Source organism: Callionymus lyra, chromosome 7 (assembly GCF_982586985.1).
Source record: "Callionymus lyra chromosome 7, fCalLyr1.hap1.1, whole genome shotgun sequence".
In the NCBI taxonomy this organism is placed as follows: Eukaryota; Metazoa; Chordata; class Actinopteri; order Syngnathiformes; family Callionymidae; genus Callionymus; species Callionymus lyra.
In genome coordinates this window covers 14826154-14890105 of record NC_141824.1, presented here as the reverse complement: position 1 = coordinate 14890105, position 63952 = coordinate 14826154, and the positions used below count along the sequence as shown (strand labels likewise).

The 63952-nt window shown below is 37.1% G+C and overlaps 1 protein-coding gene across 1 annotated transcript; it reads left to right on the top strand.

Moving 5' to 3' along the window:
• The first annotated feature begins 7857 nt into the window (after positions 1 to 7857).
• On the top strand, positions 7858 to 50603 carry si (sucrase-isomaltase). Its single transcript, XM_087796350.1, has 48 exons — positions 7858 to 7880; positions 9695 to 9815; positions 9877 to 9953; positions 10164 to 10284; positions 10648 to 10757; positions 10967 to 11118; positions 11927 to 12098; positions 12487 to 12586; positions 15195 to 15307; positions 15391 to 15516; positions 18193 to 18324; positions 18738 to 18857; positions 21710 to 21823; positions 21883 to 21967; positions 22041 to 22158; positions 23525 to 23696; positions 24120 to 24236; positions 26414 to 26568; positions 27667 to 27751; positions 31014 to 31070; positions 33240 to 33364; positions 33445 to 33533; positions 33669 to 33718; positions 33806 to 33979; positions 34355 to 34504; positions 35311 to 35517; positions 35615 to 35769; positions 36530 to 36698; positions 38025 to 38121; positions 38198 to 38310; positions 38585 to 38710; positions 39106 to 39234; positions 39346 to 39459; positions 39685 to 39747; positions 39828 to 39944; positions 40009 to 40099; positions 40188 to 40326; positions 40549 to 40682; positions 40825 to 40859; positions 41303 to 41419; positions 43278 to 43426; positions 44272 to 44356; positions 46065 to 46121; positions 46197 to 46321; positions 46398 to 46486; positions 48091 to 48140; positions 48857 to 49027; positions 50518 to 50603. Exons 2-48 carry the CDS (start codon positions 9695 to 9697, stop codon positions 50587 to 50589), a joined length of 5439 nt encoding a protein of 1812 aa, XP_087652476.1. The 5' UTR covers positions 7858 to 7880; the 3' UTR covers positions 50590 to 50603.
• The last annotated feature ends 13349 nt before the right edge of the window (positions 50604 to 63952 follow it).

Here is a 63952-nt window from a genome sequence, read left to right as displayed (position 1 = left end):
AAACAAGTTTTCTCCTTTTTTTTCTCCTCCATTCCGGGACCGACTTTGCAAGGTTTGTGCCTTTCGTTCACTCGCTCCCTTCCTCTGCCGGACTTTTAAAACGCTTATGTGCATCACCATCTTTTACATCAGCAGTCACGCCACTTGATCGATCGCTCGGGTCAGCAGGTCTGGCAGCCATGTGATGTAAGAGACAAAGACACACACTGACCCGCAGGTCTTTCGGAAAAAGAAATAGGGCTTACCCCTGTATTCTGTGTGACTTTTATTACACAATGGATGTGTAACCTCAGAATCTATACGTATAAACTGATTTATATACGGTTTAATTATCATGAAAAAAGTGTATAAACATACACAAAAAAGGACATACGAGTAAAATTAATAATGAGTAGTAGGTTTTTAAGCTTTTTCTGTATTTTAAAAAATAAAATTGTTCACTATTTTGCACATCCTAATTTAGCACTATTTGAGGGTATGTTAAAACCGTTCAGTGTGAAGAAGACATCAATGAAAGATGGTGGCAGGAGCACATTTTTCATCATCATTTTGAGGGAAGAGTCTTTCATTCTTACATTGTTACTCATGGGAAACTGACAGTTCTGCAGAGTGCTGTCAGTCTCCAGTGGGTGTTATAAAGTGTCGCATTGAAGAGTTATGACAAAACTTTCGTGTTTTGTTTTTTTTTTTCTTTTATGACTCATGCAGAGTTCTTTGATCCATTTTCAGCAGTTAGCACCTTTGTTCTAGGTGACTTTTTTTGCATTCACTGGTGTAAAAAGTTGAGTGTCCAACAATTCAAGCTAGTTTTTAATGGTGAGTCATGAGCCATCAACGCAAAAAAAAACTGCAATACAAAGGATTAATAATTAAAGATGAATAATCCAGCACCTATAAATGCAACCAGTTTCAAAACCCAAAGGATTCTGCCTTGAAATACACTTTCCTTTTTATATTACTTTTTAATGTATGTCCAATTCTGGTGTTGGTCTTAGGTTTCTTGTTTTCAATAGTTTAACAGTGAGAGGCCACCTTAAAAACAAATAATTATGTTTTCATCATCATCATCATCGCACTGCAACTCGTTTGCTGCCATTTAAATCTCCCCCTCTAACCACTTTTCTTATATGATTTGGTCGGACGTCAGGGAAGGCTGCAGGCTGTGCTGTAATTGGAAAGCTGGAACAGAACGACGGTGCGATACTTCAATTTGACCCTCATTCTCCGAACCAAAACACATATATTTGACAATTCCACAGAGCTGGTATAGTCAATACCAGGTCTTAATAAAGACACATTCTATATTCAGCTCACAATATGTTTGATTCATTAAGTAAGTAATTCATTCATATTTGTACAGCGCTTTTCCAGACCAGGGTCACAAAGCGCTTAAACAATCAAAACAATACTCAATAAAATAAGACACAGTTGTATAATTTTTGAAACAATTTCAAGGGGACAATCAATTGTAGTGACATCTTCTGATTATTCTACTCTATGTTGGTTGATTAATACAAATTAAACCCAAAACATGTCCAAACATCAGCTTTTGAAGCAGCTAGAGTCGACTGTATCCTCTTGTCCTCAGTCGTCGCCGGGATCTCGCAGAATTAAAATAGAAAAAATGGATACACCGCTGTTAAATATCGATACAACAATTCGAAAAACGCCCAAAAATATAGATCTATTTACGCATATGGATTTTTTTTTCCTCACAACCCTAATCGTAGGCCCTTGGGGTTCCCACCTTATCTAAATAAATAAAACCACAAAATCTATCCAGCCCTCACATAGAATATAACTGGCTGGAAAAACAATTTCCCGAAGGAGACCTTCAGAGGGATCAATAAAGTTTTATCCATCCATCCATCCATCCATCCATCCATCCATCCATCCATCCATCCATCCATCCAGAAAATAACAACAGGGACCCCTGTCAATCATCACACAAAAAATGTGCGTAACTATCTTAACAAATCGGACTGCCAATAAAAACTCTGGCAAACAGAAACGCGACTCATCCTTCAAGTAGAAACAAACGACTGATAAGTGTACGATTAGAGGCGCCAGTCTCACATTACTGTGTTTACTCAACTATCGCTGAATCAGCGGTGCGATCAATACCGCCTTTTGTCTCCAGTAATAGAAAGCTGCGGAAAATAGATGTTGGCTGAAAAAGTAATTGAGTCTAAGCTAATTCCTCATTGACTGAATCATTTTTTCTGTCACCCTCCCAGTATTAACCTCAACTTTGTGTGCCCAAATCTCTTTAACAAATCTGGTAAGAGAATATTCACAACAGTTTAATCGAATTAATGTTTTATTTCCAAGTCTTTAATGTTAGTTTTAAGCACTAGAAACACAGCTTTGAAGCGCGTCCACATTAGCGCGGTTGTTCCACCCTTGATTTAATCCTAAAAGCACTACACTACACACAATTAACCCCTTTTGCCACCGCTAATGTGACGCCGATGTACGTGTAATGGTCTCAACACCATGCTACATGGGATCTCTTATGATGTCGCAATCAAACCGCCATGAACTTTAATGGAACCAGGATATCATCGATCGCCTCGAGGTTCGTTTCTTCCCGGGGCATCACTGGACGAGCTGAGACATAAGAGACGTGGTTCTTGATCCTGTGGTTTTGTGATGACGTCGGCAGTGTGTTTTTTTTTTTTTTTCTTTCGTGTGCCTGACCGACAAAGGAAGAGCGGGTTTGGTACCGAGCAGAATACCGATGAGTCGAAGAGAGGACTCCTGTGTTAGCAGGCAGAGTCACACAGCAACAAGAAGTCATTCACCTAATTTAGAACATGCACACACACACACACCACACACACACACTTAGACAAACTCAGCATGCGTGACGCGAACCGCTGAGGAAGAAAAATCGTATTAAATGTCTTTGTGGTTTAAGTTCCGGAGGAGACTAATCAAGTTTTCCAATTATCCCTATATATATAAATATATATTTATTTATAGGGATAATGGAGATATGCAGTAGGTCACCATGGCCTCCGAGTCAACGGAGGTCATTAGAGGAGAACTGAGGATGGACCAGATCAATATGGTTTGGAGTTTGGAATTAATCTTCGTATCGTGCATCAGGACGAGTGCAGGAGACATCAACGGAGAAAAAGGAAAACACGCTTTTTCCATGTCTCTGTTTGGAGGAGGCGACGACAGACAGGCGGCGGATGAAGGGAATAAGAGCCAGATGACAAAGATGGGAGCCCCTTTAAGTCATTTCTGTTGAAACTGAGATACAAGCATCACCGGCTTAGCTTCGGCGGATGATAATGAAAAACACAGAGAGACGAAGGAGGAAGAGTCAGGCAGCTGCGAGGAGTGAGAGTGACAGACCGAAGGGGGATTTGTAGTCAAAGATAAACACAGTTTTCTTTCTATCCGTCTCACACTCGCGCTCACTGTGGTGTTGATGTGAGGGAGCGTGCACGCTCACGAGCGCACATAAGCAACACTATTCCGTTGCAGCAAGTGCTTGGCACCTGAAAAAAAAAAAAAAAAAAAAAGTTCACCCGCCACGGAGTAACCATGGCAACCGCAGCGATTTTGCTGTTGCTAACACCGTTGCTTTATGTTGACTGATGAGAGACTGAAATAGAGCTCGATTACTTTTGTTTTAGGGAAGTAGAGTTGATTTGTTATGGTTTTTACAAAATAAAAGTCTTTAAAAAAAATTTGGAGACAGGGGGTAGACTGTCTTGAAATAAAAGAAAATACATAGACATAAATATATACATATATCACATACATATAAACACTGTATATATATAGTATATATAGTTTTATCTTCCTTATTGCTATAATTATATTCATTTTTATTTTGTGAGAGAGTGCCTATAGACAATATTTTTTAGATAGACAAAGTTTTTTCTATGTGCGTTGAAGTCTGCTCGAGGGACAACATTCTAATATATATATATATATATATATATATATATATATAAAATGTTCATATATTCTGGTAACCTAGCAGTTAAGAGTCTGATAGACACGCCTTGAAAAGCTTTTTTTATACATATATTTATTCATTTTTCAATAAGAATATATATTTATTGAATCCTGAAGGTTGTTTTTTTTTTACTTCTTTTTCATGAAGTCAACTAAGATTAGCTCCTTGGCTGAGGTATGGACTATCCTGGTCCAGGCTTCTCAAGTTAATTTATTTAAAATCCACATATTTAACTTAATCTCATTTAACGTTTTTATGTTATGTTTTAAGTCATGAACTTTATAGAGGATTTCATGAAAATATCTATAAATAAATGTGTTTTTTAATTTAGTTTAATTTAGTTTTAGTTTTGATTTTCCTTTTTTAAATAAAAATGTATTTATTTATAGAAATCACTATAGTTTCATCTCTAGTTTTGTTATATTTATTTAATGACAATGAATTCCACTTAAACGTTTCGCTTACATCAGCACTTTAAATTTAGCAGAGATACACGACATCTTAAATCTGCAGTGCAATCTGAGCAGATGGTACGGGGGTGAGGCACGGGGCATGCAGTGGTAACTCAAGAGCCTCACGGAACTACATGAACACACACACACACACACGTACTATTTCCTGTTCTGCTCAGCGCAACCACAGACATGAAATAATGAAATATTGATGAACGGACGAAGCACTACTCAGCACCGGCAGTAAATCCAAGACGTGAGCACATGAAAAGGACGGTGAGAGAAGTTTACCAGTTTCTTCTTACTGTGCAACATTCTCGACTGGACCTCAGACTGCACGGTTCACCAGGCTGTGGTTAAGCTAATATATCACATTAAACTGCATAAATATTTGACATCTACACGTGTACGAAGAGTGAGGTTTGATCTGAATAACACATCTTCCATGAAGACTTAAGCTGCTTTTTTATCGCAAAACATTCCATTTTTTATTGTTAACTATGAAGTTTGATGTGCTTTTTATCTAGTGGAGCATTAGATTGATCACAATAGACATACTTTACTCAATAATCTTTAAAGAAATGTCCATTTCTTAACAAAAAAACAAAACAAAACTCAGTGGAGCCACAGGATAACAGGAGTATGTTAAAGATGATTATCCTTGGTTGTTAAATGTTATGTGAACGTCCTCTAAATCTGTTTCTTGGTGTAAAAAAAAAAAGGCAAAGCTGGTCATTTATATGCCGTAAAGTTTTTATGTATGTTTGCCATTTCAAACCACTTCACCGCATAGTTGGAATCCATCCTTCAGAGACATTAATGTGCGTATAAAAGGTGCTTTAAAAGCTGTAATTCTGCCAACAATACAGCGTATAATGGTCAAAAATCCGGGTGAGTTGTTTTTGGACGTTAATAGTGAGCGAATTTGTGGTCCCCATATGCGTTTATGTTGTGGTACATTAGTACTACAATTCGTTTTTCCAGATAAAAACCTACTATTACAATTAGGGCGGTCAAACAATATTGATACAGTGATATATATCTTAATAGTATTTTCACAATACTTTTACCAATTTGAAAAAACATATAATATAATAATAATAATAACAAATATGTTTAAATATATATATATATATATATATATATATTTCAACATATTTATTTTTATGTATTGTTTACTAATTGATTGTTTACTGTTTCATGAAGTTTGGTAAAGATTTAAATAAACATTAAAATATTCACAGCGTTTCTTAATTTCTGTGCTACATTTATTTTCGGACCCTAGATGGTAGTACTCATTACATACTCCCAGGCTAAAGGTTCAATGAAATCCTGCGAGAATTATGGGAGATGACTAAGGACGAGAGGATACAGTCGACTCCAGGAGCTTTTGAAACTGATGCTTCTTTATAATACACACCCCTAATTACAATACATATTATATGATACATAAGTATACACACTCATCCATGAAAAAGTAGTATGAACTATGAAAAAAATATACTTGTTTATTGAGTTTTTGTAAATCTGACTCTTTTTTCTTACCGTTTTTTTCTTTTCGTTCAATTTTTATGTACCAAAGTGAAAACATTTTACAATAATATGCTTACTTTTTTAAGGATTAATGCTTTAGGAAAACGCAGGAGCTACTTCGTATTATGATCAATTCAAACATGTATTAAATGTCTTAGTTTTAAAGACATTTATTGGTGTAATCTTGAGCAACCTTTGAATTTAGTCAGCGAATAAAAGTCTTGATTGAGCTTGAGATTAACATATCAAGCATCCATCTTGATAAAGCCATTTATTACAAAGAGGAACAGATCAGGGAAAACGCCTAAGAGTTTCAATCTCCAACATGTGCGAGGAAACCGACAGAGTTCAATCACGAAATCGCAGCACATAATTCAAAACAACACTCATGTGAAGACGGTTATTTAGTTTGCAGCGGGTAGTGCTCTTTCCAGAGTGGATCAATATGACAGAGACAATTGCCAATTTTAGTTTGCTCCATTGAAATCAGTCAATGTTTCCATCCAGGAAAAAATAATAATAAGGAAGATGTGAAATTGGCAGTGGCACGATATAATTGAACTCGGAAGGAGTGGACTTGAAGTGGACAATGTCCCTGACGGATGATCATACGTCATCTGACATGAGGATGGTGAGGACATTGTTTGACACTATAAGTCCAAGAGAAGAGACATTTGGCTTTTCAACCTAGAATGCCCAGGCAAGAGCTGATTGACTGGAAACCACCTGTGGACATTCATTTTGTTATGCAAACCCTGCGATCATTGTTGCTCCACAGGAGGGAACGTGGTGAGGGGGAGTGGGGAGTGGGCCCAGAGGGCTTATAGGGGTTTTAGCGTCATATTTAACGTATTACCACTTCGTAATTACAAACAGTGTAATATACATTAAAGCTTAAACATTTATGTATTCATCCCCCAAGAATGTTATTTAATGCTTCTCGATTAAATTTATTTATTTAAAAATCCAAATATTTGATTTTTATCTTATTCAACCTGAAACTTATTTGCTAACAGACAACATTTCTTTCTTTTTTTTAAATAAATGTTAATAAATATGGTTTCTCGGAAAATATCATTTAATTTTTGTCCATATTTCGATCATTTACTTGTTTGGCCTCCAAACTCTTTCCAGTCATGCTCTGTTCAAAAGGAGCTAAAAATAATAATAATAATAATAATAACACAGTAAAAAGGTTTGATTCCCGGTTAGAATAACTCTTTTCTTTAATTCACTTATTTCATTTCATATATATATATATATATATATATATATATATATATTTAAGACATTTAAAATGGAAGTAGTTCTATTGATGGGTTTGATTCCCAGTTAGACTAACTATTTTCTTTATTTCGCTTTAGTTATTTTTTAAGGCAGTTTTAATTGAAATATTAGTTCTATTATCATTCTGTATCATGGAAAATGCAAGTCATGTTAAAATGTGCACCTTGTATGCACTGTGTTTCTGCTTTTCAAGTTCTCTTGTCTTTCTCTTTGAAACCCAAATGTAAAATTACGATTTCTACCATTTTGAGAGACATTTAAGACATATGTTTTAACATATTCTTGAGCAAACAAAGCAACAGAATAATTATTTATAGTTTAAAATCGTGCCGAGCCACAGCTTACAGATACACAGATGTTTAAAGTGAGACATGACACATGATAATAGCACCGTAACATGTCGATACCCTGATATATTGATATTAGTTTCCCGTCCAAAGTGCGTCGTTATCAGACATTTTACAGCATCAATCTCTGTCGTCCGTTTGTCGGAATATAAACAATAAACGTGTAAAAGGGGGTGGTAACTTACTATGACAACAGTCCTTCGCTAGGTTATAAATCTCTGTTTTCACCGACCAACAGGTACTTTACGGAGACCTTTACCCCGGCAGGGGAGAAACGCAGAGGTGAGCCAACCTTTTTACTTAACTAGAAGTAAATACGTTTTTTAAACTACCTCGGTGGATGAATAATATCTTACTGCTCAGACGGTGCTTCGTGTTTTGACGAGAAAAAATTAAATGAAAATAACACGTCAGGTCGTCGTTTCTGGATACTTCATGCTTAGCCATCCAGTTGGCGTCCTCCCCGTTGAATGAGTTGTTTTGGAGGCTTCTGTGCGAGTGACTCGGTTGACTCTAAATTCACAGGGCCACGCACATATTTGGCTCACTGTCTCACTCGCTGCCCTCTGCTGATCTTCACAGCACATTGAGCAAGATAGCTATTAGCTCCTCAGACACATGCTCCTCTCTCCCTTCTCTACTCAAGTTTATGCGGATACACACACACACACGCCTTCACACTCACACACGCACAAAAACACTCACCTTGTCGGCCTTTATATTGCATCACTAAGTGATTTAAAATGTGTTTTCCTTGATGGGAAAAGTCGCACTTCAACTCTTTCGGCGGCTTTCGCTCGCGATCGTATTCACAGGGTCGCGATGATCATCAGTGAACTTTATCTTTAGTCCGGGGTCAGTCGTGGGGTCACAAGTGACCGATAAATGATTGCTGTGCTGACCTTTGGAGCCACAAACTCATTTGAGAGCTAATTTTAGAGCACGGAAGTTCAAGGAACGTGAGAGTTGCCTGTAAACGTTTTATTTCCCAGCTTTACGGCGGAAGGGGAAAATAGGTTGTTTTTTAAGTTATAAAGTCATTTGAACAATCGTCATTTAGAAGATAAGAGTCATAATCATAAGTATCTCAGTAGATAGTTCACATCATTACAGCTTTACATGTTTCCCACCCTTGTTCCTTCTGTGACACAAAACTAAAACTAAAAATTTCTATTAAGGGTCAAAGGAAGTGATAGATTTTAATACCATTATTGGACACCTTTTTTTCTATAGAATGACCCCATAACATGACTTGTCCGGACAACCTTGGTCCCCAGTGTTTTCTCTTTTAACTCTAACAATCGAAACATATTTATAGTGAGATATTTGAGTTATTCTGCAATACTTTGAATACTTTGAATGTTATTGAAGTCTTACTTAACCGATATGTTTTAAGTTAAATTGTACTTCAATAACTTCAGCATCTTCTTTTACATGTTATATATATATACATCTTATTTTGAATTATATATATACAGTACACATATACACATATATACATATATATATATACAAAGACACACGACGATAAATTCTATATAATTACCACACAATTTAGTCATGCAAGAAAAGCCATTGACTGAGGATGAGAGGATACAGTTGATTCCAGCAGCTGACTTTTTGGGCGTATTCTGGCTTTCAGTTCTAATATTTCAACTTAAAGAGTGGAATAAGATGTCAATTAAATTCAGTGTCCCCATAAATTCCTACGAAAAGAATGCAAATGTATCGAAATATATCATATCGCGTGATGAAAATATTGCATGGAATTGTATCGTGAGCTGATAATATCGTATGAAATCATATTGCGAGATGAGTTTATCACTACAGCGATAACACTCTTATTAGATCTATTTCCCAAAAAAAACATATGCATATAAGGTATACAAACATATATAATATTTAACTTCTTATAGCATATGGAAAAGCGCTATACAAATAAAAATTACTTACTTATTTACTATTTTATATAATCATATAGAGTGGTTACTGATGATTCATTTGGATAAAAAGCAAATTTAATGAATAAAAACGTGATGAAGACAAATTAAATGTTGTGTTTTACAAGCGCCATCACACTCTATTGTGATTCACAGATGGGGAAGAAATTTTCAGGTTTGGAGATCTCTTTGATGGTCATGTTCCTACTGACATCAATCACTGCCATCGCTCTGATCGTGTTGTTCGCCATAGGCGAGACTGGGGTCCTCAAAGATGGTAAGTGGACACAGTAGGGTTACAAGTCAATTGTCATTAACACGATCTGATCCGTCTGCAGATGATTTCGTTCCCCAATGTCCAAACATCCCAGATAACGAAAGAGTGGATTGCTTCCCGGATGCTGGAGCCTCAAGGGTAAATTGAAGAATAGAAAATGTATGTTTTATGGACTTGTTTTATGAGTCGTTCTGGAGGAAAGAAACAAATGTTCTGAATAAATAAGCTGGTACAATAGAGAAGTTCACTTCTAGTCAGATTTAATTCAACGTATTGAGTCGATTTATTATGGCAGAGTATAAATCAAAATAAAAAATTCAATTAAATTTTTTTCTTTCCAAATCACAGGCCCTTTGCGAGCAGCGTGGGTGTTGCTGGAGTCCGCTGGATGAGAGGCGAGTGCCCTGGTGTTATTTCTCCACCAATCACGGCTACATGGCTCAGTCTGTGGACCAGTCGGATCCGAAAGGTATAGCGCTTGACCTTTTTCCTCAATAACACTTTATTGACTTTATTTGTGAGAGTGTGCATGTCGGCTGGTTTGAAGTGCACATATTTTCTGTTCTTTGTGGTTTTCATTTATTTCTTCACTTGTCGGTGACTTTTTGAAAAACCCTGCGTTTGTGAGATACACCGTCGATGGCCGGTCCAAAGAACATGATTGACCTCGGAATACAACTTTTTCTATTTTACGCTCGACTTCACCTGCTTTTCGCGAACTCAAGTTATGTTGGAAGGAGTTTATTTAGAGGAAGTAAACAAGTGAAATAAGGATAATAAAGAATATAAATTGAATTAAGTTGATTAATTGAACTTGTGATTGTTGTTGCAGTTGTGAAGGCACGTCTTGCCAGAATGGACTCGCCCTCTTTATTTGGCAAAGACATCAAGGAACTGGCCTTTCAAGCAGAAATGCAGTCAGAAAACCGCCTTCGATTCAGGGTACACGCTGTCATGTTTTTCATGTTTCTACAAAAACAGGATACAAAAGCAACACGTCTGTAAAAAAAAAAACCCCGTTGTTTTCTTGATGTGTTCTATTGCAAAGATGCATTTTCTATAATTGGGTGGTAAACAGTGATCTACATAACAAAGAAGTGACATTGCCTGTAGATAAAAAGCCACCCCCTCCCCTCTCATGCTTCCCCCAGATCTTTGATCCCCACAACAAGAGGTTTGAGGTCCCACATGAACACGTCAACGGCCTCAACAGCAAGCCGACTGTCCCGATCGGCAACACACTCGAGATCACACAGAAACCCTTTGGGCTGACGGTCTTCAGGAAAGAGACCAAAAAAGCTCTGTGAGTAGCGACAAATTTGTTTTAATCGTAAACTACATTGTTTAGGAGGATTTTATTGCAGGTATTAAGTGCAGAAAACGTCAAAAAACAGGTAGAAAATCGTATATTACATGGGTTGTATTGACAAACTTAAGCAAAAATCTACCTTAAATGTGTAATTTCGGTCAAAGTAGGTCAACCTTCCCCTGTAGGTGGTCACTTATATGACTGAAAAATAAAAGTTTTATAATGATTTACAGTGTAAAGATTTATATATTCTAGATTCGAATTGGTTTATGAGAAAGTATCTCAAGGGATTTAGTATTTTCTTCAGTCATCTTTAACCCTCCTATGTGTGAATTAAACATGTTTTAACGATCTAACTACAGCTCTTCAAGCGCCGCTTTAATCGCTTGTTTTGCTCAGATGAGTAACTCGTCTCCTTGTATCATCGTCTTGGTTACGTATTCCCGGAATGAATGGCTTTGTTTATTCAGAATCACTACTTATTAATCTGTTATCTCAGGCAATAAAAATGACGTTGCCGACTTGAATGGAGCCACAAAGTCCATCACTTGCTGATGTGCGGATAATATTGTGTCGAATGGAAACGTGCGACTAATATTATCGCAAATACAGATCGGTCGATAACAGATTATATAGTGATAGATATTTTTTTGGCAGTTGGGAGACGGTATTACATTTTACTTGTTTACATTTTAAATGGATTGATAGTTTCCATATTTCCTGGGATCCATCCATACAAACATCGGAAAAACTTGAGTTAAAATTCCTGAGAGACTTAAGTGCCCATCATTTTTTACAACAGGTTCAACACCACCATGGCTCCGATCATATTCTCAGACCAGTACCTCCAGCTGTCGGCTAAGCTTCCGTCCCACAACATATACGGCCTCGGGGAACACGTGCACCAACGGTTCCTTCACGACACCAACTGGAAAACGTGGCCAATCTTCACGAGGGATGCGTTTCCTAATGGGGTAAGGAGGACGACAGCTTGTTGTGCATGAATTACTGGCAAATTATTTTTCCAAATTTGATTTAGTCGGAATTACAGAGCACTCAGCTTTGATATGAAATACACCAGGCTCAGTGAGACTCCGGTTGCAGCGAAGTGAGACGTCAAACTCTCACAGTTTCTTATTGTCACAGACAGTGATGTGATATAACTTAATAGAAAAGTAAACTCGGGACCTGCTTTTTTAATTTAGCCTTGTCATCAAATTTTGGACATTCTTGGAATGGAAATCTCTTTCTCCCTTAAATGCTGGTCAAACAAACTCTAATTTAATGACAGAATGGTGTAATTTGATTTACGGATGTTTCTTTAACCGCAGACAAAATAAAAACTCTTTTCTCTGACTATAGGGGACTCACAACCTGTATGGACACTACCCTTTCTTCATGTGTCTTGAGGACAACAGTGGGAAGTCGTTTGGGGTCTTCTTCATGAACAGCAATGCAATGGGTAATTATCATGTCAACACACGCTTTTTTCATATGGATTTATTTATAATTATAACCTCTGCCCGATTTAATTTTGACTAGTTTTAATTAATTTAAAATAGTGTCCCTGGATCCCCCTAGTGTCGGAAAGGTGTTGCTTTTGCCAATTTTCTGTCTACATGTGTTTACGAATGCGATAAAAGGCTCTTGAATTAAAGAAGTTAGTTGGTCACATTTTCACTCGAATGGAGGGTCAGTTGCACAGTAAAGAGCATTGTTAGAATAATGGATACAGAAATCTACTGCATGCATCAGTCATTTTAAAAGCTACAATTATTATTAAGGAAAATATAAACATAAAGGGTCAAAATATTACATATTGTTGCATTGTATTTTGTTGCCAAGATGCAGTAAGTCCCTCATCATGACTATGTTTTGAACTTATCACTCGGCGAACAAGAGGTTACGAGAGCAGAGTCCATTATGACATGGTATAATGGCTTCACTCCTCCTCCAGCCAGCTGTAATCACACCCCACTTTTTTTTATATAAAGAGTCCCTTGGAGGTGGAGACTTCCTGGATTGATAACGCGTGGTGACAAACCTCAATGTTTGACCAATCACAGCAGAGTGGGCGTGGTTATCGTAAACAAGATTTAATCCCCAGGAAAGCAAAGTGTTTTCAGTGGGCGGGGCTTAATCACATTTTCTAATGGAAATATTTCAATGAAAAGAGAGTTTTGTACAAAACAGACAATAGAAGTCCAAGATCTACTTAAGAGACACTCCTATCATCACATCAGTCGCCCTTTATTTCACTCAACGGAAGTGTTCAGTTAATGCTAAAAATAGTAAATTAAATCAACTTTAACTAATGTCAATGTGTGTTAATAATATAATACATTGTAGGATTGAAATATCTAAGATTTTGATTGTTGCTTGCATTGCACGATGTTTCATTCATCATCATCATCAAACGATGAACTAATGGTTGGACAAAATAACAAAGAATAATGATTTAAAAGCAGGAAGAACATGTGCTATAAAGATCCAGTTTTGTTGGGGAAAAGTACACCTCGGCGCACCGTCAGTCATTCGCCGATGCGTCTTCCAGACTGCTGACACGACTTTCAAATCCCTCAATCCAAACTGGAGTCTGAGCACCTTCGACATACAGTCGGCGACTAACGAGAAACTTGACGACAGACACTTCACCAAACAGCCGTCTGTTCACAAGGCTCTCATTACCCGCTCCGTGTTCGGCATCTCTCATTCATAGATATCTTTGACAAAGACTGCCAGAATACCGTATTACTTTTCTAGTGGTTTTTTTTTTTTTCTGAGGCACTTCAGGAGATTCTGTCGACTGGACAAACGTCGCCACCATGTGATTGAGGGACTAGACAGAGGCTTCGTACTGTGTCATACCGAGGCCCCTTTTCTTCCCTGAAAGAGGCAGCAGATAACAAACACTTTACTGCTTCACTGATACACGGTGGGCGAGGTTACTTAATTGACTCGCAATCAATTGTTCCGCCACAGCTACCACGATCTATTCATTGAGACTCTGTATTCCGAGCGACTCCGGAGTCGTGCGCTCCGTGTGGAAGCATCGGTTGTGTACAGAACGCTCAGAGATAAGAGCATGACATTCCTTAGTCTTCGCACGCAGAGTCGAGAGCACTGTTGAGATAAGTCTGATTCCACTGGAGTCTTGGGTTGCATGCAATTATGGGGCGGAAAAAACAATATACAATATGGATGCTTCAACACTTGCCTGCCTATCACAGGTTGCACTAAGAAGAGTCTTCTGTCTGGGGTTCCATCAGACCACAAATTCACCTTTGTACCTTTATAGAAGATTAAATCAGATTGCGAATTATAAAGACTCGAATTGAAGTGTTTTCGGAACTAGGTTTATACCGTATACTCTTGTTCTGCAATACATGTGACGACTAGTAGAGGCTGGTCCAGTACATGTATTTTTATTAATTTAATGCAAAAATCAACAGTTTATTTAGATAGAAATATCATTATTTTTAATTATACTATGACATACAATATACAGAATAAACCAAATGATTAAAAAATACTCAAGGTATAAAAGATATTAACAAAGGGTCTACCGTAGGAGGAAATCAACAATATTTTCTTTTATCACAAATATTTTCTAATACACACAAAGACACTGCAAATAAAAATAGTAATTATTATTAAATATAGTTTTTAACCAAATATAGTTTATCCGTATGAAGAGTTCTACAAACATATGTAATCATCCCTCTTGATGATGACTTTCAATGGAAAAAAATGAATTTATCTAAAAAGACAGCCAAAATCGGTGGGAGAGCGGCGCCCCAGCGCCCTCTATAGGTCAGCTACCACACAACTGCTTCGGAGCAGTTGAAATCAGAGAAAATGTTATTCTACGTAGATACTTGATGAACTTTCAATGAACATTAAACCAGAAATGTGTCTGATTTATGAAACAAATGCCCATGGAAAATTAAGCCACATTGCTACACTATTCCAACAATAGGGGGAGCCAGAAACAATATTTCAATTCTTCAATATTGGGGCTTTAAAATTTCCAATGATTTGTTGCATGACTGACTAGTGTTTGCATCCAGATGTGATCCTTCAACCGGCACCAGCAGTGACCTTCAGAACAATCGGTGGCGTCCTCGACTTCTACGTCTTCTTTGGAGACACCCCGGAACAAGTGGTCCAAGAGTTTTCAAATGTAAGGCCTACATTATTTCGGGAGATGGAAAAACTGATAATTCTTGTCTTCAGGAGATTTCAATGAATGCTTTTTTCTTTCAGCTGATTGGCATGCCAGTGATTCCTCCCTACTGGTCACTGGGCTTCCAGTTATCCCGGTGGGACTACGGCAGTCTGGCGGTGGTTAAAGAAACCGTTGAAAGGAACCGGAAAATTTCCCTTCCTTATGTAAGGAAAACCAAAGTCTCTTGAAGTAACTTGGAAATTGTTTTTGTAACATGATCGATCAACCGAGAAGAGCAATTTCTTTTTATCAAAATTCCAACAAAGGTCACACAGACTAATCATTTACAGGTGGCAGACGAATCCCAAAGTTCAAGTAAGGTCTAGCGGGAGATATAACAGGTTCTATGTTACACAATAGAGCCGGAGAACAGGTGAACAGACCTTTCATACTCCTGTGTTACACATGGTAGATAAGAAGATGGTATCTTAAAGGGCAGGTGGTATCTGACGCACGGCGGGGGGGGGGGGGGGGGGGGGGAGTCTGATTCATTCAATTAAAAAGTCAAATTTTGAATTTATTTCGTGAAATCCATTGAATTCCTCCAGAAGTACACAGGGGCTGAAATAAAAAAAAGTATCTCACCTAGTGTAACCCACATTAAACTTGAACCTTCCCTGCAATGCTCCAGAGGCGAGAAACCAAATCCACTATCTGCGAAGACGTGATATGAAGGTTGAATCAGCAGTTCACTCGACAGCCAGAATGATAGGGATGGCCTTTAGCTTAGGCGGAGTAATCCAGCTTTCTGTCACATAATAGAAAGTCTGCCCGGCCGTACAGGTTCAGTGCTCGGGCTACTAGTCCTCAGTCAAAATAAAGTAAGCTGGAGAAAAGTTTTAACCAAAACAAAAACATGCTCTCCCGATGTAAACACTAATCGCAAACATCTCGTGTTCCACTGATGTTTTGAAATTCCTTTTTTGATTTCCCAACTCATGAATTAATCATTTAATCCAGGTATATTAAGCTCTTTATCTTCAGAGAACTCGAGAAAAATATGGCTGTGCAATCAAACGCGAGATCAATCAAGGGCGGAGTTTTATCCGCCTCATCTGGTAATCAAACACAAACACTGCGATATTTCCGTCTTATATCACCCAATCTCTCTCTCATTTACAAACACATTACCATGCATCTGCTTCCTCTCCGCCTCCACTCGGGGACAGATCTGATAACCATTAGATGGAACGACGAGGGCATTATCTCATTTACCCTAATAAGTTTGGAGCTGCTTAACAGTAGAAGAAGGAGCGGATCTGTTCAAACCATCTGCTCCTTTCGATAGGCAGTTGACTCTGACAAACAACTACATGTTGTGTTCACATTAAATCGCACACTCTCAAAGTCATAATTCTTCGATGCTACTTTCGTTCTCTCCGTTTGTTGGACGGGTTTCTGGACGGTGAGAAATCTGGTCAAAAACAATGTTTCAAGGGGAGGACATGTGGTTCCTTTATCTTCTATCAAAATAACTTGTCAAGCAGCATAATTGTTAGAGCTCAGAACGTTTAAAATGATCCGAAGTTTCAAAACAATAGCCACTAAAAACAATGTATTATAGAGTAGAGAGTGCCATCTACTGGACTAAAAGTAAGTACGCTGCTTCATGAAGCTTCATCGGTCCATCAATAATATTAGGGGTGGGACGATACGGTGAACTTGCCATTGGATACTGTGACAATATTAGGCCCACGATAATGATAATGTCACAATACAAAATATCTCCATTATTCATAGTCCAAGATGTTTTATCTACGATATTACACAATTACAACTGATTAGAAAAAGATGTATCTTTGTATTTTCGCCATGTTTCTTCCGTTTTCTTCTGTTGGGTAACAACTGTACCAGCCACATAACTAGCATTTAGCACTAGAGATTTAAGTTAATCTAATTTAAGAAACTCCAACTCTCCTGACTCCCTCACATGTTTTAAACATTGAAGTCTTCCTCTCCAAAATGCATCCAGTCCTTCATTATGACCATGTTTTGAACTTATTACTTTATGAAGTTATCCCCCCGTCTGAAATCTCAGTGAACGAGAGGTTACAAGAGCCTATCATGACGTAGTAACGGCTTCAGTCCTCTAGCCAGCTGTAATCACGCCCCTCTTTGTTTATACAAAGAGTCCCTTGGAGGTGGAGACTTCCAGGATTAGAGACAAGAGGTGACAGACCTTGATATGTGACTAGTTACAGCAGAGTAGGCGGGGCTTAAGATCATTTTTTATTGTAAATATTCCAATGAAGAGTTTTCTACAAACAGACACACACTTATGATACAATAGAGGTCCAAGATCTATTTAAGATACACTTAAATGAACACTTTAGGTGCCCTTTAAGTACTAATGGTGACAAAGGGGCAAATTCATAATGTGTGTTGTAATCAAATACTGATTATTTATCACGACAAAAAAGCACAACAATATCCTGCAATAACGATTTTTTATTTCCCACTTCTAATATATATGTACATAGTTAGACATGTGTATGTGTGTTTCGTTGTGTATAAGAGATATTTACAACACAACAATAGTGTTTGAAAGCATTCAATTAGCTGGTGTATTGTGCAGTGCAATAATCAATGATTGTCATTGATGACGGGGATGAATAGAAAGTCTCGCCTCCCTGAACAATGGAGCTACAAAAGGACAGCGTTAACAAGACTAAAGGCAGGTTTGATAAGAGCGATGGTGAAGGCAGTTGAGGTCAAGCTTTCCCCCCGACAGAATAAATCCTTTTAATAAAACGTTACAGGCTTTACACTTGTAACGTGATTTCCAGTCGTCGCCAAAGGAGATACATATTCAGATACTATCGTTTTTTTTTCCTCCTCAGGAAATCCAGTACACCGACATCGACTACATGGAGGACAAGAAAGATTTCACGTACGACAAAGTCAAGTTCGCAGATCTGCCTACGTTTTGGAAATATCTCAACGACTTCGGCATGAAATACATCCTCATCTTGGTAAAAAAAAAAACTATTTATCTGTGATACTTGTATTTACAAAAGCGTATTTTTAGCAACGTGACAGCACTGAAGTCTGAAGGCAACCACTTCAAATACAGCTTGAGCTTTTGTTTGCTTTATTTTCCCCGAGACAATAGATTCCTAATTCACCTCTTATTCTTCATCGTTTTGTTGTGCTAATGCTTACATTTTTTGTAAAAACAATTTAATTCATCCTTAACCTTCACAAACCAGCATTAGAAACACGTTTTAAAGTTATCTCTCTCATTGATCACGACGCTACTTTGATGCTGATCGTGATTGATTTGACAGCATTATCACCACTTGCTGTAAGAATTTATAACGCTTTTAAGTTCATCAAAATGATTGGTGCTTGACATTGTGGCTCACGACGGTACGTCCGTCTGCAGGATCCAGCCATAGCCACCAGCAAGCGTGTGGGTAACGCCTCATACGAGTCCTACGACCGCGGGACTGCGAAGAACGCCTGGGTGTTCGAGTCCGATGGAAAAACCCCTGTACTCGGAGAGGTGAGAGCTCAGCTTTTTTCTAAGAAGTTCTAAAAGGAACACTAAAACTGGGCATTTGTAGAAAGATTTTCCTTCAATATCGTCAATACAGATGGTTTAAAAATGACCAATAAGGTACTTTTTTGGGGGGCTTCAATTTGACACAACTCAAATCTGCTTCCTTATTAAATGTACTTTGTAAAGATTGGCAAGAACCTCACAATACTGTATATACTATGTTTTTTTAGATTATGATGAGAGATACAATATTGTGATATATTTCCATATATTAAATTTATGAATAAATAAATAAAAAACATTTTTTTATAAAGAACTAAATAAATTGAAAGGACAAAATTAGTGACTTTAATTGTATTCATTAAAACTGTAGTTGTATTTATTAAAACTGTATTTTTATATATTAAAACTGTATTTTATTTGTTAAAATTATAGTTTAATTAATTAAAACTGTATTTTTATTTATTAAAACTGTAGTTGTATTTATTACAATTGTATTTTTATTCATTAAAACCGTTTTTTTTTTAAATATATATTATAACTGTAGTTTTATTCATTAAACTCTATTTTATTTATTAAAACTGTAGTTGTATTTATGAAAACTATATTTTTATTTATTTAAACTGTACTTGTAGATAAATCATGATAGTAAATGCATCACAATATTGTGATATATTTCTATATTCAACAATTTATGAATAAATAAATACAAATAAATTATTATAAATGACAAAAATCAATTAAAAGGACAATATCAGTGACTGTAGTTGTATTTATTAAAATTGTATTTTATTTATTAAAACTATATTTATTTATTGAAATTATAGTTTCATTCATTAAAGCTGTAATATTATTCATTAAAACTAAAGTTTTATTCATTAAAATTGTATTTTATTTCATTAAAACTTATTTTATTTAATTGAAACTGTATTTTCATTCATTAAAACTGTAGTTTTATTTATTAAAACTGTACTGAACTTGCCTCAATGGTACACAATGAAAATTTTTTTTTATATTTATCAATCAATGCAAGTTTGTTCTCAAACCGATGTTCATATCCTTAATATCCATGAGCTACAACCTAGTTATTGTGCATTAATCGGAGGATAACCATGAGAACCATGAGCTCTATTCAGTGAAAAGAAAAACGCAGAAATAACACCTCATGAAAAAAAGAACAAAAAATACTTTTTGTAAAGACCTTGAATTTCTTGCCGTTAAATTTCTATGGTGTCGCCGGTTATCAGTGACAGATAAACTCCAGCCTGTATTTTATGGTTTGGGAGGAATACGAGTGTGTGCGCACACACACAAAGGGTGTGTACACGTGAGTGAGATTCATGTCACGGACTGGGTTGTAAATTTTTCAGCAAAAGGAAGTCAGGGTTAAAGAAAAAACAGCCCGAGTGGAGCCACCTTGAGATTTAATATCTACAATGCAGGGCAGAAGTGCTTCACACACACACACACACAGACACACAGACACACAGACACACACACACACACACACACACACACACACACACACACACACACACACACACACACACACACACACACACAGTAGTCGTAGATTAATCATTTTTCTTAATACATGTCATTAGGGTTGACTGCCACCACACAGTCACGTCCAGAGATTTCTATTACATTATCGATCCCTGTTCCTCTGCTCACTACTTCAACGCATCTGTCTATTAAGTCACTCCTGGGCCTCTCGCTCTGCACTCAGACCGTCTTGTCCTCATGCCTGAGCATCACTGGCTACATGTACATGTTATTTAAGTTAAAATGTAAAAAAGAAAGTATTTTTTAAAGATTTGATATAAATAGCATAAGATAAATTGATCTTTTTGTTATAATATCACCCCAAAGTCTAGTTTTTGTTATGTTTAAATGTATGATTGTATCAGATGAAAATATTGAAATATAATTAAAAAAAAATTACTTGACAATATGCAGTTCTAGTCATTGACGTTCTGATATATTTTGGATTCAAGCGTAGCTGTAATTTTTAGTTTGACCAGCAGGAGTGAATATCGCTGTGTCATTTTTTCTCAACCGTTTAAAAAAAACAGTTCTTTATGTACAAGTGTAGAAAAACTAAACACACAATAATTGTTAATTATCATTTACCAGATCAAAATAATATTAATATTGTATTTGTATTTATTAAAAAAAGTTTATTTTTATTAAAAATATATTTATATTTGCTAAATTTAATTTTTATTTAAACTGTATATGTTATTCTTTATTCTATTATTCTTTTTAACGGTAGTTTTATTTATTATAACTGTATTTTTATTTATTTAAACTGTATGTTTTGTTAAAACTGTATTAAATAAACAACAACTTTATTTGTTTATATTAAAACTTTATTTTTTTTAAATGAAAACTGTTGTTTTTTATATTGAAACTGAAATCATATTTATTAAAATCAGTATTATTTTAATCAAAAATGTATTTTTAGTCATTAAAACTGGATTTATATTTATTTAAACTGTAGTAATTCATTACAACTATTTTTATTAACAATTGTAGGTTTTGTATTGAAACTCTATTTTTTTTTAAATTAAAACTTCAGTTTTATATATTAAAACTCTATTTTTTATTTATGTTTAAGATGTCATTTTTTAAATGTTTAATGTTAAATCTTCCACTAATAAAGGCAATAAAAAGCATTGAAAATGTTGATCCAGGTCTGACTGAACATAGTTTTTTTACCATGACAACTCCATCCAAAAGATAGTGACAAACAAAAAGGGTAAAGACATGAATTTAAATTATATAATGAAAATAAATACGCCACTATTTGCGACTGTAATGAATGAATCAAATTACGATTCATACTTCTTCAGGTGTGGCCGGGAGAGACGGTGTTCCCAGACTACACCAGCGAAGACTGCATCCAATGGTGGACGGATGAGTATCAGCGCCTCTACGCAGAAATCAAACACGACGCCCTCTGGATTGTAAGTCACGCGATGCATGTGTTTATGGGAGCGAATCAAACATTCTCATCCGTTTTCAGGACATGAATGAAGTCGCAAATTTCAAAAAAGGATCAACAAAAGGTTGTGCGGACAATGAGCTCAACTACCCTCCGTACACGCCCAGTAAGGACATCGTAGACTTAAGATACTATTGGTTTGGAGTCGTCCACATATTCCTTACTCAACTATTTTCCAGAGATCCTCGACGAGGTGATGTACAGTAAGACCCTGTGTATGGACGCTAAGCAGGCCTGGGGGAACCACTACGACGTCCACAGCTTGTATGGATACTCTATGGTGTTGGCCAGTGAACTGTAAGTGCAACAAAATAATAATAATAGCTTTTTTATTGTGCTTTATCTAGGGACAAAAACTGGAAAAAAAGGATGTGAAATTCTGCTATTGTATAGTATTAACCTTTAGTATGAACTATCTTATCTTATCTTATACCTGTAGAAGTTAAGTCTTGTTATTAAGTACCATACTTTTAAGCTAGTTCATGTTTGATACACACAAAAGTACACACTGTTCTTTAGTCAACCTTCATCAACATTTTCAATTATAACCAAAAGTTAAAAAAGTGTGTCTGGCAAGGTCACTTATCTTCCATCGTAAGTTAGAATTAAACGTATATAATATTAAAATGCCATCAGAGATTCAGAAATAGACGCATTTTAGACCCACACTATGACGCACAAACCCGGTGGGTCGGATTTATCAAGTGATTTTTGTTCCCCGCTTTTGATTTTTCAGTATTTTGTGTCACAAAACATTCATAATTTCCAAAAAATGAAATTAAATCAACGTCAAAACTTGCTACAATCAACAAAATCAGGATGTTAACAGTAGTTTTATTCATTATAACTGTAGTTTTATTGAATACAACTGTAGTTGTATTAATTTAAAAAAATGTTTTAATTAAATCTGTAATTTTACTTATTAAAACTGTAGTTTTATTTATTAAAACTGTAGTTGTTTTCATTATAACTGCCTCCTGCTCTGCAATTTCGATTGCCCCGCTTTTGATTTTCAGTATTTTGTGTAACAAAACAAGAATAATTTTAAATAAATCCGATATTAAATCAGCATCAAAACGACAGTCAACAAAAACATGATGTTAACTGTAGTTTTATTCATTAAAACTTTATTTTGCAATTATTTAAACTGTTGTTTCATTGAATATAAATTTAGTTTTATGAATACAAATTTAGTTGTGTTCATTAAAAATGTATTTTTATTCATTAAAACTCAATTTTTATGGATTAAAACTGTATTTATATTCATTTCTAAACATATACAAGTCAAATAAATACGAAAATGCCAACAGAGATTCAGAAATAGACGCATTTTGCAAGGTGATTGACCTTGACACCTTGACCCAGAGACAACACAAGGGATAACACAAACATTTGTTTTCAGGGCCTTTGGGTCACTTTGACCCTTGAGTTGTACCATATTACACTGCTTTTCAGGAGGAAGTCATATTTAAAAAAAAATTGGATAAATAACCGGCGCTTTACTTTCATAAATCTTATGTTTATGACTCGACAAATATGTCGCAGTTTAAATAAACGTCACCATTTGCAGTGTTTCAAACACATCCTGACAATATGATCCGTTTCTATTTCTTATCCTGATCTCTCGGTTTTCCCCTCATTCGAAGTCTCTGTGTGTTTGCAGGGCTCTAAAGGCGGTGTTTAAGGAGAAGCGCAGCATGTTGTTGACCCGATCTTCCTTCCCCGGCGTGGGGAAATATTCCGGTCACTGGCTGGGTGACAACGCCGCCAACTGGAATGATATCAAATGGGCGATTCCCGGAATGCTGGAATTCGGGCTTTTCGGGGTTCCTTACGTGAGTGGCGTTCTTGATATCGCGCTTCAGAAAACTCAAGCTAGATTTGAGATTACCGTTGGTTACACAAAGACACACACAAAGACACACACACACGAGGGAGAACAGGTGTTGCGTCTCCGTCATGCAGAGAACTTCGCTGGCAGAGACTTTTGTTTCTCCAGACACTACAGAGTTGAAATCCGATTTAGATCAATTCCCTCTGATCGAGTCTGTCGTGAGACGAGTCCACCAGTAAACAGTGGAAATTCAAAAAGCCCCCCCCGTGGTGAGAGCTGCTAGTGAAACATCCTGGACTTTGTTTAGTGATTCATTTAGATAAAGACCACTGGACTCGGCCTCCTCGCTTTACTTTAGCGTAGATTTAAATGTCCTGTTTCTAAGGTTCGTTCGTTCAATATCGTCTCTTACTTTTCGCTGCAGATCGGAGCCGATATCTGTGGATTCTTCGACGATTCCTCCGAGGAGTTGTGTCGCCGCTGGATGCAGGTGGGAGCTTTCTATCCCTTCAGCCGAAATCACAACGCCCAGGGCTATAAGGTACAAGATTTTTTTTATTTAATGAAACATTTACTGTGTATTGACAAGAATCTGGTGATACGATATGTATCACGATACAATGTTTGATGATACGATATACTGCCATATATTGCGATATTGTAGTAACAACAATATATTATAATATACACTTTTTCTGGCTTTTACAACAAATAAATGGGCAAATACTTTCTCTAATCAAACGTGCAAGTGCTTGTAAGAAAATGCTTCTCAAAATATTAACAGAAAATGTAAACTTATGTTAACAATGGAGTGCATTGACAGACTACATTAGCAACCCGGAGCAACATGCGATATCTAGTATCTGTCAGTGTTTTTTATTTTATTTTAAAGTTGGTTTTGAAGCCAAAATGATTGTAAAAATCAGCTTTAAAAGCTGAGGTTGAATATTTATTTAACCTTTGAAATCACATTTTAACTTTAATTAAAAAATCTGTGATCAACACGATTTATAGGTTACTTAGTAAAGCGTTTAGCGGTTTTATGACTAAACTAAACTTGTTAAATGCATTTTATTTAATGCCGGTCATCATTGACTGTCTTGAAGTTTGTGAAAGCAAAATTTACCACAGAGTCCACTGATGTCACATTTTCTTGATATTAAAACAGTGCTATTGAATATCGATACAGTATCGGGAATAAATAATATAGCGATATATCGATATTTTCTTACACCACTAGTCACAAGTATTTATTTTGATTCGGTGATGTTCAGTGTCTTATCATAATACAGTTATCTCAAGACACTTTACAGTTTAAGTAAGACTATATTGGAGATCAGAATTAAGAATAAAGTTTTGTTGGAAAAACTCTAATGAGTGATTACTTTTGTCTCAGATAAAAAAAATATTGTCTTAATATCGAGCAATTATCCAACATTACTGAGAGTTTCTGTCTGAGAATAAAGGCAAAAAAAACAAAAAAACATCACTTTAATATGAAAAATGTTAACATTTCTGCTAGTAAGTAAGTAAGTTATTTATATTTATAGTCTAAATCTAAACTTTTTCAATCAACAACCTTTTTATTATTTTTTATTTTACTGCCAATTGATATTTGCTAAATATTTAGACATTTTCGTACCGTTATTCAAGACTCCAGGGTTGCAGTTACACTACACAGAGTAAAAAACACAACCTCAAGACTCACTTTCTGTTACTTAGGCTCCAACACTGCTTTCTGTTCATCTCACTCCCCCTCTTTGAACTCAGCCACTTTCAATTTCCATTAATTTTGCATGTAAATACATTAAGAGAACTCTTCACGTTTCTGAAGTTAGAAAACAAGTTTCAATATTTTTTAATGGCACCAACCAAAAACTTACGGCATCAGATTTTAAGTTAAAAGCAGCAGAGAAAGGCTGCGTAACACTTGACACATGTGCAGCTGAAGCTTCTCTGTGTTTAGACTGTTTTACCAGATCCTTTAGCTCAGTGGAAGCACTTGTTTTTCCAAAACTGATATGAAGAAAATGTAAATAATTTACTAATACATAGGGGTTTCACACTTTTATTAAACTTTTATTGTTGTGAGCCACTTAACAACCTGTGAAAAAAGGAGGATCTTATCAGGATTCCTCATTTGACATTTCGCGTCTCATCCTTGCTGCAGAAATAGCACATGGGTGGGTTACGAAAGGTCAATAGAGAGTCACTGCATGTGTGTGTGTGTGTGTGTGTAATGTGTATTCATCACAAGTTGGATGAGGCATTGTGCTCGCTGGAGGACAGCGACATTAAAATGATGCATATGAAATCCTCTCTTATTTTTTTTCTCTTCCTTTTTCTAATCCAGACATTTAATGTGTGACCGTTGCTTTGCCCTAATCATGGCTCTAATGAGACAGGCCAGTAATAACACACGCACACACACACACACACACACACTCCCGAGCTCACACACTCCCTCTCATCACACGCTGCTGCCGAGGGCATAAACGATTATCAAGATGGGAAAAAAAAAAAAAGAAAGAAAAGTATGGCCTAGCTGCTAATCACCCTTTCACTGGTCACAGCAACCACCAGACGTCTTGGTTTCAACACCATCCTTCCTGCCATGATTCCGTTTTTGTCGTCATTTTCTCGAGTTAATCTGTCCCCTTATCTATTGACATGACCCCTCTTCATTTATCCTAATATTCACCCCCTTTTTCTCTGCAGCCCCAGGACCCGGCCTTCTACGGCGCCGACTCCATGCTGGTCAGAACCTCCAAGCACTACCTGAACATCCGCTACACTCTCCTGCCGTACCTCTACACGCTCTTCTTCAAAGCCCACACCGCCGGGGAGACGGTGGTGCGTCCTCTCATGCACGAGTGAGTCGACTTTATAGCTCGGATCATAAGCACAGGGATAATAGTTATCATCATATGGTTCATTAAAAGATACTTAAAGACCCATAATAAAAAAATAAATGTATCATAATATGTTTTATACTTAACTGAAAACATTTTATGTGTTCTAAAATTCATTTTTTGAATCCTCGTGTTGTTTCCGGGTCAAGGTGACCCGAATGCCCAAAAAACAAATATGTTTACGGCCAGGGAGGTTGCTAACAAAAAAGGATACTACTTTGGGTCACCTTGACCCTGCGATAACAAGATTTAAGGGTATAATTGCAATGAATACATTTGAGTCATAATTACTTTTTTTTTTTTTTTTAATATATTACTTACTAAGTTAAATTTCTAACTTTACTTTACCCGATGTTTGATAAGATTATTATTTTCTAATGAACGATACAAATGGAAACTCCTGAGTCAAAGTATGTGTATCAAGTTCACTTAAACATATAATCTTATAGTTTATTCAAGTTTGTGTTTAGTTGAAACATTTGGAGTAAGATAATCAACGGCTTTTCAAACTGTGACTTGATTCTCTGAGACTTGTCTCGGTGTTATCTTGACCATTTAAGCATATATTCTATTGAGTATTGTTTTGATTGTTTAAGCGCTTTGTGACCCTGGTCTGGAAAAGCGTTCTACAAATATTACTTACTTACTTACAAAGATATAACGGCAAACTAACAGAGACACCATGTAAACTCTGTTCTACTCTCTCTAGTAGCAAGTAAAATGTGTGACTTTAAACCAGATCTTTAAGTAAAAGCATTAAGTCAATAAGATTCCTTAACTGACTGAAACAAAGGTTGCCCTTTAGGTAAAAACCTCTGGGTCTCAACACAGCAGAACATAATGTATACCGTATTTTTACACATATTAATTTCTATTATATCTTTTTCCATCTGCACATTATAATCATAACCTAAAGGAGAAAAAAACAGGCTTTTTTCAGCTATTTTAGTTGTGATAAAAAACAGATTAATGCATCAAAAACTAAATTAATTAATCTATTTTATTTCAACTTGTCACAGCACAAGTCTATATTCCTAACGGCTCGTTTTTCTTTCCAAGATTTTATTCTGACAGCGCGACGTGGGGGATCGACCGACAGTTCCTGTGGGGAAAATATCTGCTCATCACTCCAGTTCTCGACCCGGTCAGTCGGCCAATAACAAACACACACACACACACACACACACACACACACACACACACACACACACACACACACACACACACACACACACACACACACACACACACACACACACACACACACACACACACACACACACACACACACACACACACACACACACACACACACACACACACACACACACACACACACACACACACACACACACACACACACACGTTTAATCCATTTCTTCGGTTGTGTCACATAGAGACCGGCATAATTTACCGAATAAAATTCTTAGTGAAGCCAAAATGGAATGATCCATAGTTATATTTAATTCATATTTTAGCATGTCGGGTAAAGATAGCAGTGGGTGACATGGGGCCAACCTGGAGGTTGTCACTTTTAAGAAGCAATAAGATAATTTATTAAGACTAATATTGAGTAAAATGCAACTAATAAGATGTCAAACTCAATCACAAATGCCAGTTTAGGAGAGAAAGGTGAAGGTAAACAAAGAGAAATAGAAATAAGACGAGCAACTTTTTAGTTCTATGGTTAATGTTAACTTTAAAATTGCTTCAATACAAACGATAAATAGACAAACACAGACACGTGACAAACACCCTCGACATCATCTGACCTCCAAGAGAAGAACATGACATCCTTTTTGTTTGCCTTTTTTCCCAATCATCCCCCTTTCTTCTTGTTTTTTTTTTTCAAATTCCCCCTCTTTCCTTTCAGATCTAATGAGAGCACTGACCTCATTACTAGCAGATTAGAAGTGCAGATAGAGGCGTGATAGATGTTTCTGTGTGAGTGTGTGTGTGAGTGTTTGCAACACAACAATCTTGTGAGTGAAGTGAAGTAGTGGAAATTATCAATATATTTTTTGTATTAAGGTTTAATTTAAAAGAGTTTTTTTTTTATTTTACAAGCAAAGTTAAGGCCTTACATAAGACTTTCATGAGCTTCTATTACAACTAAAACTCTCGGCCCATTAAGAATTATGAGGAAATCTTATGTTCACGATCCTTGACAAGCGGGAGTTTTCGATGGAGACCGAGGTACTTTCAAGAGGGCTTAGAGGGTTAATTGAGAAACAATGTTACGGCGCACTTTTGACATTGCTTTTGAATATCTGATCCCTCCGTCTCTTCCGATTCTACATTTTCGTCCACCTGCCTCCCTCTCTCTCTCCCTAATGAGGCAGCGGATCAATCCTTCAGATCAGTGGATACACCAACCTTGATCCTCACGATAACTGGGGAGGATCTGCGAAAAACTCTCTTTCTGTCATCCCCTCTGGTCTCCATCCACCCTCTCGCCCATTCCTTCTTTTTTTTTTTTTTTTGAGTTCATCCTTTCATCAAATGTTAGCTCCCTTATCTCATCTGCATTCTCTTTATCAGCGGCTGTCAACTCGCCCGCTTTTGATTCGCTTTAATTTCATCCAATATTTCTTCGGCCTCTCCACCGTTCGCTCGCTCGCTCGCTGCCGTCTCATCACGGGGAGTGAAGTCTGACGTCGGATTATCGTGATGGCTCGGCTCACCTTATCGGGTTTGGGGCAGCGAATTGCCGTGCCTTGTCGAACTCAATCAAAGATGGTAACAAAGCTAAGTCCTCGAGTCCGATTTCATTACGGTAACGCGTAATGGATGGTGACTGCTAGTGGCCAAGACACCTGATGAGGTGATAGTGGCTCCTCCGAGTGGTCTTTAGATCGCAATTTCTTTTAATTTTTTTTAAGATACTGTATAGATATTCAACATATTATTTATTTATATTCTTTTCATATTTTATTTTCATATTTTTTGGCCTTCAAACCATATTTTATTTTTATGGTAGTTACTCATATGGTTCATATTTCAATAAAGTGTGTAAAAATGAGATTTATTATTTTTTTCATTTTAAATTAATGTGTATATATTCAAGATTTCGTCCTTTTTTTGTGTTACATTTTAAACTTCTGGACGATAGCAGTTGTAACATCCATCAAAGGCGTTTAAAGAAACAGTTGTTTGTAAATCCAAGAAATTACAGTGTTGGGTGATAAACTTTTAGGACAGGTGTTTATCTTAAAAATGTTATATTTTAAACATAGAAACATAGAGACTTTCCACTTAGTTTTAAAACGTAATTAATACTTCAATTCACAGTTTAGAATATTTTAAATACATTTTGACACCTTATTACAATTGATAAAGATCATAAACATGCCCTAGTTTAGTTACGTGACCAGGATAGAGAATAGATAATAAGAAATAAGACAATTATTTAGCATTAATGTGAGTCATAGTTTATAAATTGATGCACTTATTTCACTCAAACACATATTCTTGTTCCATATTTTATTTTATTATTTTTTGGCCTTCAAACCATATTTAATTTGTATAGTATTTACGTTTATGGTTAACCTTTCCATAAAGTGTGTAAACATTTAATCAATTAATTTTTTCATTTTAAATTAATGTGTAAATATTCCAGATTTCCTCCTTTTTTGTGTTAGATTTTAAACTTCTGGCCGATAGCAGTTGGTACATCCATCAAAGGCCCAATGCGATAATGTCGATTACTAGGGACAAGAGGATACAGTTTACTCGAACAGCTATTAAAGCTGATGTTTGGCAATATTTTGATTTATGTTACGACTTCGTAACAGACTACGATGCGGTCTGTAAATTCTGCAACACCATAGTCTAGTACCACAGATATATTGCAGTATTTCAATATATAGTATCGTGATACTCATCGTAACGCGAGATTCTTACCAATAGATGCCCTCAGTGGTCGTCCTGATAAGAAAAAGGTAGCTTAAGTCAGGAAGTTTCCATGAGGATCCCACTCTTGAAATAGTGATGACTGTGCAAAGAAAATGCTGACATCATTGTTTGTGCTTCTCCTCGTTCTCACCTCTATATTTCCACCATGTGGCAGTAAAAAAAAAAAAAAGTGACAATACTATCAAAGGCTTTGAGTTTTTCTATTGATTGCTTTTGTGGGTCTCCCGCCTCACCCTTCAAAGTGTGTCACCTATCAGTCAATTTTGTCTTTTTTTTTTTTCTTCGCCACACCGCCCGGGAACAGAAATGTCACCTGGCTTTATATCAGATGATGGATAGTTCTAGAATGACACTTTGACGTGAGATTGTCTCCGTTGTGAAGTCATCTTCACGCCTCCTTTTCTGTGATGGTTGTGGTGGATCAAAGTTTGCGAGGTAAAAAGTTACAGTTGGCATTTTGCTTATACATGGTCTGCCTGTGTTCCATGTAGGGCGTGGTGAATATCAAAGCGTACATCCCGGACAGTGTGTGGTACGACTACGAGACGGTAAGCTTGGAAATAAACATTCTTCTTGCACACATACTTTACCCAGAAAATCTCAATTAATTCATAAAAAGAATGAAAGAACCTTTTTTTTGCATTGTTTTGAAAAGCATTTATTAAAAATGTTAAATTTCAAAAAAGCCTTACAATTTAATAGAGTTTTTTTTTATAGAGCATAGTAAATATATTTTCATAACAATGTACCAATGTATAGTTTCTATACATTACTACATGCAATACATTCATAATAGGTGTGAAACATGTTGTTCACCTAAAAATTACTGTATTTCTTTTTTTTTTTTAAAGAAAATAAACATTAAATTAAATTCAAGATATTTATTATGAAAGAAAATCGATTTAGTTGAAAAGAATGTACATCATAAGCTATATATTTGTCAAAGGGTGGTACGGTGAAGGGTATAGACGATATTCAACCACCAAAAAAATATAAATATATACATTTAATTATCTGAAAACTTGCCCTTAAGACCTTGGCTCCTGCAGGGGTTTGAGTGAGCTTGATTGAGTAGCAAGTAAATCCGTTATCTGTGTGATAAACTTTTGGGACAGGTAAGATTTTACTATTTTAAACATAGAGAAATGTACGAGTCTTTCATTTTAAAACTAAGTGGAATGATTATGATGAGTGGTAGCTCTATCTATGAAGAAGACTTGAAAGTAGGTTTACCCTGACATGGCACATTTGTTATGAAGTAATTAATACTTCAATTCGCAGTTTAGAACATTTAAAATACATTTTGACACCTTATTACATTTGCTAAATATCATAAAAATGCCCTAGTTAAGTTATGTGACCAGGATGGAGTATAGATTATAAGAAACAAGACAATTATTTCGCATTAATATGAGTCATAGTTTATAAATTAATGACCTTATTTCACTCAAACAGATATTCTTGTTCCATAAATACACCGTCCTATCACCGCCTACATAGATGAATAGCCTCTACTTATTGCTATCCTGCCTCACGACTGTGTAAACAAAGACCACGTATCAGATCAAAGTATTTGCTCTAAATTCTTTCTTTGAAACCAAGACACATGAGATAAGCGATAATAACAAGAAAAGACAAGAAAGGAATGGGACAAAAAAAAGAGGACATGGAGAAGAATAGGAGGAATATCTCCATGGCAGAGATAAAAGAAGTGTATAGTTCCTGAGGGACCTTATTTGGCCGTCGTGGTTGCGACGGAGAGAGCGGCTGCTGATCAGATGAAGGATTAGATTAGTTGTCTCGCTGCTGGCCTCTTGTCCTTGTTGGTCCCCAGTGATTATCACTGTAGAGCAATGGTACAGTTGGGGGGATTCGGGCCAGATGTAACAGAAATGGCCATGGAAAAAAACAAGTGCCATGGTTGAGATGGAAAAACAGCAAATTGCAATTAGAAGTATTATTGTATATTAAGACATAGGAATTCAATAGAGAAGATAGAACCCACATTTTAAAACCTTCACAGACCATTCATTGTGAAAAATAAATTCACAATTTGTCGTTTTTGGTCTTGTTTGTTCGCCCAAAATCTCAATCGTGTGGTAACTACCCCATTAACTGTAGTGTTAAATTAGAGCTCTATACTTTAAATGTTAAGCAATTTACAGGATTTTAAAAGTTGTCCAATTGTTATTTTTCGTTAGCTGTTGACATTGGCCAAAAAAATGACACTAGCGCTCCTTTAAGTCCATGCAAGCTTTTTTATATAAGTGACAAAAACATTTTAACGTAAGTAAGTAATTTGTATTTATATAGCGCTTTTCCAGACCAGGTTCACAAAGCGCTTAAACAATCAAAACAATATTCAATAAAATATAATGCAATACACATCGAATTTTTCCTTTCAAGTATTTTTCCTAATATATTATAAAAAAAAACCTGGGAACACCAGGTACTTTAGCTGGAATACGATAAAGGTTATGGTTAAATTAAATGAAAGTTTCTAGACACACAAATATCCAATTAATTCTTCTTAAGACATTTTTAATCGTGCAGGCTTTTCCTTGATTTTCTTGAATGCCTGTGTTATTCTCGGTGTTATCTTGACCTTTTAAGTATATATTTTATTGAGTATTGTTTTGATTATGTAAGCGCTTTGTGACCCTAGAAAAGCGCTCTTATTAATAAAAGTATTACTTACTTACTTTTTATCCTATCAGATGGTGAAAGAAAGTTCCCGAAAACAGGAAGTAAATATGAATCTACCAGCTGATAAGCTTGGGCTGCATATCCGAGGTGGAGCCATCCTTCCCACGCAAGAGCCAGCAGTAACAACCGTGCAAAGGTAAATGTACCTTAAAAGATCATTAAATATTCAAATATATATACATATTTTTGACGTTTCTGTTTCAAACATTTTTCTAGTCGGCGTAATCCCATGGGTTTGATTGTGGCTCTGGACGACAATTACCAGGCAACTGGGGAACTATTCTGGGATGACGGAGATGCAAGAGGTATAGCTTTACCCATTCACCCTTAAAAAAAATAACATTTTTGAAAGAGTGTGTGTTTTCTTAAACCAACTCAGAAACAGCCACATCCCTAATAGTATTAATGTTAGCCTTAACCCCAGCATTTATACTTTCCAGACACTGTTCAAAGTGGCACCTACTCCCACTACAACTTCACATTCGACCAGGTAAGGTTGTCTTGCCCTTAAATAAATACATCAATAATATTTCAGGATATCTACTGATCTACAGAATGAAACACATGTTTTTTGCAGGGGGAGCTGAGGATGGACATCATGAAAAATGGCTACAAGGATCCAAATGCGTTAAAGTTTAAGACCTTCACATTCCTCGGTGTGGCGGTGGCACCGAAGAGCGTTACCGTGACACAGGGAGGCGTTAGCAACGTGCTACCAGCCGCCAGCGTTGATCATGATCCCACAAAACATGTAAATCACGATTTATTTGTTCAGCTCTTGAACGTTACTGTATCTGCTTGTCGAGCTGGTCCAAGAAGCCCTGACTCTTTTTAGACTCTTTAACAATTGTATTAACCCTTGTGTTGTTACATTTGTTTACATATGTTTTCAGGCCTTTAACACAAGGGTTAAACAATAAAGGCAAGTTAAAGCAATGGTAGTAAATGGTAACACATTTATTTTGCAACCCTTATTTTAGGTTCAAATATTTTCACAACTAATAAATCTCTGTTCAATTCCACTCACAATTTTTAACAAATAAATAAAAAATGTGTATTTATTATCGATACAAACTGCCCTACGATCGGAACACCCATCCATAGTCTATTTCTCTTTAATACATAGGTGCTCATCCTGAAAGACCTCACCTTGAACTTTGGCGAGAGCTTTGTGGTGCAGTGGGACTTTGTCAAAGAAGAAGACATGCGATACGACTGCCATCCTGAGGACGATGCAGACGAAACCAAGTGTACGAGCAGAGGCTGCATCTGGAAGGTAAGAAGAAATAACAGTAAGACATTAAGGCAGTGAAAATGGTTAGCAAAATAAATGCATCAATCAGAAAAAACAGTGATAAGTAAAAGGAAAACATGGATTTTACTCAACCCAACTTTGAATTTTACCACCACCATATGTGATGTTGGCAGATACAAAAACAGATCCACTTATTCAAATTTGCAATGCGGACTTGTTAAATGTGGACATTGAAATTCACGGACCGACCTTTCATATAATAACATTTTTCCACAAGTTAACCGGTTTATTTTTGGAGTAAACTTGACTGAAAGGAGCCACTTGTCAAAGTGTCAAGATCACTGGCTAATGTTACTTCAAAGAAAATATATATATATATATATATATACAGGTAGACTTTATTAATCCCACAGGAGATCTCCTTCGGGAAATTGTGTTTCCAGTTCACAGCAGACGATAGTTTAATAAAAAACAAGAACAAAGTGCAAATAAAGAACAAAGTGCAAATATAAGAGGCAGGTTCTTAAGCGGGCTGCAGTGAGGGTGATATAACCTTTTTCAACACACCTTTAAGACAGTAATATTAGTAGTATAATAGTAATTACTCTTTATTTCTGTAAGGCATCCCGTAACAAATGCCCGGCTGATATAAGTAATTGACAAATACCAAAGTAAATACTTACTAGTCACTCATACAAAGCATATGCAAAATAATTGTCAAAATAAAAGCGTGAGAGTTCTACTTTGTGGGTCATGACGTAATAATGATGTCAAAATGTTCTGTGTTATTGTTTTAAGTAACACTTGTTGTTTCCTTTTTAATGCAGCCGAGCAGCATCGCATTAGCTCCATGGTGCTTCTATCCAGAGGACTATGGATACGCAGTCACCAATACCAACGCAAGCCCCACAGGCATAACCCTCGACATCACCCGGAACAAGAAATACAAGAGCAGTGGACGCCCGGGATCTCCAGATATCGACGCACTCCGCGTTTCCATTTTCTACCACAGTGGTGACATGCTACAGTTCAAGGTAGGTCTTTTTCATTAGCGCATATTTCAGTTTAGATACATGAAAAAGTTAAAAAAAAAACAAGTTTTTCACATTTTTTTTTTTTTATATTGTCCAGATTTTAGACCCAATGAAAGCACGGTACGAGGTTCCAGTGCCGCTGACGACACCTGCTGCCCCCGAGCCCAGCGAGGAGAAGAGGCTTTACAAAGTGACTGTGGTTCAAAATCCCTTTGGAATCAAGATCGTTCGGAAACTCACCGGGGAAACGATGTGAGTTTTTGGCTTTACCCGCCTCCTCATACAAAATCCTTAAAGGTTAACTAATGTGTTCATTTAGATGTTTCTTAAATACATCCTGTTTGTAAAAAAAACTCTTTTCATTGAAATATGGACATTAGAAAAATCTGCTTAAGCCCCGCCCACTGAAAACACTTAACACATAAAGATATAAGTGTGTGAAATAAGGTAAATAAAATATAGTACGTAAGTCATCAATTATACAGACTTCCAATAAGTGTAAGGAATTTGATGGTAGAAAGAAAATACATTTTTTGCATTTGACTACTTCCTGTTTGAATAGTCTACAATTTGTTCACGACCAAAAGGACTTGAACTCAATCACACAAGGGCCCATCTCATTTTTAACACTTTTGATTTAGGTTTTCTTTTGTATTTTGTCTCCTCACAACAATCTCCATATACAACGTTGCTCATCAGGACAGATAGATGTTGTGATTGGTCAAGCATCAAGGTTAGTCACAGAGTGGCATTGAAACCCGGTAATCCCCATCTCATAGGGACTTGTTGTATAAACAAAATGAGGCAAGATTATAGCTGGTTGGAGGAGGAGTGAAGACATTATTAAGTCATAATGGACTCTGCTCTCGTAACCTTTTGTTCGCCGAGATTTCAGACAGGGGATAACTTTATAAAGTAATAGCATCTTCATGATGAGGGACCTGCTGCATCGTGGAGAGGAAGACTTTAAGATTTCTAGGAAACAACACTTATATTGAATCTTTTTTCTCAGTTGGGACTCGTCTACACCTGGTTTCACCTTCTCCGAAATGTTCATCCAAGTGTCCACGAGACTGCCGTCAGATTCCATCTACGGGTTCGGGGAGACGGAGCATCCCACCTATAAACATGACCTCAACTATAACACCTGGGGGATGTTTTCCAAGGATGAGCCCCCTGGCGTAAGTCGCAAACTTTCGCTTTAAAATAATTGTGTGGAAAGCGAAGCGATAAACTAAACGATACATATTTACCGTGGGGTGACTTTAGATGCCGACTTGTAAAAAGAAACCATTCTTCATTATATAGAAACTCATCTCTCTGGGATGTTTATGTGAAAAAGGGGTGTCATCCTGTTTTCCAGGCCTGTGTCAAGGTCGGGATTATGCTTATTCATGTTGAGATGTTTTCACCTGAATTAGCATAATCAAGCCTGAACGCTGAGCCGCCATGACTGGCCCTAATGGTGAAATCAAGTGTAAAGCCGTGGATACAACTGGAAAGTCATTTGAAGGAGGAAAATATTCAACCCAGCATTGACACGGATAGCACCGTATGTTAATTCGAGCTGTGCCATATGCTAAAAAACAGGAAGTGAAAAATGCAATGTTCCTAATTTTCCTCCGGGTGTGCGTATCTTGTAGTGCGACAACAATTCATGCCTCATATGAGTCATCATTTCAACAAAAAAAAGGCTGATAATGAAACGGATAATTACATTTTAGAGCTTATCTGGGGTACCATCTGGATTTAGGGTTTTTTAAGGATGCCGTAATTGGGCTTTCGCGCCAAACTTTGGCGGGAGCAGGAAAGATGACTTAAAACTTGATTTTATAAAAAAAACACTATACATTTACGTACTTCTTGCTTTTGATGACTCAGGTTATCAATCATCAGGTGATTGAGTTGAAATAAGTGTAGTTTTTGTTTGTTTTCAGCCTATTGGCCCTTGGGTCACCTTGACCCCGAGATAACAAAAGGGTTAAATTGCTCTTGGACCTCTTTTGTACTCACCAGTATGTGTCTGTCTGTAAAAAACATATTTTTATTGAAATATTTTATATAATAAAATGTGCTTAAGTCCCGCCCACTTAAAACACAGTTTTTCTGGAGATATAATCTTGTTTACCATAACCACGTCGACTAATTGTCTAATTGTTTAAACAAAGCGGGACATGATTATAGTTGAGTAAGGACAGTATTACGTCATAATGGACTCCGCTCTCGTAACCTCTCATTCGCTGAGATTTCAGACAGGGAAGGACTTTATAATAAATAAGTAATAACTTCAAAACATGGTCATTATGAGGGAATTACTGCATCTTGGAGAGAAAGAATTCAACATTTGAAACTTGTGAGTGAGTCAAGAGAGTTGGGTTTTCACTTTAGTTGCGCATTAAGGTCATTTATTTTGCGTCGGTTCGCCAAACAATTAAATAACAACCCTTAACATGTAGAACCAATAAAACAGCCGTCTTACACTTTTTAAACTTTTTTTTTCTCTGCAGTACAAAAAGAACAACTATGGCGTACACCCGTTCTACATGGGTTTGGAGACAAGCGGTCATGCTCACGGTGTGCTGCTGCTCAACAGCAATGCCATGGGTGAGAGGAAAAACAAGTATTTTAGGTCGCACTTTCACTAGTTTAAGATCTTCGTAACCGTGTTTTTTTTCCCCAGATGTGACTTTCCAACCGACCCCTGCTTTGACCTACCGAACTATTGGAGGAATACTCGATTTCTACGTGGTCATGGGGCCTACACCTGAAATGGTGGTGCAGGAGTACACTGCAGTACGTCGTTTTTGGGGGTTTTTTTGTGCATGAGCATCTTTGTGTGTGTCAGGTTTTTTTTGTGTGTGTGGCCATGGGCCTCTGTTGATGGACTGCAGCAGCTGGAGATGTGCTGCTTCATTGCACCCTCTCATTTAGCCAATCTTGCTCACACACACACACACACAGTGGACACACATATAAACATTTAAGGGGTGTACACTTCTTTACGAAATAACTTTCTCTCATTCTCTACCGGAATGCCCTGACCACTATTTTTTTTTCCTCCTAACAGCTGATTGGGCGACCCGTCCTGCCTGCATATTGGTCCCTTGGGTTCCAGCTCTGTCGCTACGGTTACGCAAACGACAAGGAAATATCAGATCTCTACAGAGACATGGTGGCCGCTGGGATTCCCTATGTAAGATTATGTTTAAAAAGTTGCAGAAGTACCAGACAAAAAATGTCAGTGTCTTTTTTCCTACTACTGTTTCCATGCCTTGTATTCACTGTCCTTGATTTCCTGAGGAAGAACAAGTCGACTCGCCTACATGTTGTTTCCTTTAATCATTGTGTCCTCTTTCATGTGAATCAATTCTACTGCCTTCTGTCTTTTTGAGCAGTACCAATATCTCCCACGAGAGAAATCAGAGGTCACATTACAAAGAAAATAATCTACAATACAAACACATCGTTGCATGTTTTATTCTTGATGAAAAGCTATTTTTTTCATGTGTATCTGTTTGATTGTTTGTTTAGCAATTAATGCAATCTTGGATTTTGTCGTTTTGATGTGAGTTTTTTTTCCTCGCACAGGATGTTCAGTATGCAGACATCGACTACATGGACCGTCAGCTGAACTTCGTGCTAGACCCCAATTTTAAGAATCTCCCAGCCCTTGTCGATGACATGAGAAGCGAAGGCATGAGATTCATATTCATACTGGTGAGGAATTTTCTTACCCAATTAATTTTCTTACACAAGTACTTTTAAGTTTACCCTGTAGTCAGCAAACAAAAACATTTAGATATATATATTTTCTTCCGTTGTCTGCAGGACCCCGCCATTTCAGGCAACGAAACGGTCTACCCTGCCTTTGATAGAGGTGTAGAACAAGACGTGTTCATCAAATACCCCAAAGAGTTAGGCGACTCCATTGTGTGGGGGAAGGTAAGAAAAAAGCTTAAAAAATAAGAACTGTCGGCAAATAAAGAATAAAGAGCAAATATAAGGGGCAGGTTTTGAAGCGGCCTGCAGTGAGGGGGATACAATATTTTTCAAAACACCTTTAAGACCGTAATCATCACTGGAACTAACATAATATAAATTATTTTTATTAAAAGAAAAATGATGCGGAATTATGAATGAAATCGCTGTATAATTCGGCATCTTTAGGTTTGGCCCGACTATCCCAACGTGACGGTTGATGAATCTCTGGGCTGGGAGGAGCAGGTCGAGGTACGATCATTTCACTTTAAATACGTAGTTAGTAGAGATCTACTTCTGACCTTGATTAATGATTATATCTCACGGAACAGCTTTACAGATCATTCGCCGCATTCCCCGACTTTTTCCGAAACCAAACAGCAAGATGGTGGCATCAGGAAATAAAGGATTTCTACAACAACACCATGAAGTTTGACGGCTTATGGATTGTAAGTAAGCGTAGACTTCATTTTGCATCACTCTGGGTCACCGTCTTATTTCCGATTTAAAAAGGACATGAACGAGCCGGCCAGTTTTGTTCATGGCACTGTCGGGGGGAATTGCCTTGGAAACCCACTTCTGGAAAATCCACCTTATATGCCTCGTAAGATTTACTTATCCTTTGTATTGTCCTTAAATACAAGGTAGGTACAATGTATAACATTATGTGTTTCTTATACCTTCAACTTAAGGTTTGGACCGAATGGATCTTGGGTTGACTCACAAGACTTTGTGCATGAACAGTGAACAAATTCTCAGTGACGGAACAAAAGTGAAACACTATGATGTCCACAGTGTCTATGGATGGTCGCACACAAAGCCGACATACGAGTAAGTTGAAGTACTTTGTGTTGGCTTAGTGCTAGCGATGTTAACATGAACTCACCTCAGGATATGATGCGATTTAAAAGATTGGAACAACTTGAAAAACACATATATGAAAGGAAAATAATCCAGAACCGCCTTATGTATTAAAGGAAACATTAAATTATTTGTATTCATTTTTTTTTTTTTGTATTGCTTTACCCTAATGTTTGTGTACTATCGCAACAGTGCCTTGCTAGATGTCACTGGAAAGAGAGGCATCGTGGTGACCAGGTCCACTTACCCTTCATCTGGAAAATGGGCCGGCCATTGGCTTGGTGACAACGACGCAAAATGGAATCAACTGGACAAATCTATCATCGGTAAATACATGCATCAAGCGTTATCACTATAATGAAATCTGTAATCTGTTAGGCAGGATTCACGAAAGGCGTCCGAGGGGCTTTGAATAAAGGTGAACTGTGTACTGTGCAAAAAAAATAATACGATTTCTGTTCTCTACAGGCATGATGGAGTTCAGCATGTTTGGTATTCCATATGTAAGTACCATCATTGAGATTGATTTTGAAAAAGCATATGGTAATTTGACCTTGAACGACGTTGACGCCTGTGCTCTTTTGGCAGCTGCCAATGTTATCATAAAATTGCCTGTTAAAAAGATAAAAAATGTATTTATATCAGATCATTCATTATAGTTAAAGCTTGGATTTAATTTGCTGACCCAAAGGAACTGAATTGGCTCAAAATATGTGGTAAAGTAGACGGATATAAAATACTTTTAATTCAACTTATTGAAAGAGGGTTGATCATCTAGAAAATACTATTCATCATCATTAATATTTTTTTATTGTATAAGGAACAAACAGAGCTATAGACCACTATTATAGAAATAAGCATAATGTTGTACTGTATTTAATGACACATTTTTCTTAAATTTCCTTATCCATCCTCCTTGTCTTATCTGTTTTCTGTCTTCATTTAGACCGGCGCAGACATTTGTGGGTTCTTTAACAAGGCCGAATATGAGATGTGTCTCCGCTGGATGCACCTGGGGGCTTTCTACCCATATTCACGCAACCACAACGGCAAGGGAAGCCCGGTGAGTTTTAAGCGGTCATTTCAATTTGTTTAAGGATATCCTTTAGAATAATGGCTTCGGTTTTTAATGAAATATAACAGAAGCATGTACAATCTCAATTCTGTAGGGGTGCAGAAACATTTAGCTTTTTATTAATTTGTTCTACGATATATTTTTTTTATTATAAGGTTATTCTTGAAAATTTAACTCATTTTTAGGACCAAATGCACACTTAAATTTGACCTTTTGTGGGCATATTTACTAAACGACCATGAACCGATTAAGCAAAATAGAATTTTGCGGTTTGTTAACTATATATTTTTCAATAAGAGATGCAGAATCTGGAGAGAATTTGTTTGGTGTAAAGTTACATTTTACGCCATAGAATTAGACGGTTTAAGTGCATAAAAGTATGTACGTATAAACATCGACCAACTAATCGCTAACTAGCGCTATTTAGGAAACACTTAAAGTGATAGTTCCCCCGAAATTTAAACTTCACTCAATTTTCTAATCACCCTCATGTCTTTTCTTCGTCTTTTTTCCAAAAATGACAAGCCTAAAATATACATACTTTTTTAACCCTTGGGTCTAAGGTGACCTGAAGTCCCGAAAAAACAAATGTGTTCGTCAAATTCCCCCGAGTTGTCTCTAGGTCAAGGTCAACGACTTTCGTGGCTTCATAAATACACATGCAGTGGTGGAGGTTGTCACCTTGACCCAGAGACAATACAAGGGATACCACAAACACATTTGCTTGGGTCAACTTGACCCTGAGATAACCAAAGGGGTTAAGTTTCTTCGGAACATTTCCTCTTGTTGAGGCTTCGATACAAACTGGTCATTGCAGACGAGCAGTATGAAGGTATTTGGATGTTTTTAAGTGTCTTTTTGGATGAAGATGAAGACGAAGAACACTGAGCTCCAGTCGCTACATTAAAGTGAACATACATTTTTTCTCTCTTAACTCTTAAAAGGAACCGATTACTCTAAGAAAATGAACAGAATAGCCGTCTACTGTCCATCATGTTTGTTATACAAGATGTGTCTAGTGTCAGCTATAGCATTTTCATTTTGGTACATGAACCTTTCTAACAAATCTCCCTCCTTTAATGTTCACAAATGATGATTTTCAATCCGCTCTTCATCACTTACTGAAGCTGTCACTTGATGGCCATCAGACTGACAGCACATTCAACACCCACAAAAAGACAGAAGTGTTTGTTGCTGTGGTGTCTGTGACATTCATTTTAGCGCTGACCTTTAACAACCGTGGAACACATCTGAGAAATCCAATAACACCCGTGTCCGGGAATCGATCCCACCAGGCAAAATATCTCAGCAATACTCGACAGGACACCAATGTACGTGTATGTTTGAACCACTGTGTGTCTGCGCCGGGGCTTTTTAACGGCTCGGAAAAAAAAGGGGGTGTTATTGAATTGTGAAGGTGAGTGGGTCACCAACCGCCCTGGTGCGCATTGATATGCACCCCATGTTTCTTTTAATTTTATAACGACGACATAGTATAGTAAAAAAAAAAAAATAGCACCCGTCAGTTTGCGTTATCCATACATATATGAATTAAAAATATATTATCTTCCTAGAGACATTAAACAAGAGTGACACCTCCAGCAGTGTAAAACACAAGGTCGGAGAATGCAGAAAGGGAATTGAAGAGCAAAACATTTGCCAAATCATTTCCAAAGGCTGCCAGTGTCTCTTTGTCCTCTGACCACTTTATTCCCAACCTCCAGACGATCCAACAACACCAGCAGTATATTGTTCAAAATGTCAAACCGTGCAATGAAATTTTATTTTCTTCAAGAGATAGATGCAAGTCTGTGCGGATAATGTCATTTATCTACTTATTCTTCAGCGACAAGACCCTGTTGCTTGGAATTCCACTTTCGCTGAAGCCTCCCGAAATGTCCTCAACATCCGCTACACACTCCTGCCATACCTCTACACACTGATGTACGAAGCGCACACCAAAGGAAGCACCGTTGTTCGACCTCTGTTGCACGAGTGAGTAAAATCAAAATGATAACGTTTCTATGACATTATCTTGGAGTTAAGGTGCAGACTTTGATTCAGACCCCCATGTAAGCCTTGTGTTATCTCCGGGGTCAAGGTGACCCGATGTGTTTGTGGTATCCCTTGTGTTGTCTCTGGGTCGATATGAACCTCCACCACTATATGGAGGCAATGGAGGCTGGTAACCTTGACCCAGAGGCAACACAAGGGATACCACAAACTCATCGGGTCACTTTGACCCTGAGGTAACACAAGAAGGTTTTTATGAGTGGGAAGTTGACTGAATATTTTTGAGTTATTTTGCCAATAAACAGACAAACAAAGTTGTAAAGAAATAATGGGAGGAGGAATTGATCAGTAGTTCCATCTGGATTTAAGACATTTTTTGAAGATTGACTCATTAACTTGTATAGTTTCTAGTTACTGTCACATTCCAAGCCATACAGCACAGCAAAACATTTTTTTTTTTAGTATTTCTTTTTTTTTCATTTAGGAGGAACCTTGAGTGTAGGTAGAGAGGTAGGTGTTTGGTTATCATGATTCAAAATGAGTATAGACAAACAAACTGTACTTCAGAAGGTGAGTCATAAAGTAGTGTTGCTGCTCAGGCATCCTCCATAATAAAGGATTTATCAGCTGCACTGCAACGACTTTGTAGCAGAAAACAAGACGTGACAGCTTCCCAATGTGAACGAACAATTTTACTTTTCCTAAGACATATAGTGCTGATGCTAGTCTGACGGGATTTCTCGCTACAATATTTAACCTGTTAAAATATGAGTGAGCAGTGAATAGCAGACCTTTTGTATAATAAATATCTGCTTTTATTTCGACAGATTCACTGCTGACAAAGCGACTTGGGATATCTTCAAACAATTCATGTGGGGGCCGGCTCTTCTTATTTCACCTGTTCTGGACCAGGTATAAACAACCAATTATATAAGGAAGTTGTTCTTTTGTGGGATGGATGGATGGACACAGAAGAGGGAGAGAGGACTAAGGAGTCAAAGGAAAGAGAGGAGGAAAGAGAGAGAGAGAAAGAGAGAGAGAGGAGGAACGAGAGAGAAGAGAGGAGAGAGGAAGAGAGAGAGGGAGAAAGTAAGGATCAGTGGATGAAGGCAGAGATGGATGAATGAGTGATGGATTAAGCTCGGGGTAAAAAGGGATATAGAAAGAAAGGGATGGCTATATAGAGGGAGTGAGTGGTAAAGGGGATGGATGGATGGATGTGGAGAAAGGGGGTGGATTAATACAGAGATAGAGGGAAGGATATTAAGAGTGAGAAAGTGGTGGAAGGAAGAAATGGGATGGATGGATGGCGAGAGTAGGAAATGGATTGATAGAGATATGGGGGAAGGTATGGATGGATATTGGGAGTGAGAGAGTGGTGGAAGGATGGAGAGAAAAGATGGGATGGATGGATGAGAGAGTAGGACATGGATGAATGGATGCATGGTGAGAGGAAGAGAGGGATGGATGGATATTTGGAGTGAGAGAGTGGTGGAAGGATGGAGAGAAAAGATGGGATGGATGGATGAGAGAGTAGAAAATGGATGGATGAATACATGGTGAGAGGAAGAGAAGGATGGATGGATATTGGGAGTGAGAGAGTGGTGGAAGGATGGAGAGAAAAGATGGGATGGATGGATGAGAGAGTAGAAAATGGATGGATGAATACATGGTGAGAGGAAGAGAAGGATGGATGGATATTGGGAGGGAGGGAGTGGTGTAAGGATGGAGAGAAAAGATGGGATGGATGGATGAGAGAGTAAGAAATGGATGAATGGATGCATGGTGAGAGGAAGAGAGGGATGGATGGATATTTGGAGTGAGAGAGTGGTGGAAGGATGGAGAGAAAAGATGGGATGGATGGATGAGAGAGTAGAAAATGGATGGATGGATGCTTGGTGAGAGGAAGAGAGGGATGGATGGATATTGGGAGTGAGAGAGTGGTGGAAGGATGGAGAGAAAGGATGGGATGGATGGATGAGAGAGTAGAAAATGGATGGATGGATGCTTGGTGAGAGGAAGAGAGGGATGGATGGATATTGGGAGTGAGAGTGTGGTGGAAGGATGGAGAGAAAAGATGGGATGATGGATGAGAGAGTAGAAAATGGATGGATCAATGCTTGGTGAGAGGAAGAGAGGGATGGATGGATATTGGGAGTGAGAGAGTGGTGGAAGGATGGAGAGAAAAGATGGGATGGATGGATGAGAGAGTTGAAAATGGATGGATGGATGCATGGTGAGAGGAAGAGAAGGATGGATGGATATTGGGAGTGAGAGTGTGGTGGAAGGATGGAGAGAAAAGATGGGATGGATGGATGAGAGAGTTGAAAATGGATGGATCGATGCTTGGTGAGAGGAAGAGAGGGATGGATGGATATTGGGAGAGAGAGTATGATGGAATGAGAGAGAGGGGATGGGATGGATGGATAGATGGCTGTTGAGAAAAAGGAGGGAATGGATGGATGGAGAGAGATGGATCAAGGTAGCTGTGGTTGGATGGAGAGCTATAGGGATGGATCGATGTAGGGATGTAGAGAGACAGGCGGTTAAAGATGGATGGATTAATGAAGAAAAAGGATAGAGGTTGGATGGATAATATTTAATACAATATCATTGACAGGGAGTCACTCAAGTGGACGCTTACATTCCCAACACGAAGTGGTACGACTATCACACGGTGAGTCCAGAACCAGTGACGCTGCAACATCTCTGACCTTCTGAAAAAAAACAACCTCATAATTGGCGTCTTCAGGCCACGGCTCTGGACGAGCGCAACACGATGGTCACTCTGCAGAGTCCCCTCGACCACATCAGCCTCCACGTGCGCGGCGGACACATCCTGCCCTGGCAGAAGCCGGAGAACAACACCTTCTACAGGTAACCCACCCCGAAATCTGCCAAAGTCAGCGAAATCGTCTCGACCTAATCCTAATCGGCGCCGTTTCGTTTTCAGCCGGAAGAATCCGCTCGGACTGATCGTGGCCCTGAGCGACGAAGGTTCGGCCGCGGGATCTTTCTTCTGGGATGATGGCGAAGGAATCGGTAAAAGCTCTACACTCTCAATTGACTTTAATTTTCTGGAAAAGACTTAACTTTTCGGACTCATTTTCGTTGGAAAAACGTGTTGCCCGGGATCGATCGACACCATCTCGTTGACCACGAAACAGCCGCTGGCAGCGCATTAGACACGCACATCACACGGAATATGTTACCCTTTAGGCGAGAAAATCCACAGTTAAAAGAGCTCACACGTTCCCGCTGATGCCCTTCGTCTTGAATAATTCTCTTATTTCCACGCTCTTAAAAAGACGTGTTAACGTGGAGGGAAAACGTGTTTATGATAAGTCGAAGTTATTGAGATTGAAAAGTAGTTCACGGATCAAAGACAACAGGAAAACACTCTCTGGAAGTCATGTTTCTGCTCGGGCGGGAAAAAAAAAGATAGGACGTGAATAAGGGATGACAGAAAAGGGGAGTGACAGAAACTATTAGAGTTATTTCCACATGTCGCTGCCCAGAGATGCTCTCTCCATCACAAGTCTTTTATCGTCCCTTCTTTTTCTTCTCCTCGGTGATTCACCGTCCGTCTCAAGTGTAGCGTTTCCTCCGTCGGCCTGGTTTACTTGAGCACCTGTTTCTCGTCTTCCGTTGACTTTTTTTTTATTCTCTCGCTTCGGCCGAGAGATCGAGTGTCGACGCCGGTTCGTCGCGTTGTTACGTTCGACCTCGGCGTTAATGCCTACGTCTCAAAATATGAGAGAAGTTGATGATTTTTCGGATTGAAATCCCGCATTTACTGCTTTTGATGTTTGAGTCATTCTGATTTCACTTAAACTGATGGACCGTCACTGTTAATGTGGTTTAAAAAATAATTAAATCAATATAAACATGAAAGTTTTGAAGCCATATATTGAAGTATGTTAGTGCCTATAGGATAATAACTGGTTGAAGTTTTCTGTTTTTTACAGTTTATTTCAATGGTTGCTATGTTGAAAAGTTGTTGTTTATTTTATTTATAATATTATTAAAACATTGATTTTTTTTTTTTTTTAAAACACAGAGTTTAATGTTCTTATAGCAACTATTAAAAATGAATCCTAAATTAAATATTTTTTCATTTCATTGCATTTTAAATTAAACATTTTCACTGTTCATTTAAAAGGCTTCAAATTAAAAAATATTGCATTTAAAACATTTAAAAAATAAAGATTATTAGCATAAGATTAACAGTCTCCACGTGCAAAAGTAAAAAATGAATTTAGACATTAATCCATTTTTTAAATATAATCATTAAAAATATATACATGTCTGACAATATAAAAAACATTAGATTAAATTAACAAATAAAAACATCTAACCTTCCAATATAGAAATGATTGAAATATATTAGAAATGTTAATTCAATGCTTTAAAAAATAATTTCAATCGCAACTTTTATTTTGGCAATTCACGAAAACAGAAAAGACATTAGAAATATAATCATATTATAATTCTTACGTTCATTCCTGGTCTACCATTGGTTCCCTTAGTGGCGGGCGTGAGGTGGGCGGGCCCCACCACAAACCAGCCTATCACGGCACAGTTATCAACATCTAACTAACTGTATTAAATTACTGTTTTCAAGCTCATCTTCATTTCTTTTCCAGACACAGTCAAAAATGGAAAATACCAGCTCAACAACTTCAATGCCATGGGTGTAAGTATATAACGTATTATTCATGTAGTTTGATTGTTTTTTTTTAACTAGTTTAACTGTATATTCACGATTCAGATCCAACCTATTAACTCTGCTAATACAATGTATTCATACACATAAGTACGCCCGCCTACAAACACTGAAAACGCACAACTATAGGCAACACTGTTGTTCGTACTGCATATACGAGCACACACGGCTACTATAGCCAAACATCTGTGCGGGTCCTTTGCCTGCTATCAGGTCCATTCCAAAGCAATTTCACACAGCGATAAAACAGGCTTTCCATTTGCCAAGAGGAAGGAGGACAACAAAGAGTGTGTGTCGGTGTTTCAATTTACTCACAGTGTGTGCTTTTGTGTGTGCAACAAAAAAAAAGGTAGTTGGCCAAAAGAAACGGTACTGGTTTGCCGATAAGCTGATGATATACCGTCTTGAATGCTAATCCAACATAGCATATGTGAAAGTGAGCCCAGGATGTTTATATTGATGTTAAAAAATAAGAAAATTACATTATTTGTTTTTCATTATTTAGGATATACACCTTAGAAAATTATGAATGTACCCAATGTTTCCCATTTTTACCCACTTTTACAACATTTGTGATCAATTTTATAAACATGGAAATGAACTATTTAGACTTTAAAACGGCTTTAAAGAATGCAACTTGTTTTTTTTTCGATTGTAAGAAATATTTCTTTCATTATATTTTGTAGAAAACCCTAACAAGTGAAGCCGTCAAGAGTAGCCTTACGCCGGCGGACCAGTTGATCCTCGGCATGGTGAAGGTTTGGGGAGCGGGCAGCACAAAGATCACGACAGCGAAAATAACATTTGGAACAGGCGACCCTCGAGTGCTGACCCCGGTGCACGACACTACAACTCAGGTAAGAACGTCTTGACTTCCAACAACAAGATGTATAATTGAAGTGGTTTGTGTGACTGATGTGTCCAAACTGAGAGTAGGCAATACATATAAGTATGCATATAAATTAAAATATTAATATAAAAACAAATATACATTTTAGTATAAATATTAAGAAATAATAAATAATTAAATACAAATAATAAAAAATAACTAAATAAAATACATATAAATTAATATAACAGTAAAAGTATAAATGTAATCAAAATGTAAATTAAACCTAAACTAAATAAATACATAGATAAAAGAAGTAAATCAATGTTAAATTTTAATAAATATATAGATATAAGAATTAATGATAATGTTAAAAGAAATCGTGATAAAATAAAATTCTAATTAAGTAGTGGATTTCATGGACTAACTTGCTTTATGATATTTCATTAATTGATTTACTTGATTTTTCATCACGACTCAAAATTTAAAAAATATTGGATCATTATTACATAGTTTTCCAAACTGTTTCTAGCTTCTCTAGTGTCTTAAACTTGTTTTGCCATTGTTTTGTAAAACTATACGCAGTAAAACTACAAGATAAGTACAGAAATGTTTTCTCAGAATCCCCTATTGGAACTTTAATGTCATAAAGTTTACGTTACTGCATGTATATTTAAGTATTGGGTCAAATTCTGCTTATTTCCTGTTGAGTACTTATGAAAAACATCGTCTCTGACTCAGTTAGCAGTTTGTTGGTCACGTGACATTCTCACATGGGTCGTCCTGGCAAAAGTTACATAGTGAATTGTAAACAATAATTGCCCAAGAGTTGCACTAGAGTCATGACTATTCAAAATTCTACCAAGTGTACAAAATGTTACTTATTGTTGCTTTAAGGAACTGCAACCATCCAAATTCATTTTCTATCCTTATTATTTTCAATTGGATTTGCAGTTACAGCCTTAAAATGTTTAATTTAATTGAACAATCGTACGCTTCAAAAAAAAAACAAATAAAAATACTCAATAATCAAACAATATATTTCTTCTTTTCTTTCATCTTATAATTTTACGTCTATAATTTTCATTCTGCTGTTAAAAACATGACATCGATGCATAACATCACAAAAATATTTACATTTTTTTCCTCCCAAAGTTTGTCCCTTTGTCAAACGACACTTTTGAAGGGCCCAAACATTGCAACGATGTCTCTGCGACTCGTCTGAATGCTCCGTAATAAATTCAAGGTTAAAATAAATTAGAGTCTCCGAAACAGGACTTCAAGTGAGGTCGTGGAGGACAGGACGGCGTTTCTTCGATAACTAAGAACTTGAAATAATGCATTAAGTCATTGCCTGGAAGGGGCAACTGTCAAGTCCGAGTAAGGACAGAACGAGGGAGGTTTGATGAAAAGGTAAATTAAAGTGAAGATTGAAATCCGACCAGTAAAACTGTAGATTAAACCACCATATACTAGATGCGTTATCAATAATACATTCCCCTGTGGTTTTGTCTGCAGGAGCTGATCATCGATGCCACTGCACTGTCTGTGCCCCTGCATCAGAAATTCACCCTGACCTGGAGCACTTGAACATCTGCTTCAATTCATTCTGGAACTTATTAAATAAGTCGTTGTACATTAATCTCACCAGATTCACTTTGAAAGTTTTCGAAAAAAGGTTTTCGTCGGGTTAAAGAGCCGACACTTTGTGATCTTGTGGACTGTGATAAATTAAAATAAACAAGAATGTGAATTTTAAACAATTGTATCGTGTCTTTTTTGTGTATTTTATTGCATTAACTTACATATACCGTATATTTTAGACTATGGGGCAACGATCTGATGCACCTTAAGGATCAACTCTGGCTGTACGTACTGACCTCGAAAATATTTCATGTGACACTCAAACAACCGTCAAAATGTTTTAGTACAACTTTGTGAAGCTTCGAAGCCGCACAGCGAGATGCCGTACTTATGAGCGTCATGATAGTTGGACCACGTTTAAATTTGCCCTATAATCTAATGCGTTTTGTGTATGAAACTAAACGTTCTTTGATATAGTTTATTTTATTTGTTCAGGCTTTTCCTTGATTCTCTGACTCCTGTGTTGGTCTCAATGGTGTCTTTACATTTTAAGCATATATTTTATCGGGTTGTTTTAATTGTTTAAGCGTTTTGTGACCCTGGTCTAGAAAAGTGCGCTTTTATAGTCTATTTACTCAAAAAACGCTGAGTAATTATTAGCCTAGCTAATTTTCAGTTAGCATTAGCAATATTCTTAACTTACAGTAAATTGCTTTTTTTTACCTTGCTTTTACGTCATTAACGTTTGTACCCATAAATATTCTTTCTAAACTAATTTTTTCCTCTGATATTAGTCATTTTAGCTTTGGCGCTAATTATTGTTTTTTATCTACATCACCACCTGTACCTGGATGCTAGGGGGTGTGTATTGGCAATAATCTGGCGATACGATATGTATCATGATACAGGGGAAAAGATACGATAGGTTGTGATACCGTAGGAACAAGGATATTTGTAGCTTTTTCGAGTACTTGACTCTGGTGTTGCAGAATTTACAGACCACATGACTCCTGATGAAGTCGTAACTGCGTTCATTTGGTTTAAAACCAAAATATGTCCAAACATCAGCTTTAAAAGCTGCTGGACTCCACTGTATCCTCTCATCCTTAGTCATTGCTGGGATGCCGTATCTCATTGTTCTTAGGAGCGGAGAATGTAACGACTGCTGCCATCTAGTGGAATTGTTTATTTAAACACAAAACTGAAGAAATCCTATGAATATTTTGACAATAATTGTAAATAAAAAATAACTTTTCTAAACTGTAAACCATTAAACAATTATATAGAAAAAATAATTAAATTAATGTTTTGGATATTTATTATTAGTAGTAGTAGTAGTATTACTATTTTGTATCAATACAGTGGTGTCAAATGTCGTCACAGTATCGTAAAAAAAAAAAAAAAAAAAAAAGGAAAAATTTGCCATAATTATATTTTCTAACACCCCTAGTGACCACCATAGCCCATCCTAAGTTCCATATGAGTAAACCTGGATTACTAAAAATAGAACATCCCAGACATGTGAATCTTGCAACGTTTCTTTTTTGTGTATAAGAATGGCTTAAGCATTCAGAAAAAAAAAAAAAAAGGTTGATCATTTTTTTTCGATGGAAAAACATGCTCTTATTTGAAGCCCACGTTGGATTATCAGGGTTGATGTAAGCAGGTATTCAAACTGAATTACAGGACTTGTGTTTTTAACGACAGCACTCGAGATCATGAACACTTGTAAACCCTCAGCCACACTTCATCTTGAGACCATGTCGGACCTTCTTACGTGGGGAAGTCAGTGGCTGAATGCTGATCACACATCTCGGTGCTGCGAGCGATCTACCTGCGAGTTCTCCGATCATTACTCGACCCGTGTTATGAATTGAGCCATTATTCCTCAGCAGTAAATATAATTATATCACTTTAGCTTTGGGCAGCTTTAATTGATTTCCACTAAAATCATCAAGAAGGAGTCCTCGTCTGAGGTTACTTTTGAGTCTAGGCTTTTTCTTTTTTCATCCAAAGAATTTGAGGAATCGTTCCCGCTCCTGTCTGAAGGCGATATTGATACAAGATGCTGACTCAGCAAAGTAGATAGGATTGCTATTCTTTCAGCCAATGTTTGTACACACTGAAATACTGTTTGTTTGTTTTTTTCCTGGCAGTGTTGCAGTTCCTGTAATACCAGCCTTATTACCTCTTGTTTATGGTTTTGTATATGGCTTTGTTTATATCTTGGTCCTGATCCTTGTTCCTTATGTCTTATCTGGTCTCGTTATAATCCTGACAATGATTGTTTTGCTTGAGTGATACACATTAGTGGTGTGAGAAAACATCTTATATCAACATCTATATTGTTTTTTTTGTTTTTTTTAATAAATTAAAATGTTTCTCGTTCAGAAAAAATAATAATGATGATAATATACAGTATATAAAGCGAGATATCTAGCTATATATCCATCTACTGTTCCTATATCTGTCCACACATGCATCTATGATATCCATATCTATACATCTATCCATCCATCTACTGTATATCTACAGATCAATGAATCTACTGTTCCTATATCTATCCACCATTTCATCATTGATATCCATATCTATCCATCCATCTACCCATCATCCATCTACTGTTCCTCAATCCGCCTATCCACTGTTCCTATATCCCTCCATCGTTCCTATATCCCTCCATCCATCCATCAACTGTTCCTATATCCCTCCATCCATCCATCGTTCCTATATCCCTCCATCCATCCATCAACTGTTCCTATATCCCTCCATCCATCCATCAACTGTTCCTATATCCCTCCATCCATCCATCAACTGTTCCTATATCCCTCCATCCATCCATCCATCCATCTACTGTTCCTATATCTATCAATCCATCCAATGTTCCTATATCACTCCATCCACCCATCCATCTACTGTATCTATACCCATCCATATACTGTATCTATAGCCATCCACCAATCCATATATTGTATATATATCATCCACCCATCCATATACTGTATCTATATCATCCACCAATCCATATACTGTATCTAGTATATCATCCACCAATCCATATACTATATCTAGTATATCATCCACCAATCCATATACTATATCTAGTATATCATCCACCAATCCATAAACTGTATCTAGTATATCATCCACCAATCCATATACTATATCTAGTATATCATCCACCAATCCATATACTATATCTATAGCCATCCACCCATCCATATAATGTATCTATATCCATCCACCCATCCATATACTGTATCTATATCCATCCACCCATCCATATACTGTATCTATATCCATCCACCCATCCATATAATGTATCTATAGCCATCCACCAATCCATATACTGTATCTATATCCATCCACCAATCCATTTACTGTATCAATATCCATCCACCCATCCATATACTGTATCAATATCCATCCACCCATCCATATACTGTATCTATATCCATCCACCCATCCATATAATGTATCTATAGCCATCCACCAATCCATATACTGTATCTATATCAATCCACCAATCCATTTACTGTATCAATATCCATCCACCCATCCATATACTGTATCAATATCCATCCACCCATCCATATACTGTATCTATATCCATCCACCCATCCATATAATGTATCTATAGCCATCCACCAATCCATATACTGTATCTATATCAATCCACCAATCCATTTACTGTATCAATATCCATCCACCCATCCATATACTGTATCTATATCCATCCACCCATCCATATAATGTATCTATATCCATCCACCAATCCATTTACTGTATCAATATCCATCCACCCATCCATATACTGTATCAATATCCATCCACCCATCCATATACTGTATCAATATCCATCCACCCATCCATATACTGTATCAATATCCATCCACCCATCCATATACTGTATCAATATCCATCCACCCATCCATATACTGTATCTATATCCACCCATATAATGTATCTATATCCATCCACCAATCCATTTACTGTATAAATATCCATCCACCCATCCATATACTGTATCTATAGCCATCCATCCATATACTGTATCTATATCCATCCCAACATCGATATGTATATCCATCTATCTATATCTACACAGCAAAATATATTTATACATCACATTTTATGGTTTTTATCTCGGCAGCTATTGTCTCAACTCAAATAAAATATCCTTTGTGGCAAATCCACATACTTACACACTTAAATCGATACTGAAAAAACAAACATCATATTCAAGGAAGGACATTTTTTTTTCCCAATTGGCGAAACCGTTCACACAGAAAAGGATTTGAAAATCTCTGGAAAATGGGATGTGATTGCATCACTTCCGGTTCAGCAGAGCCAGTCAAATGCTCCTGGTGGCCGAGTAATTCAATACTGGCGATAAATATGCATGATACGAGGCGAAGCTCCCTGGAAGAACGATCACCATTTGAACACAGTTCAGAAAGCGTCGACTACATTTATGCAAACTCAAATTGATCATGGCCTTGACCAGCGAGTGTTCATACATTGCTGCCAAATTACTGGCGGAGATATAAAAGGAGAAGCGCCGATCTCCCGAATCAGAGTTCGTCGACCGGGCTTGCCTCATATGAAGATTAGAAAAGATGTGACAGCTGCTCGCCGAGACAAAATGAGCACCAGTAAACAAATGAATAATCCTGGTTCATTAGATGGCGCATCATATGCATGACTGTGAACGCCGCTGCAGGGCTCGTGCACTTATTTGCCTCAAAGCGATCCGACGGAAACGCAGAGCCTGAAGACCTCTGGCTTCCCGACAATCCAACAAACACAAAATGCCGACTATCAAGTGTTCTCCACTTGACTCCTGCTGATGAACTGAAATGTTAACGGGAAGATATAAATAAAAGAGAAATGCATTCCATGATTTTTACCAAATATCCAAAGAGAAATGACAAATATATTTTGATAAATAAGGGTCTGTGTAGGCCCGAGTACCTTCTGCAGAAACAGAAAAACTGACTTTTTCCCTTTTTCAATACATGTAGCACAATTAAAAATAACAAAAAGAGTGTTTTTCCTTTAAAATACACCCACAAAAATCAGATTAGTTGTTTTTTTTTCCCATTATTTATCTTTCTACTAGCAGAAAAAAAACATCTGCATTATTGTAAATTGAACTGGATGCAGTATTTTCACATTTTTCGCAGAGTTTGAGTATTCACTTTATTTTATATCAACCCTTGTGTTGTCTCTGGGTCGACATGATCCGAGGGCTCGAAAACAAATGTGTTTGTGGTAACCCTCTGGTTGCTTCTGGGTCAAGGTGAAAGAGGCCTTCAGGTCACCTTGACCCTCAGATAAAACCATGTTAAATTCTATTTTCATAGGGCTCTATGGAAACCATCATCTCATTGAGTTTTCAAACTTCTGTCGACAAATTCTAAAATAATGCTTCCTGTGAACCTTATAATATGCAAATGATGAACATTTTTAGAGCACAACCATCTGTATTTCAATCCAATTTTATCGCTCTATTTTAATGAAAAAAGACTCTAATTTGCTGCTATAAATATTGAATTAATTATTGAAAAAAAATCTGATTTGTTCGTTATCAACAACAGTATTCAAAAGATAAAACAATAATAATCAGCTCTGATAATCAATGGTAGGAATGTTATTATATTAATTTAAAACTGCTCCATTAGTTTGATATATTTAATCTGGATATGATTCATATTTAAAGCAATTCATCTTTGTAACAGGAAACTGTTTACAACAAAAAAAAGTTAAAAAAAAGTTTATTGGGTTTAAAGGAATCTGTTTTTCTTTTTGGTATTTTTCTTAAATATAAGAGAATATAACTTAATATTAATGTTATATGCACTTTATTTGCAATCCAATGAGGAAAATGACCACCTTTGGTTTTTGTCATTTCTAATAAAATGTTCTCATCGAAAAAAAAATTAATTAACAGACACAACAATAAATTCATAGATAGGCGATAATAAGAGTTATGCATGTGAATAATATGTGTCTGTTTCTAAAGTCACAATTCAACTTTTAATTAAATTTAAAAAAGGAGGATTTTTGGTTTCTGGTATTTCTGTCAATTATCTCAATTATGGTAACTTACGATACTATGTAATACTATTACAATATTTTACAGAATATAATGTAAAATATGCATTTATTTTTTTATTATTTATCATTGCAAAATACTTCATAGTCACAGGGCATATCTAACTCTGACTTTTCTAACTCATATATTCTCATTGCTTGTAGGGAAATGAACCGTGGGGACTTTGACAACACGTGCATGTTTGCTTCATATTTGCTTCAGTAAAACGGCGTCTTTCATCAGGAGAAAATAGTCGATGACGAAGAACTGAGAGGGAATCACGAGAGCAAATACGGGAAGATGAGAAATGAGTGTAGAGAGTCGGCGAGGGGAAGATGAGAAATGGGGAACACTGACATGGTGAGAGAGCAGGTCACGAAGAATAAAAGACGGTGGATGAAAGTGAAGAATATATTGAGAAGGAAGGAAGGAATGGAAGGTAACGTCGAGGTGTGGAGCGTCCTCTCGCTAGAATACTTCTGATTGAGGTCAGTTTTCCCACCAGATGAGACTCCACTTTAATCACACTCTGTCCGTCTCATCACCATGGAGGGGCTGGCCTCATCAGCCGGCACCGAGAGACAGTGTGGAGGAAGGTACAGGGGGAAAGAAGGGAAATGATGTAGACGGACGGACAAACTATCCAGGAAATGTGCTGGATAAAAACGGTGATTTAAATCTCCAATCGCAATATGAAGAGGACGAGAAGTTGTAAGGATCGGTTCTAACAAGAGCATACGTATCAACTTGTTCCCATCGTGCCGGTTAATAGTTTCCTTTCCTACAGCCGTAGACTGTCAATACATGGAAGTAGCATCTGTAAAAAAATCCGTTAGAGGAAATCAGACTTTGAGTTTAGAGCCGATACTTAAATTCAATTCAAAGATTCAAGTTATTTTTAACAATGACCAGGCTGTACATATGTTTTCTAATGCCCTAAAAGTCTGTTGCTTGGTCTGTAAGAGACTTCCGGTCTTTCTGCATTAAGTGGACACTCTATTAACTGCAGCTTTTTTTTTTTCACTTTCACAATGTCTTTACCATTAAAACCCAGATTTTGTCTCTTGTCTTCTGACCACTGAAAACTAGGTTAATCCCGAACATGATTAATAAGCGAAGTAGATTCCTTAAAAATCTTAATCTGTAGGATTCAAATCAGTGGTTTTGGCTAGTGTCCGAAGATTGTAACTGCAATGACTAAAATTCCCTCATGCATTTGTTTTTTAATGTCCTGGTAACTTCAATACTTCTAGTACTTGAGTGACGATTGTTTAAAATGAAATAAATATTTCAGAAAACAAAAACATATATCAATAATGTAACATATTACAGCTTTAAATGGAAAAACCCAACTTTCCTGACTCACACGTTTCAAATGTTGAAGTCTTCCTCTCCAGGATGCAGTAATTCCCTCATCATGACAATACTTTAAACTTATTAATTTTTAAGTTCTTCCCCCTTTTGAAATATTGGCGAACGAGAGGTTACAAGAGCAGAGTCCATTATGACGGCTTCACTCCTCATGCCAGCTGTAATCACTTCTGCTTCGTTTATACAACAAGTCCCTTGGAGGTGGCGACTTCCGGGATTGATGACACATGGTGACAAACCTTATTGACCAATCACAGCAGACTGTTTGCGGTTATGGTCAACAAGATTTCATCTGCAGATAAACAAAGATGATTTACTAAATGATGATACAATAGAGTCCAACATCTATTTAAGACACATTTAAATCAACACATTAGTTGAACTTTAAGTGAGAAAAATAAACGCATCAAATGAAAAACCACCGTGGACTGCAATATGTTAGAGAGCAAGCTTCAAATCCACTCATTCTAGCACCTGCGGCCATTAAAAAGTGGGAAAATATTCGGCTACGGACGTCATCAGATGAGATGACGTCGGTGAAGATGAAGATGTGTCCGGGCGACAGCTGCGTGAGTCACGTCATCGCCAGCAGTAGAGTCCTCTCATAAGAGGTCAAGCAGGGAAGTCAAAGTCTTATCCTGTGACTATTTGGAAAAAAAGTGTAAAAGAAGTGTATTTGTTGTATATTCCTGTGTTCCCACATCTGAATAAACAAACTGAAAATAAGGCCTCGGACAATGTTCTTTCTTTTTATTCTATAACAAAGACTTGGGAAAGTAGTTCCGAAGATAAGTGGCTTTTTCTCTTTATGGACTTGTGACAAACGACGGTGAACAAGTGAGAACAAAATGTTCCAAAAAATGAACTCAGTTCCAGCTCCTTAGTGCCATTTCTGTCCACATCAAGCACCTTGAATGAAAATTTATTTGCTTTAAGAGAACGCTGAGTAACTTGAATTCTAATTCCTTTTTTTTTTTTTTTTTTTTACTTGAAAGGACCGGATGATTTATGCGGTGAATATATTCTGAGTGAAGTGCTGCGAATATACAAATCATGTTCACTATTCTGAGGTAGTGTTGGAGACAAGTCATGAGGTAAAAAAAAAAAGAAAGAGGATTAATGCCACAGAGCCTTTTCAAATAGCACTTAGAGCAGCTAATAGAAAAACCAGATCAGATATTGCGAGGGTTTTTCTTGATCCATCATCCGTCTAGACATCACAGAGATTGCTCGACACTTTGAGAGGAAGTGAAATATATATATTTTTTCGGTTAAATAAATGTTTTGAAAAGAAATTAATTAATATTTTGGAAAAACATCGTGTTTGGATGATGCATAGACAGCAAATGTCAAGGTTAATACTTGAAAATGCTTAATGGAAATTAGTCATAACGTTTTTTTTTTATTCATTATCCAAAAAAAAACAGCTATTTCTTTTTTTAGGTTTTTAATTTTTAATCAAGTTAAAGTCAATGACATTTTCTCAGGGGCCACTTTATATACGGTGACTGTTGTAAGGGGCCTTCAAGCCAATAAAAAATGTAAAATGTAATTAAGCTACATTTTTTGTAATAAATAAATAAGAAAAATTAACTTTTGTTTCCTCAAAACATTTCTTGAGAATTGAATTATTTAGCGGAAAAATAATTACTCACAAAAACGAATAAAGGCTAAAAGAATAAACAAGTTATGGTATTGTTATATGTTGGAATGAAAGAAGAAAAAGAATACCATATCAAATATTAAGTTAGCTATAAGAAGCCCTTCTATACAGGATCCTACTTAATGAGGGCCACATAAATGAAGTCAGAAAGGTCCCAGGGACACATTCACAAGATGAAATGGCGCCAACACAACGGTGCCTAAACTATTAATCCATATTTAATCCAGTGAAAATAAGTAATTTGTCATCAGTGACACCATACCAAGAGTTATCTCATTCAGAACTTCAAAATAAAAGCTCCAATATAGTCAACCAATTCAAGATAAAATGGAAGATCTCTTTACGGACTGACAGGAAAAACATTGAACATATTCAGGAATTGGCATCAAACCCATAAATAGTTTCTCTGGTTCGATTAGAAAAAAATTATCTCCGTTACTTTTTATAAAGTGATTTCTTACCCGGAGTACTTCCTGTCTTTTTTCGAAACAATTCCTCATGTCGAGGCTTCAAGATGGATGTTACAGACGATGGAGGTATTTCAATGATTGTAAGAGTCTTTTTGGACGAAGATGAAGACAAGTGCGCTCCAGTTGCTAAATTTTAATGGACTTACATTTTTCTTATAACTCTGAAAATAAACCCAACCCTTCATTTTATTATAAATGATTCGATTTTTGGATTCGATTTTTTACTTTATTAGTCCCACAAGGGGGAAATATTCGGTAACATTTTAAGGGGAAGCCGAAAATTCCGAAATCCTGTCCGATGTTCAACGTTAGCGCATCTGTTGATGATGACCTTAATCTGTTCTTGAACATAAACAACATACGCTTGCTGTGATGAACAATCCTGGAATTCGAGCCCCGCGGGACTTGCTGTCATGCATCAAGGGACTGCCAAATAGCATCCTCGTCACATAAAACCCGCTGTTCTCGCGTCGCAATAAAAAAAAAAAAAAAAGTGATGGCCATAACTGGAGTAATGATGATGCCAAATCCTCTCTTAAAGACAGCATGATGAAATTGAACACTCGAGGAAGAGCTTTAATGGATGGATTTTTCTACTATAAACAAATCATACGCCTATAGAGGAGATGTGTTTGTCACGTAAAGTTTCCACTCCTCGATGGAACGAGTGCTTAGCGACGTGTCAAGAACTAGACAAATGGGCCGGTGCGATAATCCCACAATCCATTGCACATTGTTTTCTGTTCAAATCTATGAAAATATAAGGAATAAAATGAAAAATCATAAAAATTTAGAAAATTTTAATAAGATACACAAAAATGTAATGAAATATAAATAGGAATAATTAATAAAATAAAAATATATCGTATCCAAACCTTGATTCACTCAATCTCACCTTTTTTTCTTCTTTTTTTTTTTAAACGTTACAAGTCAAGAGCCATCTGGTGGAGGATGATAAAACTGCGAAGTCCTCTGACTCCCTGACCCGACGCATCCCGTCCCTTTCATATCTCCTCTCCAATCCCATCAGCCTCACTCCATCATCCTAAATAGGCATCACTCAGGTATCTGACGGCAAATCAGGATAAATGGCGGGCTCGGGCCGTCTATTTGCCTCACGGCCATATACAGGAATCTCAAGTGGGTGGAAGACGGGGGGGGGGGGGGGCGGAAAATCTAAATGTGAACAATGCACAGGAAGACGTCGGGAGTAACAGAGGAGACGGTTAATTGATTGACAGGTGTGAAGGTGAGGAAAATGGAGTTGACACGATGAGTGAGGGGGGAAACACCAGAGTAGGAAAACAGATAAAGATCAGTGAGTTTAATGTGTCACTGAAAGATACATCATTTATTTTGAAAAAAGGGGGGGTGATAATACTACTTTGGTCTTTCGATCATTAAAATTCACCTTTATTTGCTCCTGATTTGGCATTTCAATGTTAGCCAAGGAGCTCGTAAACAAATTGTATTGTAAAAAGCCGCCTCAGGGCAACACGTCGAGCTCCCACAATGGCATTTAAGGCAATTTGAAGCCAGATCCTTGTTTCGACGAAACAACATGTGTTTGCATGTATTGGAAGTGGAGCCGGGGGGGTCTGGGGGGTGGGGGGTGTTTCTGCTCGTGCCGCACACATTTAGAGAGAGATAAACGGAACAAACAATGACGGGATTAAAAAAAAAACCCATCGCCTCACAAGACTTTATATTTAAATGGAGGATTAGCGGCGGAGAGACCTTTCGCTTGATCGGCTCAACACGCGAGAAGAAAGAACGCCAAGACATTCAAGTGGTTTCCATCGAGGATCGGACACAGTCGATGTCAACCCACGATGTCGCCCGAAGCCTCGGAGGGGAGCACTCTGAATAACCCCGGAGCCAAACTCGAGTCCTCCCCACGACGAAAGGGGAACAGCTTATAAAATAATGGAATGTCAAAATTCATTACCCGCGGAGAGGTAACTGGAGTGGTGGGGAGGCTCCACAGAGACTATGTCCTGGGAATTGTTGGGATCATTTCAAGTGTTTAGGAACAGGTTAGTAAGTCAGTAAGTAACAGTCCTTTTTAAAGTGGCTTTTTATAGACCAGGGTCACAAAGCCCATCAGTCAATCAAAAGCAATACACAGTTAAAAATACCTACACATTTAAAACTCTCAAAGGCCAATAAAACAGTCCCAGAAATTTTGGGAAAATCCTGCACAAATAAAAATGTCTTAAGATGTTTCTTGAAGGCGTCAGTAGATCATCAAACACAGAGAGAGATGAAGATCGTTCCAAAGCTTAGGAGTAACAGTCTGGAAGGATTTCTCTCCTCTGGTCCAGAAGTGTGTTCAGGAACCATCAGTAGATTCTGATCCACAGACCTCAGAGCCCGAGCTGGGGTGTAAGGCTGGATCAGATCAGTGATGTAAGGAGAAGCCTGACCATGAATAGATCTGAAAGTAAGAACCAGGATTTTAAAGTTGATCCTGAAAGAAACTGGCAGCTAGTGAAGAGTTATAAGGATCGGAGAAATGTGAGTTCTTCTACTAGAGTGAGTCAGATTCTCGCTGGAGTTTTGTATTAACTGCAGGCGATACAGCTCCTTCTTGTTTAGACGCGGCAATAAACTATTACTAGTTTAGACAAATTAATAGTCCAAACCAGAAGATAAGCCCATTATGTCCTCGACATATATTTTCAAAGAATTCCAAGTTGGTTACAGTTTATCTATACGGAAGGTGGGGAAACAAGTAGAGCACAGACCACATGTAGAGTTAGGCTGAGGGAAACAGGGGAAAGATCATAGTTTTAAAATACTTTTTGAGGCATGGAAAATATATTATTTCTCTCTGATTATTTAGCCACAAGATACAATGAAAAATAAAAAAACTTCACCGCTCACTTGAAGTACCTGATCACAACCACTGGGGCATTGAGGTTTGTCCTTATTCCTTATGACACACATTTAAATGATTAACTAAGTTCTCAAAATGATCTCAATTCTACAGATTTAATTTTGTAATCTTAGAGTTTTGATGTATTGGAAAAAAAAGGTCAATACTTTAGTATGTGTCCGTTTGTGCAAAACTCCCTTTTCGCTTTTACATTAGAAACATTTTTAAAGCCCAACCCACTAAAAACAATTTGTTTTCTGAAGATTCAATTTTGTTTACCATAGCAATTCCCCTTATGCTGTGTTTGGTCAAACAAAGGTTTGCCACCACGTTTCATCAATCCAGGAAATCTCCACCTCGAAGGGACTTGTTGTATAAACAAAGTTGGGTGTGATTACAGCTGGTTGGAGGAGGAGTAAAGCCATTATTACATCATAATGGACTACGCTCTCATAACCTCTCGTTCGCCCAGATTTCAGACCACATAACCACATTGAGGCTGCAATTTGCTGTGGAACCTCTGTTGCCAAATACTCGATGTGTCCATTTGTTTACGAAACGACATAAAGGGTCTTGTTTGTCAGTTACGAGTTTTATCTTCATGGTAAGTTGAACAATTATCTGACCCTGTGGTTTTTCAAAATTAAACCATCATTACAGGGACTTATGAAAGATATGATTTTACCTACATGAACGGTTTAAATATATTTAATTATTCATTAATCTTTTATTTAATATGAAATTAATCATGAATAAAATACAATAAAATCAACGTAAATTATAAACATGGTTGGTTTTAAAAATGACTGAAAAAATACAGTACATTGTATATTCCTAACATCTTCATTTCAAAAAAGGTAATAGTAGTGATAATATTTCTTATTAATTGA

Bases quoted from the DNA above. Each gene is read 5' to 3' on its own strand.
- si (XM_087796350.1), top strand. From the start codon at position 9,695: ATGGGGAAGAAATTTTCAGGTTTGGAGATCTCTTTGATGGTCATGTTC. The intron at 21,968-22,040 runs GTAAGGACATCG...ACTATTTTCCAG, and splicing joins CTACCCTCCGTACACGCCCA to AGATCCTCGACGAGGTGATG. The intron at 38,122-38,197 runs GTGAGAGGAAAA...TTTTTTCCCCAG, and splicing joins GCTCAACAGCAATGCCATGG to ATGTGACTTTCCAACCGACC.